Source organism: Vigna angularis, chromosome 2, assembly GCF_016808095.1.
Source record: "Vigna angularis cultivar LongXiaoDou No.4 chromosome 2, ASM1680809v1, whole genome shotgun sequence".
NCBI lineage: Eukaryota > Viridiplantae > Streptophyta > Magnoliopsida > Fabales > Fabaceae > Vigna > Vigna angularis.
The window spans coordinates 27704474-27776562 of NC_068971.1; the positions used below are offsets into that span (position 1 = coordinate 27704474).

The 72089-nt window shown below is 33.6% G+C and overlaps 4 protein-coding genes across 11 annotated transcripts in view; 2 read left to right on the forward strand and 2 right to left on the reverse strand.

Moving 5' to 3' along the window:
- Positions 1–14038: 14038 nt before the first annotated feature.
- On the reverse strand, positions 14039–23992 carry LOC108329488 (protein FAR1-RELATED SEQUENCE 2). Of its 5 annotated transcripts, XR_008247204.1 has the most exons (6): positions 23747–23992; positions 19129–19439; positions 17005–17452; positions 14843–14932; positions 14661–14738; positions 14162–14299 (listed from the first exon to the last, which is right to left on the reverse strand). XR_008247204.1 is itself a non-coding variant. In XM_017563712.2 (5 exons), exons 3-5 carry the CDS (start codon positions 19239–19241, stop codon positions 14078–14080), a joined length of 783 nt encoding a protein of 260 aa, XP_017419201.1. In that variant the 5' UTR covers positions 19242–19439; positions 20483–22312; positions 23747–23992; the 3' UTR covers positions 14039–14077. The 5 variants fall into 5 exon arrangements, 4 of the variants coding, with proteins under 4 accessions (XP_017419201.1, XP_017419202.1, XP_017419203.1 ...); XM_017563712.2 differs by lacking the exons at positions 14661–14738; positions 14843–14932 and adding an exon at positions 20483–22312 and having other exon boundaries at positions 14039–14299; XM_017563713.2 differs by lacking the exons at positions 14661–14738; positions 14843–14932; positions 23747–23992 and adding exons at positions 20483–22312; positions 22403–23710 and having other exon boundaries at positions 14039–14299.
- A 5533-nt stretch (positions 23993–29525) lies between these two features.
- LOC108327809 (uncharacterized) lies at positions 29526–30608 on the forward strand. Its single transcript, XM_017561522.2, has 2 exons — positions 29526–29719; positions 29849–30608. Exons 1-2 carry the CDS (start codon positions 29712–29714, stop codon positions 30426–30428), a joined length of 588 nt encoding a protein of 195 aa, XP_017417011.1. The 5' UTR covers positions 29526–29711; the 3' UTR covers positions 30429–30608.
- Positions 30609–42233: 11625 nt separating this feature from the next.
- LOC108329218 (uncharacterized membrane protein At3g27390) lies at positions 42234–53789 on the reverse strand. 2 transcript variants are annotated; one of them, XM_017563330.2, is made up of 13 exons: positions 53650–53789; positions 53120–53573; positions 52219–52327; positions 51925–52120; positions 51700–51836; positions 50472–50760; positions 44868–44974; positions 44645–44780; positions 44325–44520; positions 43924–44164; positions 43240–43435; positions 42804–42938; positions 42234–42469 (listed from the first exon to the last, which is right to left on the reverse strand). In XM_017563330.2, exons 2-12 carry the CDS (start codon positions 53211–53213, stop codon positions 42861–42863), a joined length of 1779 nt encoding a protein of 592 aa, XP_017418819.1. In that variant the 5' UTR covers positions 53214–53573; positions 53650–53789; the 3' UTR covers positions 42234–42469; positions 42804–42860. The 2 variants fall into 2 exon arrangements, with proteins under 2 accessions (XP_017418819.1, XP_052729475.1); XM_052873515.1 differs by having other exon boundaries at positions 53120–53225; positions 53650–53786.
- Positions 53790–66739: 12950 nt separating this feature from the next.
- LOC108329335 (proteasome subunit alpha type-2-A) overlaps positions 66740–72089 on the forward strand; it is a 7300-nt gene continuing 1950 nt past the window's right edge. The window contains exons 1-9 of one of the 3 annotated variants that reach the window (XR_008247205.1): positions 66740–66844; positions 67057–67140; positions 67246–67322; positions 67786–67850; positions 68625–68671; positions 69629–69704; positions 70776–70843; positions 71538–71607; positions 71983–72064. Coding sequence is in view for 2 of the 3 variants with exons in the window: in XM_017563503.2 (XP_017418992.1) it covers positions 67100–67140; positions 67246–67322; positions 67786–67850; positions 68625–68671; positions 69629–69704; positions 70776–70843; positions 71538–71607; positions 71979–72064 (530 nt within the window). In the remaining variant the exon portion in view is untranslated. Of the gene's footprint in view, positions 66971–67056; positions 67141–67245; positions 67323–67785; positions 67851–68624; positions 68672–69628; positions 69705–70775; positions 70844–71537; positions 71608–71978; positions 72065–72089 lie in introns of all 3 variants that reach the window. The other 2 variants (XM_017563503.2, XM_017563504.2) reach the window with 2 other exon arrangements.

A 72089-nucleotide genomic window follows, 5' to 3' on the forward strand; every position in this document is an offset into this window, starting at 1 on the left:
TCAAATCCACGAGGACGCCGTTGAAAACGTCCTTCTCTATATCCACGCCAAGAGCAAAAGGATCCTGGACGCCCGCCAAAAGAGTCACTTGCCGAAGGGCTTTGTTGAAGCCCTCCTCATGTTCAAACAGGATGGTGGACTCCAACTCAGCAATCTGCTCCTTGGCCTTAGCCACTTCAAGAGTGAGCTCCTCATTGGCCTTGGCACGGCACGATTCGGCCTCCTTGATGCGGGTTACCTCCGCCTCCAGCAGCTCGATCTTCTGGCGACTCTCTTCTGCCAAGCGTTCCTGCTCGATCCGGGCGGCGGCCAACCCTTCGGCGGACTCCCTTTTGACTTTCTCTAGGTCGGCCTCCAGCTGCTCGATCCTCTTGTCATATTCATCTTGGTTGAGGACCATCTCTTCCAAAGTCACCTGAAGGGAGGCTGCGTTTTTCTTCTCCCTGTCAAGCTCCGCCCGGACCTCCGCCACACCAGGGCGGTCAGCAAAGTTCCTCAGATACCACGCTAGAGCGGACGTCCGGGTAGACATCTCTAGCATGGCGTTGGTTAACTCCAGCTCGGAGAGGGGTTCAATGAGCGCCCGTTGAGAGGAGCTCATGTGGAATTTCGTCCGGTCGCTCATGCTGAAGTCCGGGCTGAAAACGCCGCCAGGTAGGGGGACGGCCAATACCCTCTCCCGATCCTTCTCTTTGCCCTTGTCCTTCCGGGCCTTCTTTGAAGCGGACCGAGACGAAGAACCCTCTTTGTCTTTGCGTCCCTCAGCAGTAGGATCTTTTCACTTTCGAGTAGGATCCGCGGAAGTCATGGCCGCCCCAGAGGTTAGACCTACCTGAACGGCCGCCATTTCAGGTGGGAGGCTAGAACCCGAAACCTTCGCGCCTGAACCCCCGGCCTTATCAGTAGGGGGGACCCGTCCAGACGAAGCGCCGGCAGGAGGCGGGCGCGGCACTTTTGGAACACTGGTTGGCCGGGCGGTCGACGAGCTTGCCCCGGACTTCTTTCTGATTGTGAGGAAGTTGGATTTACGGGGGCCCGGAGTCGTCATTAACTCTGCAAAAAACAAAGAAATTCAGAAAAATTAACGTCAGTATGTGAAAAACGAGCACACCTAATGCGACAAGACCATACCGAACGCCTTTGGTCCACAATCCTCAAGACTAAGGCATTCAACTAAGTGACGGGCGGAGATCCGGCGGGGGAGGGTGTTAATGGTACGCACGGCCTCTAGGTCACGTGCTGTCAAATCCCCGATAGAATTCGCCCCTATGCGCCGAGGGTCCCTCGTCCAATAGAAGGGGAACAGCGGCCTCCCTTCACCATCGGAAAATTCGCGGAGGCCGGCTTTGTCAACGATTATTTTAAAATAATGTTGCTTAAAATTTTTGAAGGAGTCGGAGAAGGGGCGGAAAAGGGTCCTGTCCCGCACCGACCTAAACGATACCCAACCGCCAGAAGAAGAAGGGCGGACGGCAAAATAATAAAAGAAGACCGGGACGGTGGGAGTGACACCTACTGCCGAACACATCGCCATGAACGCCTGCACAGCCGCCCATGAATTGGGATGCAGCTGTGTGGGAGCCACATTAACCTCTCGAAGAACGGCTGTTTGAAATTCAGTAAAGGGCACCCGGATAAAAAGGTGGGTGAAGAAGGTCACGTACATGAAGAAGAAATCATATGGACTAGACCGCCCATCATGAAAGACCCGTTCGTTTAATAAAGTCACCAAAATTTCTTAGACCGTATCAAATTCTTAAAAAGATTGGGCCAATGATTTATGAGATAGCATTACCACCTCGATTAGCAAATTTGCATAACGTTTTTCATGTATCCCAACTGAGGAAGTATATTCCAGATCCAAAGCATGTGTTGGAAGTTGATGAAATTCAGATCAGGGAGAACTTAACAATGGAGGTTGGACCAGTACATATACTAGATGTTCAAATAAAAAAAAAGCTAAGAGGAAAGGATATTCGCACGGTAAAGGTACTTTGGAATGAAGACACACAGGAAATGACTTGGGAATTAGAAGAATTTATGATAAAAGAATATCCATCTCTTTTGTTAAATAGTCTTTTGTTAAATAGATAATTTTCGAGGACGAAAATTTTTGTTGTTGGGGAGATTGTAAGACCCTTGAAAATATTTGTAATTCAGATACTAGATTATTAAAAAAAAAGAAATATATATATATATATATCTATTTTAATAAATAGTATCAATTTTTTTTAGTAATAATTTTAAAGGTAGAAAATATAATTAATAATAAAACTTATGGTATAAAAAAAATAGTAAAAAGTGAATAGTAAAAAGTGAATAAAAAAAATTAATTTGTGGAAGGGATAAGTATTCCACGTTGTCTTGAGTCATAAGAGATCAGAATTCATCAAATTGTGAATAAAAAATTATTTTTGTAATAGTAAAATGAATAGAAAAATGAATAGTAAAAATGAGTAGTAAAAATGAATAGTAAAATTTTTTGCTATAAATAGCCAAGGGGGAAATGCTGAAAATTTACACCAAAAACTTAGAAAAATATTGAGAGAAGAGAGTTGGAAGAATTTCTAGTTGCAAAGGGGACATTCTGGAAGTTTTCGGGGAACGAGGAAATTAAGTCTGTAATAGAGGTAAGGGAAGCTACTCTTGAATCTTGAGTATACAATACTTTGCTTTTGTCTAATCCTAAATCTTGAATATGGAGTATTTTATTTCTGGATGATCTTGAATTTTGAATGAGAACATGTTTCTGTGATGAGACCAAGTTTGATAGTTGTAAAACGTGATATTGATTATGTTATGCTAATTGTACGTTATTGTTACTTAGAACATTTATTTGTTTCTTTTGTATTTTTGGAAGGACGAGAAGTTGTCTAACCGGCTCTCCCAAATTCAACTTCTTGTTTCCTCATAGCTTTTATTGTTTCTTATCTCTTTATATTGTATTTTTGGAAGGATGAGAAGTTGTCTAACTGGCTCTGCCAGATTCATGATTATATTTTTTCTTATTTTCGAGTTACTGTGGTAAAACATTCCTTTTAATTGTTTCTACCGTTGGATTTAGCTAAAATTTTAATATATGAATCCTAAGACCTATTTCTTCACTTTGACCATTCGGATCATTAATTAAGAGTCTGTACTTGGAGAAATAAGTTATGCATGTTTGAGTAAATTAATTACCCATGTTATTATGTTACTGAGTCCTCTCGGTAAAATATAGATTCTGTTCTATTTGGCAATTAGATCAACCTGAAAATTTGATATATGATTCCTAAGATATATTACTATAATTTGACCGTTCGGATTTGTAATTAGAAGTCTATGTGTTGAGAAATAAATTTCGAAATTTTCAAAAGTATGATGAACACTATATTTTTGTTCTTAAGTTATCATGGTAAAAACTTCATATATATTTCATCTACCGTTACATTGAGCCCAAACTTTAATATGTAGTTCCTAAGACATGTTTATGTATTTTGGCTGATCTATGACCTTTGATTGGTTAAAATATGTTGAGTTATACTCGTTATGAAGAAAATGAGTTTATAATATGAAGTATGATATCTGGCAATATGTTTACTTTATTTTGGGTATTGACACCAAAAACGGGTTATTGTCAATTTATGATTAAAGAATGAACATGATTGAGTTAGGTGGATAAGAGGGTATGATTTGTTGATTTTATGAAATGTTGGAGTGGATATAAGAAATCATTACTTATGAAATGATGTTTACTACTGGGAGTAGTATGTTTGGTTTATACCATGAGAGCTTGATATGAGCAATGTAATACCTGAGTTTTATGAAAGCAGGCAGAAAGTGGTCTAACCATAAGGCTTTGACATAAACATATGATTCGTAAGTTTTATGAAAGCAGGCAGAAAGTGGTTTGACCATAAGGCTTTGACATAAACATATGATTCGTAAGTTTTATAGACGCAGGCAAAGAGAGGTCTGACCATAAGGCTTCAGAAAGTAAGACATAGTATACAGGTAAGGCTTAAGGAAGCAGGCAGAGAGCGGTCTGACCATAAGGCTTTGTGAGTAAGCATGGTATACTTGTAAGGTTTATGAAAATGAGAAAGATGATTTTGAAGAAGTTAAGAAAATTAATTAATTTCATCGGGATAATGGTATTTATAAATTGCAGAAATACATGATTGAAACATTTAAATTATAAGTAAGTTTAATGATTGTATGATATGGTTGGCTTACCCTTATTTGGTTGTGCTATGATCATATAACCCATGTTATATGTGAGCAGATAATGTTGCAGATGCGGTTGAAAAAGCTTAGAGATGATGAGAGAGATGCGGGGAAAAACTTTCAGGGATTTATGTAAAAAGAATAAATTTGCATTGGAAAAATATGTTGTGTGAGACTTATAAGTTTAATTTCGAATTTATGTTAAGTGGTGAAGACTATATTGTTTAAAGTTTGTAAGTTTGGAATTGTACTTTGGAAGAATTGAAATAAAGTTGATTGTTTATATCAGATATCAAATTAATTTAGTCTTTACTACCAGTAAAACCCTTTAAAATATTTGGGGTGTTACACTCTAAGCCATTACCAGACATCAGTAAGCAAAATCTTGCAAGAGCACCAGAAGCAACCATAAGAAACCTGCAACAACCACCAACAAATCCCCTTTGTTGCATCAAGCGCGACCCAACCACCATCTCATTTCTTCTCCAAACATCGCGTCATCCTCGTAGCATTTTGAATCGTACCACCGAAAGCTTTCATGGAAATCTTGAACAAACCAAGATCCTCTACATCCTTGGTTGCAAACGGTGAAAATGACAACAGTGACATGTAGTAGGACTTATGTTCCCTGTTAGGTGCTTGTTGTGTTAAAAATGGTTACTGTGAAGTATTTATCGATGATGAAAAAACCCTAAAATTTGAATCTGAAAAATCCCTAAAAGACGAAGAAGGAGGAGAGCGGGGAAGAAGATGAACCAAATCGCGATATTTTCCTGACGAATTTACCGACGAATTTGTTGTCGATAATTATCGACAGAGCTTTCCATCGGTAATTATCGAAAAATTTACCGACAGATTTTTCCATCCATAATTACTGACAGATTTATTGATGGAACAAAAAGTCCCTCGGTAAAATTTACCTATGATAGTTTTACCGACAAACATTTGACCATTGGTAATCCTTCGATAATTTTAATTTACCGACAGATTTTACGCATTACCGACAGATTTTGGTTATCAGTAATATCAATTTTTATTGTAGAGCTCGTCATTTGAGTCATTTGATGTACTCTTAGCATTTCCTGCCACAATGCATACTTTGGCATCTTCATCCTCGTGAGATGTGTCCAGGTCTTCCCAAATGCTCATCAACATCTTCTTCCTTTCATATTTGGGTTTGACTCCCTTCTTTTTCATCTTTTCAATCTTATGACATTTTGATCTGAAATGTCCAGGTTTGTTGCACTTAAAGCAAATAGTTGCATCTTCCAATTGTCTATCCTTTAGATTGTTCTTAGAGCCAGATCTGAAGCATCTACTCTTGAACATTGTGCCTCTTCTTTTCCTCCGCATGGAATGAATCTTTCTCATAATGAAATAGTGCTTTTCTTCTTTATTATCGTTCATGAAGTCTTGTTGATCGTCAGACTCCTCAAAGGATTCATAAGTTTTGAGAGCCTTGGTGGGCGTCCTCTTGACGAATTTGAGCACAATACTCTTCTCCTTTTTTATGGGACCATCTTGTAGGAGTTCGAGCTCATGTGCTTTCAAAATCCCGACTAGCTCTTTTAGGCTCATTCCGTCAAGATTCTTTTTAACATTTTAAGAGTTGTGACCTGTGATCTCTATTGTCTAAGAAGACTTTGTAGGATTTTATCAATATGACTAAAGTTGTCATATGACCTTCCTAGGGATTTAAGCTCATTTAAGATCGTTTGGAATCTACTGACAATGCTTTGGATGTTTTCATTTTCCAGCATCGTCAGCAACTCGTACTATCTGGTCAGGAGGCTCAACTTATTTCTCTTTACTCCATTCGATCCTTCGTGGGTTACGAGCAAGGTATCCCACATCCTTTGGCTCCTTGGTAAGCGTCAACCTTTCTATATTCTTCTTTGGAGAGGACGCACATTAGAGAATTGTGAACTTTGGAATGTAACAGGTAGTGTTGCTTCTGCTGGTCACTTCATTTGAATTTTTAGAGTGACTCTCCTTCTTTATTAATGTATATATAGTTGTCATTTTCTACGATGTCTCACATGTCGATATGACATGTTTCAAAGAATGCTATCATTTTTTGCATCTAATAGTCGAACTTCTCACCCTTGAAGAGGGAGGGAGTTGACGACATATCCTTTTTTTTCCATTCTTCAATATTGTATCCTCAAGTCTTGATAAGAACTAATCCCACGAGGTTAGCTCTTATACAAACTGAAGTACCTGAAAAACACTAGAACGGGGGAGTACAAGATTCTTCAAGTAGTTGTTAAACGCTCAATGAATTCTTTTCTTCATGTTATATAAAATATTCACTATAATGTTTGTAAGAGCTTGTCTTTTTAATGAATGATCGTTTAGTATGGAAAGCTCTAGTATTTAAAACTAATGGAGATGAAATCTCTAATGAAATAAGAAAGGAACACAACTTGGAATTGGAGGATAGTATAAAAGTCAAATGAATTAATTACGACAATTTAATAGATAATGTTGCATAAAAAAGACCTCCAAAAATAAATTTTAAATAACATGTTTCATTCTTAAGTTTGCATTAGGCTTCCTAAACCTTGAGCTACCTCTAATTGTAAGCCATTTTTATTTATTTTGTAGTAATTTTTAATTAAAAAATAGTTAACTTTTAAAAATATGGATGAATAAAAAATAGCTAAATTTAAACAAACAATCATTTAAAAGATCATATTGATAAAATAGTTATTTGAATTTAAAAAATATTTAAAGAGTAAAGTTGAAAAATAAATGTGACATTGAAAATAAGAATCCTTTATATATATATATATATATATATATATATATATATATATATATATATATATATATATATATATATATATATATATTTTGCTTAGGATTCGAGGTTTAAGGAAGTTTAAATACTTCTTTCATGTTCCAATTCTAAGTAGTCAATAGACATCATTAAGTCAATCATCATATATTCAAGGTATTTTTCATTTTGGAGTATTGTATGTCATGGATTTGTGCTTAAAAGGCACCTTAGAGGGTGGAAGGAGAAGTCGTATTTAAACTACACTTGACTTCGATTTCTAAGTGATGTTGGACTATTGGATGTGATAGGAACATAAGCCCTCAATTGAGGTCTAAAGAAAATAAGGGTTCATCTCCAATGAAGTGCTTAAGGGAACCGATGATTCGTCTTGCATCCGAGACATTTCTCGTTTTGGAGCGTAGAACTCTGTCAGCAATTGTCCTTAAAAGGCGTATTAGAGGATGGAAGGAGAAAAAATATTTAAATTGTGTTTGACGTCGACTCTTTATATCATATTAATTATTTTTTACAAATTTTTCATATAAATCTATTGACTTTCTTTTAATTCAAAAAATTTAAGATTTTATATTCCTTTTTCGCTGTTTTCATTCTCTTTCGACTCGGTAGTCTTATTAAATTTATTCAACATTAGAGAATTTAATAACCCCAATCTTACAATGATTTTCGCTCTTAATTTAATCATACTTTGTCAGCAATCCTCTTCGTTAACAATATTAAATCCTAAAATTTTAATTAATGTTCTCAGTAAAATATATTTCTACAAACTAAACTGAGATTTATTAGAAGAAACAATGATATTTCAGCACATGGCCATATCATTTTCTATCACATGATATTGTTAATGAACAATTATTTGTTGATATAGATTTTTTATAACAAACACAATATACGTATCATTTTTTGTATTGTATTTAGAATGTGTCAAATCAGTAAAAAATAAATAATGAATCAATGAAAACATAACATATGTATTATATTAAAATGTTGTAAAAAAATCTATATCAAAATATTCTTTTCATTATTCATTAGAGAAGAATGCTTTTAATGTTATTCTTGACTTTAGATTAGTTCGTTAATAGTTTAGATTGTTATTTTAGTCTTTTTAAAGTGAGTTCGTCAATTTATAGACTCAGTTTAGGAGTGGGATCCATAAATTTTATGTTTGTAAATTTAGATTTTGACACGATAAATTAAATTAATAGTTTATAAACATATTTTTCAATTTCAAAATTTGTATTTCTTTAGCCTCTTTTATTTTTATATAATAAAATCAACTTCTTATTCACCGTTATTACGACATTTTCATTCTACTTTATTTTTCTTTAAAATCTATGCTTTTTCATTATTTAACAATAGTAATAATATATTTCATTATATTCTTTTTCTTAATTTTTAATTATTTTCTTTTGCAAAAATTTTAAATAAATTTAAAATTACGAACATGAAAAGCATATATACTAATCATTAGCTGTAATAAAGCTTAATAAATACAATGATGTAAAGCAAATGTTAAAGAATATATTATGCGGATTAAATGGCAGGGGAATGGTATTTTTTTTTCTTACATTAACATACTTAATGGAAACATTTGGAATATTATATTTAGGGTAAAAACAATTAGGCAATTATTTTTTCCATGTGGTAATGTCTTGTTTTGAATGACATATTCCAATACCATTAGTTTCCTCCCAAAGGAATCTCAAGCTCTAATATTTTTCTTTCGAATATTTCATTTTCTTTAATATTGTTACTCAAATCTAGCTATTAATAATAAACATAATTTTCAGAATGAACAGATGATCCTAAGTTTATGCTTCAAAACTTTTCAAAATTTACAAAAATATCTTACGAAATTAAAAATCTGTTTTTAAACATAATATTTCTCTTACATTTTTTAATCTTCATAACATGAAATAATAAGAAAACTAGAATCAAATAGTGGAACATATTCTCAACAAAGTTATCAAGCATTTTTATCTTTTATTTTCTCATCTCGGGAATTGTTTTCAAAAAGGGGTATTCTGTATTTCAAGATTGGATTTTTATATTTGAATGAATATCCTAATCGTAAAAGAGTGGCTTTTTTTAACTACGGATCTACCAAACTAAAAATTTATATAGAATCCAATTCGAGAAGATATACCTTTCAAAAATTAACACTAATAAGATCATTTTTCTTATTTCAAACAAATCTTCAAAAAAGTTTGTAGAATAATTTTACAAATATAAAATACAAAATATATCATGCTGCATCTCAATAATCTAATATTAAAAATGAAAGAAAGAATAAAATCCAATAATGGAGCTTTTAGGAAGACAATACTAAAGATTGATGGACTTGAAACGATGAAGATTCATCCACAAACCGAAAAACAAAGATATTGAGAATAATATGTTTCAAAAGAACGATTCCATGCTCAAGCAATATACTTTGCTGTAGTGTTTGGGGATGGGAACATCTATTATATAAAAGAAAGTAACTTTATTCACAAGTGAATGATATTGACTTAATAGAATAGAACTGCTGGATGCAAAAAGTTTTAGATTCGATTCTTGCTCTTCCTTTTGCATCATGTCCTTAAAAACAGCATAACCCCACATTCTTTCAAACTTTATATTAATAACTCCTTTAATGCTAAGGGACACTGGTTACATACTATTCCCTTTATTTATGCACACACACACTAGCTATTTTAATAGTGACAATCCCAAATTACCATTATCTCAATATCTTTCGGCTGACATACTAGTATACCACCTTTTCCATCATGGTATATTTTTCAATATATATATATATATATATATATATATATATATATATATATATATATATATATATATATATATATATATATATATATATATATATATATGATGTTGATGTAAACTTAGTAATTTTGAGATTAATAAGTGGTTTGAGTTCAAGTTGTTTAGCTTCTTGCTATTAAGATCAATATATAGAATAATTATAACTTAAAGTCTATCTTAAATATAATCTAACTGATTTTATAACACTTTAGATCAACGTGCTCAAATTAGATGTGATATAGATCATTATTTTTTGAAAAAACTTTTATTAAATATGTTCTATTAGAAAACAATATTTGACCATTTTAAGCACTTTTGATATATATTTTGAGACAAAATCGTTTAGGAACTCTTTATTTTGAAGTTTAACAAAAGCATGTGATGAAATAATATTTATCAAAATGACCAATTAGGATAATGTACTAAAAATATCTATGTCTAGATAATATCTTAAACGCAAACAATATAAACTACAAACAATATAGACTACTCTTAACAATTTGATAAACATACTAGCATAAACGTTATGGTATAAGGACTACGCAAAATGCTATAATTAAAATTTAACATCTTAAATCCAAATCTATGAATATTACTTTTGTCTATTGTGTTGTTTCTCTTTATCTGTGTATATTCATAAAGGACAAATGTTTTATTCAAATATTTTGTGTTGATTCAAAAGAATGATAAAAGATTCGATGACATTTGGGGAATGCTTCTTCAATACTTTATGTCTATCCATTCCATACAAACAGCACAAATATCTCTGCAAAAGTAACATAACATCTAACCTCGTATAAAAGGCTACATTTCTACATCAAAGTCGATGCTTATGAGTAACAAATCTTTCTTGAAGTTGTCTATGTAAAGAAGATTGCATGAAGAGAAGAAAACTAATGGAATAAGGTCGACTAAGGCACCTCTTTCAAGAGGGATGATCAAGAGAATGTAAGAAAAGTTTGATGAGGAAGCACCAAAGGACATCAAAGCCTTGTATATCCAGCTCAATTGGTAGCTATTGATCACTCAGCGCAAGGAGAAGCTCGCTCAGTGCATGATACATGAAGACTTCTTTTTGGCTTGTGGATCAGCCAGCGCCTAATAGAGGAGGATTTGCGCTTAGTGGCCTACGAGGAGCTTCTAGCTTTGCACAATTATTTTGCTTCCTACATATGGCTAAGCCCATGAAAAATGTGATGGACACCTGACTCTTGATCCATTTGATTTGCCTGAGGATCAACGAATGCTTATATTGTGGAAGGGTGTTGAATCACCTAAAAATTCAACACCTCCCGTTTTGTAATTCTCACTTTTGAAACTAACAATGAAGAATAAAGAATCTGACCAACCTCGATTGTAGAAGGGTTACAAGAGTTACTGCCTATACAATTATAATCCAACCTGCAAAGAAAAGAACAAGTTATTTAGGCAATTTCCAACACCAAATAAGTCAAAATGTAGGTAAATCCTCATCAACTAGAAAAAAAATAATGCAAGGTAATAATATCATCAAACAAATTATACGTCCTTGGAGATGGTTAGTGCCAATAGGAAGTGCAAAAAATTTTTGCTTCTACAAAAGAGAGACAAATTATTCCCTTATGTGGTGTGATGATCAATTGACAATTGTTCAATTTGAAGGACATAAAATTTTCAACCGCAATGTTACCGTTTTCAAGCCATAACCCCAAACTCTAAATGGAATAACCAACATGAAACTATTAGTTCCTATTCCCACAAACTACAGTAATAGAAAGGGTATCTACTGTTTCTTAAAACACTATCATGGACAAAATGAAAATTGTGAGCCTAATCAAACTGTTGTTGTGATTGAAAGGGAGAAATAGAAAATATCGTGGAGTTCAGTAAACGCTACCTTAAAGCAGCATGTTTCGTCCACGACATGTGGGAGACGACAACGCAACGGTATTAAGGATGTGGAGAGGCGATGGCATCGACGGCATGGAAGTGATGGCATCAACGACATGGAGGCGTGGCGTTAGTGGCGTGGAGACAATGGCTCCCAAGAGTGTGTGTGAAAACAAATAAGAGAGAGGTGCTTCGAAAATGAACTGAAAGCTTCAAATGAACTAAAGGAAGATTGTAATTAGGGATTTACACCTATTATGACAGGTAAGGAACCAACAATCATAGTAGAGTCTTACTGTGATAGGTGGCTTTTACCTGTCATAATACATGCTACTTTTATTATAAAAATTTCACTGCTACACCTATTATGATAGGTTTCTTAAAGTATATCATAATAATTCTTACTTTTATTACGAAAATTTCATCGGTCAGTGTATTATGATATGTGGATTTCACCTATCTTAATAAGTCGTCATAGAAACTTTTTTTTTTCCAACTAGTAAAAAAGAACTAGACGTAACTCAGGTTGAGTGAACCAATATAAAAACAAGCTTTCATCTTTTCTATCTTTTGTTGTATTTTTAAACGCTTTCAGAAATCTTTAAGTTTTCAACACTATTTGTAAACTGTCTAACCCTGCAAATAATTGCGAAAAGTTTTCAAACTCTATTCAAACCTCCCCATTTTTAGAGTTTGCATATCATTTTAGTTAATTATTTTTACTTTTTTTCTTATTGCTTGTTTGGCCTCATATATGAAATCATAATTTTATTTGTAGTTGAAAAACCCTTTTAATATTTAAAATCTAGATAAAAAATTATGCTATAACGTATAACTGAGAATGGGTTAAGAACTACCAAGTTAGTTTTAAGTCTTTACTTTAATGTTGGATGCTTGACAAACCTTACTAAAGAATCCAATTAATCTTCGTTACTTTATCATCGAGAAATCAAGTTAAAATCAATTTCATAAATCATTAATTAATTGAACAATTGAATTTGATTGAACTTGTTTACCTTGATAAAAGAAAATTACATTTGAAAGGCAAGTGGGATCAATCTCCAATGTGTTATCATTCATACTTGGTTATCTTTATTCATATTTTAAATCTTACTTTGGTCAATCTTAACTCTTTTATTTAAAAAATTTAAAACTCTGATTTGACTGTTTTTTTCTTATTGAATTTTTAACTTTATATTTGCTCTCATATTCAAAATTGTCTGCTAATTAAACAATTATATAGCAACAAAATCTGTAATATAGTTATTTAATTGTTTATATTGTTCATATTTATAACAATTTTGTCCGTAGGGTTTGGTAGTTTTTTTAAAGTGTGCTACACATTTTTAAAATTATTTTATTATTTAATTAACTTTTTAATTTGAAAAAAAATTAATGAATTAAGTATAACTTATTTATTTATTGATTTATGTTGGATCTAGTTTTGTCTTTCATTTATAATTATAATTGTAATTGTTCCAAAATAGTTTTATCCATGAAATAAATTTGAAATCTATATGAAAACATCATATGAACAATTTTGTCATATGATATTTATATTACTTCAATGGAGAATTTGGCGAAGCATTTATAACCAAATATACCATGTTAATGATCTTTAGTTATAAGCTAATTATTTTTAGCTTCCACTAATTATTCAGTTATTAACAAACTCTTTAAGTACTCTTACCACACCTGAGCTAACGCAAATTCGCTAATTAATATATTTTAAAGGTGGAATGCTGTTTTTCAGGAGTAATGGTGAAGAAAGTGGGACTATAGCTTAGTGTTGTTTTTCCATCTACTTTAAACCAATTATACTTTTAGGGCCTACAATTCAGTCTGATCATTAAGAAAAATAGCCGTACAATTAATTAATCATTTGCGGCGTTAGCAAAATCTCAATCACATTAAAATATTTAAACAATGCTAAACAGAAAAAGATTGAGCATATAATTTATTTGTGTTTTGACCCTTACCTAACCTAACAATGATATTCATTACTTTATTCCGTAAAGCTAGAGAAGTTTTACTTTAATTTGGGTAGGACCCAAAGAAGGACTTGATGAAAATCTTGATTTGTAAGACGCCTAAAAGGAAAGATATTAACTAATAGAATGTATAGTCATTACTCTAAAGTGGAAAATTTTGAACCTTTTCAAAGGATGCAGTGATAGATAGGTAGCTAGCTTACTCCATTTCTTCTGCAAAAGTTTGATCACTATGGAGCCTTACGGTTTCATTCCCTCAATAATCCTTGCATAACGCAACAGGTGTATGGTACTCACATCTTTCCCTGTCCTCTTTCGAACTTTAACAGATTTAGATGTAAAAATAAAGGAGACCTATACGTAGTGAAATTATTTACTATACTCGTTCTCATTTATACAATCAGGTTAAGCACCAAGGCTTTACGTTCTGTGAACATTTTTTCAATTCTGATTCAGCTCTCCTTACATTTTCAACAACGAGTTGAACTTTTGTGGATAGTTCACGTGTCTCCTCCTCAACATTTTTTATGAAGCTGAGCAGTTTTTCTCGATATGCAAGACAAAGTTGATCTTGGTGTTCCACCTCCATTGTAAGTTCTGAAATTTTCTTATCTTTATCACCCTACAAGAGAAAAAAATAAATAAATATATATATATATAGATTGAAATGGTGTTGATCCAAACATCAAGGACCATTGGAATAGGACAATGAAGATAAAATAAAAAACAAACCCAACAAAACAAAACTAGGAAAGAAACAAAATGTTGTGTTCATATGTTTTGCACCAAAATACAGAAGATTTTTTTATAATTATATTTACTTAGCATCCAATGTATTGCAATAAAGCACCAAATGTTACCTTTAATCCCATTACTACATCCATTACTTTGCAAGAGAATTATTCAATCCTCGGCTTTTTAAATAATGAAATTTGGAGAGAGATGCAGTTTAGCTTTGTTAACTTTCTTATTTGACAATTTACCTTCCTTTGTTATTGTGTTCACTAGATAGATGAGCAATCTCTGACTCCTTGCACATCTAACCCCACCGCTTGTTGTCCCTAGTCATTGGTAAGACCCAACACAGATTTGGGTAAGAACTCAAGAAAGGATTGAACACAAATCTTTTATAGCTAACCAATAGCCAATAGGATGAAAAAATTACACTTTGGAGGTATATTCGGAGTACATGTCCAATATATCCCAACTCCCTCCTCATATTCTTGCTACTATTCTGTTAGGTAGCTGGCCACCCCTGTACAAACAGTTATTCAGTTATTAGTCACAACAGCATCATTTTCCCCTTTTACCCTTTTCTCATACAAAATAAAACCTTTTAGTAAGTGATATGCAATTATCATCTCGCTCATGTCCAATACTATTGGCAATATTTCCATTATTGATCTTCGTGAAAAGTTGTCCTAGGTAATACATCACAGGACTTCAATTAGATCATTTTCCTTTGCTTAAAAATTTCTATCACCTTTGAAATCAGAAATTCCGGCTTGATCTAATGTCTAATTCTTTCACTGTCATCTCAAGGTTGAATTGAACAGAAAGCCTAGGAACTGAACATGACATCTTTGTTGGGTCTATCAAGGAGGAGATTCCCTGTGAGTTACACAAACACTAATAACATCTAAGCCAATTATATAAGGGATCGATACCACTCTCTACCCAAAACCTTAAGGCCTTGTTCACTTGAGTGGATTTGAGGGAGAGTAATTGAGGGGATTTGAGAGGATTTGAAAATAATTTTTGTTGTTGTTTATTTGAATCAATTTGGAGGTAAGTGAGAATGAATTTGGAAGTAAAGTTTGTGAGAATAAGTGTAGGATTTGATTGACGTGACAAATTAAAAAAATTTACTTCCAAATCCAATCTCATTTACCTCCAAATTCACTCAAATAATCAACAAAAAAAATTTATTTTCAAATCCTCTCAAATCCCCTCAATTACTCTCCCTCAAATCCACTCAAGTGAACAAGGCATAAGACAACGGGTTAATGGGTCTTTCATCTTTATATACTGCTCTACTTTCTTATTTCTATCTAATGTGTAACTTGGACTCACACTTGGATACCCAACAATCTCCCCCTCAAGGGTGAGTCCCTTCCACATAGGTACACTCCCCCTCCAGCGAAAGCATTCCCAACTAACCACAACCACGACTAGCCCTTTCCAACCGCTGTATCTTAACGGAACTCGCTTACCTAAATACCCTTTTGCCAAGAAGACTTTCGGTATAGGGATCATTATACTCGTCTGAGCCGGTCACCAAGACAAACCATCGGCTCTGATACCATTTGTAGGGAGGTTCAACACACACATAAGATCTCCACACTGGTAAGATATTGTCTGCCTCAGGTCAAGCCCTCACGAATTTGCTTTTGGTACCACTCCAAAAGGCCTCTTACCAATGGAGGTATCTTATGTGTATATAAACTCATGTCCATCTCTTATTTTATCCGATGTGGGACTTTGTTTGTACCCAACCATCTTAAGTAATTAATTAAAAACTTGGTATCAGACAACAATTGTTATTGAAACATAACCTCCTTTTCAAGTGCATAAAGTACATTAGATTTTGGAAAAAAGGATACTGTCATGATTCAATTGTCTATATTTGATTACAGCTGATTACAACCAATAAGCCTTTTTCCCTTAGGTGGCGTCAGCCATATGATCATTGGATCAAATAATGCATAATGCACTAGGAAATCATGTTTTTGTAGACAAGTCAGTACCCTCTATATCCTTTCTGATTTCACCTATAGTTTTTGACAGTCTCCCTTTACCTCTAGTGCTAAGACTACCCTCCCTATCTAGCATCTGCTCTACTCTCCTTATCAGTGCTTCTAGAAGTCTTCTTCACATACGATATTCCCTAAATATGACTATTAATAAAAATTTCATATATATTCCCCACCTACATAATACAAAATCAGTGGTCGTTACAAATAAAAGGCACCAGGAAAAGTACTCCTGATAAATTCATTATTTTCGTCTCATTTATAGAATTTAGCAATTCTGCAAAAACAGTTGTTGTGACTCCATTTATGCAAAAATCCAAATAAAAAGTCTTACAAACTAGTGAACACCAATGTCTCAAATTATGACTGATATAAACAAAATATATTGAAATGACTATTAAGCAATTAATGTTATCAGCAGTTTCCAAAGGTCGTACATGCACAATTCACATACCATACCCCAAAAGGTAAACTAAAAATAAAAGAATATTATCACTTGATAATCGTATGAAATAAGTTGTTACCTAATGCACAATGAATAAAACAGAATAATTTAAACAAGCAGAAAGCTCACCACTGTGCCGAATCCATTAGCAGTAGCAATTAGAGGATGGTTGTGGTCCTTTATAAATCTGGTGACAACCCATTTTCCAGATTTTTCTAACTTTACCAAGATAGTGGCCTTGCAACCTTCACGGGCACTAGGTCTTGGCTTTTTCTCTGGTCCGAATGCCCCCTTGGTATTTGGTGAGAATCCTTGTTTGTTACATCCAAGCCGGCGAGCAAGAGTCCTCCCATCAATTCCAGAACGTCGCCTTTGCATTATGCGTACAACAAATCCAACCCGTCTGGCATAATCAACATAAAATTTTCTAGCAGCTACTTCGGAATCAAATTCCATGCCCACATAAGGCTCTTGGATTTCAACTCCTTTAAATATACTTGTACTCTCTTCTAGACAGCAACGCTCAGTTTCATTTGCCTTGTCCGAATCCACCACCAGAAAATCCATAAAAGTCTGCCTATTGTGTCATTAAGAAAAGCAATTTCAAATATTCATAGTACAAAATATATAATATTCAGCGCTTATGAGTTAGCTGATGCATTACCAATTCCCCCCACAGTGTGTCCAACAAATTAAGAGAAAAAAATAGAGAATAAACCTCAGCATGGACATATTTCATATATTTAGATTACAAAAAGATATAACTGAATTATCTACAGGCTTTTCAGAAAACTACTTTAGGCTGAACCAGAGTGACAGTTTCTTTGAACGACCAAGGCAAATGAGAAAGGGAAGGGAGAAAGTGAAGAACAGTACAGTTTAAGGAAATTGAGTCGATCTCATATATAATGTGTCTAGAGTATGAGTATTATACAGACATGGGTTTGGCTGGGTATTGGTATTATTTAGAGAGAGAAAAAAAAGCACTTTATTTTTTAGAAAACTCTCAAGAAGATGGAAGAGAAAAATAAAAAATGATTTTTCCTTAAAATAAGTACAACCAAACAAACACTAGATAATAATCGTCCCAAAGCAAGATTAAATGGCTAAAGCTATTGTATCATAATTTATCCAACCATAACTCTATCCCAGTTCATCCATCACTCCATTTCCTTTTGGGGATGCAAAAATGACATGGAACATATTACAAGCAACTAAAAGATTTACAAGAACTTCCAATGCATGGTTTTTGTGATATATTAAATGAAAGAAAGAATAAAAATTGAGCTTATAAATCCTAGGAACAACACAATCAAAAGGACAGCAAAGGAAGTTGCTTATTTTAGGTTTGTTATCTGACCAGAAGTCTGACAAATTTAATTGAGCTTTTCATTTTCTTTCTCAGCTCTTCAAAAGTGTAGGGAATTTTTTTTGTATATTTCAGCTTAGAAGCCTTTTATTCAATTGATACTCCCGCCATAGGTTTGAAAAACCATGAATTAATAGTATATAATTAACCAGTCAGAGGACAAATTCCATCATAAATGCTGACATCTACGCTGTGACTTGACTACCCATTTTCCAAGTTGAAGAGTTACGAATGGGTAGTCATGGCTCCCATCAAGGTTAGACAAGATCACACATCTGATTATATTTCTTCTCTACCTAAAATTCTAAAGCCTGTATGTGCCAGCTCAGTCATGATTAAAAGCTACAAATTTGAAAAAAATGACACACCTGCAACCACCTTGATAGACTTCTTTGTACAAGAAGTATATCGACACTCTCCCCTCACTCAAACATACACAAAGACAGCAAAAGAATGAATTTTATTGCTGTAAGAATGAATTAGTCAATCAAGAATTACACCAAAGGAAGCCTTCCTCCCTCCCCTAGACAATGTTCCAGTCTAAAAATTCACAAATCAACACTGACCCCCCTGTACAAGTATATTCCCTATTTATAGTATTCCCTCCCCTTCTATACAATACTATTCTAACTGCCAACAGCCCTTCCCGCTAATTTCTTTTTCTCCTTTCGTAAACCTTTAATGCTCTATCACACCTTAAGTTATGATTTTTTTTCTAGCCAATGGTTATCAAACCTAGGGTCAACTCAAACTCATGAGTTTACTCATCTTATCCAAGTTGACTTGTGTGCAAACTCGTTTTTTGGTGGAATTGAATTAAACTTAGAGAAAAGTCAATTAATTCAAAGTAGACTTGTGGGACTATGTTCAAGTGAACGAGTCACCTCGTTTTTATCATTGGACATTCGACTCTCATGCTCGAGATCTCCTTCTCATGTTCATGATCTCTTGCTCTGCAACTCATATCTTCATCAACAATCGTATCACATCTTCTCATACAACCACATCATATCTTCTAAGGCCATCATGTGTCTTTCTCCAAACACCACTATTTCACAATCTTCGGTCATTGTTTCGCAATCTTTGATCAACCATTGTGTCTTCTCCATTTGCATGCCATGTGTTTGTCATGGTAAGCTTCAGTTGCTTCAATTGATGGATTTAGATATAAAACCCACAATGGTCCATCAAATTACTATCAAGAAGAGGAGAAGGATCACCACTTGCATTTATGGTAGAATAGTGCAAATTAGCATGCTGAAAAAGTTTATAAAAGGGAAGAAACTTCATAAGGTTTCGTATGACTAGATTTGCCATGACTTATTTTACTCTAGCTTGCCTTTATGAATTGAAAGCATCATTGTGGGCTATTTTAGCTCCAGAGTGGGAAACAAGCAAGTTTGGAACTTCACAAAAGGGGAGTAAACTTGAGAATATTGTATTAGATAGCCAATTTTGGTAGAATGTAATCATGTCTGAAAGCTGCTAGAATTCTTACAGTGGTCCTTCAATTAGTATATTCAAATATAAAACCCACAAAGAGTTTCATATATAAGGAAATGGATTGCACTAAAGAGAAGATCAAGAGCAACTTTAATAATATTAAGAAAACATTAAATTTAAACTATTTATTCACTAATTATAATTGGTGGTATTTTCATAACTATGAACATGTTTGGAAAATCATTGAGTAGAGGTGGAATAATCAGCTTCACAAGTCTTAGCATGCAGCTACCTATTACCTTAAACCCTACTAGCACTATGAACCTATTTTAGAAATAATGATCTTGCAATGAGGGATTGTATATATGCATGAGAAAATTGGTTAAAGATGTTACAAAAAGGAAAAGAATTAATTTGCAGCTTATTGACATGGGTTTGGTTGACACAGGAGAAAAAGTATCACAATATTCAAGGCCATAAACTTGAGTATACCCCTTAACTACTAGACGGGCTTTGAGACGATCAATTTCACCAGTAGAACCAAGTTTAATAACATAGACCTATCTACAACTAACAGGCTTCTTAGCGAAAGGAAGAGGGACAAAGTGCCATTGTGTTCAAGTTCCTGCATTTCATCAACCATGGCTTGTCGCCATCCAGGATGTCAAGTGCCTCATGAATATTATTAGGAACCTTAAGGGAGGATAAGGAGGAAACAAAAGAGAAATAGGAAGGAGACAAACGATGATAACTCAAAATTATAAATAGTATATGGATTACAAGTAAAGCAAATACCTTTCCGAAGGGCAATGGGTAAATTATCATCTGAGTCAAGAGAAGGCGAGGAGGATGAATGATCCATGGTCTGGGGATCTGATGGAGGAGGATTTGAGTCTTAAGGATCTTCAGTGTTCTGAGTTTGAGATTGTCTCTAACGCTGATATGTGATAAGAGGTGGAGGAACAATGTCATTCACATTTTGAGTTTGAGGTACAGAATACCTCTTTTCCTCCTTGCTTGAACCCCACTGTCAAAGTCCCCTAGTTAATCATGACTTCTCCTAGGGTAGGTAGCTAAGCAACGCCCAAAATGAGATCAACTCCACCCAGTTGAAACAGATAAGACCTTTCCTTCACCTCTACTTCATCCAAGCTCACCATCACTCCATTACAATAGCCATGCGTCTTCTTCCTCTGTCCATCCCACAGACACACCCTATATGGTTGTGTCTCTTCCACTAGGCGCCACCATCTTCTAGACTATAAAGTTGTGGCTGGCTCCACTATCTACCAGCACTAACACCTTCCTTCCATTGACCCATCCTTGTAATTTCATTGTCTTAGGTTGTGTGAGACCCCCTGAGGAAAAAGATGATAGCTCCATGTGCTTTTGCTCTTTTTCCTCTTCTTTCTGCACTTCCTCCTCTTCCTTGTCTTCTAGTATAGTCACCCGCATACTCCTCTCAAGAAATTGATGTCCTGGACTATACAGCCCTCCACAGTGGAAGCATCTTCCGTCCTTCCTCCTTTTGATGTACTCTGGGTAAGGTAAGTTTCTTACCCCTTTGCCTCTCGTTTCACCAAAGGAGTTACTTCCTGTCTTGGACATCACTGCTCCACCTTCCCCTCCTTCACTGTACTTATACTCTCCGATGGGTTCTTGTTGCAACTGTCCCTGTCACTATGGGTACTTATACTTATATTTTGTCCTCCCCTGAATGGATCAGACTTTGCAACTGTCCCTGTCCCCCCTTGATACCTTCCCCACAATTGACTGTTTCTGTTAGTCGACCCATTGCTCGTTCTTGGGTTCTTGTTGACTTCTTCCACATCCCACGCCACTTCCATTGTTGTTAGCAAATCTTTGGGATTGTGCAGCCTGATCTAGCTACGAATCTCGTTTTGTAGCCCTGCGAAAAAATATCTCATAAGTTGCTCCTCCGTCACCCCTTTCGTTTGGGCCACTAGCATTTCGAATTCTTGGACATAGTCCTCCACTGTGCCCTTTTGTTGCATGGCCGCTAGCTTCTCAAACACGGTTCCTCTGTCTCTTCCTCCAAACCTCCAAACTAATGCTTCTCATAGATCCTCCCAAGAAGGATTTGTGACCTTAGTTTTCCATAATCTAAAACAATAATTGACGTTGCCTTCCATACAGATAAAGGCTAGTTGCAGTTTCTCCCTTTCCGCAACTCGCTGCATCTCAAAAAACTATTCCGCCCTTGCGACCCATCCCATTGGGTCCAAACCTTCAAAAGTGGGTAATTCCCTTCGTTTCACCTAGCTCGATTCTGTCATCCTCCAATTCTTCTTCTGAGCTCTCCTTCCTCCCCCTTCAATTCTCGTTCATCGAAACTTGACTCCCTTTTTGAGTTTCGTTCAAGGTTTCGCGCTAACCCTCCAACGACTTGCGTGAGTTCTTGCAAATTAATTTTTGTCCTTTCTGCAACATCTTTGACCAATCTTTTCATGCAAATATACAACCCTTCTTTTACCTCCACATCAACATTTCTAAAATTAGGTTTGTAGTGCAAGTAAGGGTTAAGGTAATATGTAGCCGCGTGCAAAAGGCCTATGAAGCTGATTATTCCACCTCTCATCGATTATTTTCCAAACTTGTTCATAACTACGAAATTTTCAATGATGTCATTTCAGAAATAATTACACAACAATAAATAATGAAATTTTCAAAATAGAGAAGGTTTACAAATTTTACCTATTCTTAAAAAGTCTACTGAGTCAACCAAGTTTGAGCAAGTCTACTCCGAGTCTATTAGAAAATGAGTTTGCAAACTAGTGAACTCATGAATAGTGACCAAACTCCTAAACTCATGAGTTTGCGAGTCAACTCGTGGGTTTGATAACATTGCTTAAATCCATAATTGATTTTGGATCCACATGACCAAAAAAATAGCAAAATATTCTCCAAGCCTTACATTGATTTGCCAAAACATGTTACTAATTAGGAACAGTTTTATTACGTAATATGCATGATTCAGTATCTTGCTCTTTCTTAAAAGTGAGTAAATGAAAAGGGAAGAGATTACTCTGTATTTGCAACTTCATGGCGTTGACATTGAAATGATATAAGTAGCGGTATGATGGATGAATTAGAAATGTTCAGAGTATATTTGTGTCAAATTTCCTTTGGAAAACATATGACAGTTATCCCGGGAAAAATCATTTGCTCATCACTTAAATAAAGGAAGTTGAGAAAACAGTGTCCATATCTGCATTTGTGCAGATCAAGGCAGAAAGTTTGACCTGACCCAAATTTTAATGCATTTGTGTATTCAAATCTATACTGCACAATTAAAAAATGCAGTTCGTTGTTGCAGTCATGTACTTAGTAATAAGCCCGAGATAAATAGCAATGGAATAAAAAATGTTGATGTTGAGGAGAGATTTTAATCTATAATTTTTAGCGAAGAATAATTTCGTTTAAACAAAGATAACACAAGGAAATTGAAGGATAAGGGATCTTTCAATCCCTCTCGATATCAATTGCGAAATTTAACTAGAAAAGGAAATTACCAAAACCCTAAACATCAACCTCATACAATAACGAAGCCCTGCTTAACCATTAAAAGGTTTAGCTCTGCTAAAAACTAAACTATTCAATTTTATTTCACTTTCTAGACTTGTATTATCACAAATTACCAAATCCACAAACTCCATAGTCATTTTGTTCAACAATGGACTTTAGCGTCTAAAGCCCGCTACACTCCACAATCTTCCAAGATACACTCACACTCTGCTTCTATTAGAAGACTACCACAATCTCATGTTCGTTAACCTAATCCTAAAATCTAAAGAGACCGTGACAAAAATCACTTTGACCAGAAAAACTTCTAAAACTCTAGCTCACTCTCTCACACACACAACAATATAAATAAATAAATATAAATATATATAAAGGTTTCCCCACAGAGAGACCGTAGTTGCCAAAGAGTAGAAGATGAATCAAAAGATCTAAACAAGTACTTGTTTGCGTTCTCCAAAGAGAAAAACTTTTCTGGGAAGAAAAGAAAAACAAAAAAGCAAGCATGGCGTAACTTACTGTGAAACAGAAGAGGGTGCAAAACTAAGATCCTTTCACCGTGTCACGCTTTTGTCGATTGTATACAGTTAAGTAAGAAATTGAAGAAATCAGAGTAATACGAGGATTTTGTGTGTTGTATTGTATGTGTAAGGTGGATGAATGAAAAGAGGCTTTGGGTACTCTCTTTTACTGTTTTCTCAAGTAACCCTCGTCATGCGGGGTTATCATAGCTGGTCGACTTTGAGTTTTGCACACCGTCTCCACCCAAAGTTGGATTTTACACTTAGATTATAATAAATAAAAACTTATTTATATTTAACCGTATTGAAAATTACTAAAATTAATTTTTTTAATTTTGAAAATTAGTTTAAATTTTATATTTGAAATTTGGTGTAATTTAATCATCAAATGGAAAAATAGAATTCGTCTTATAATTTTTTATTCATATATTTTCTTATATAATATATAAGTATATTATGTTAGTACAATATTTTATTCTTATCAATAAGAACTAAATTAAGAAAATTTTTGCTATACAATATGTGTTGTTATATAAATTTATAATTTATTTAATCAAATTTCTTCTTCTAAATACTCTTCTTCAAGTTCGAATTTTATATATTTTTAATTAATTAATGATCTTCTTGCAAACATTGTCACAGTAATTTAGTCTTTAAATTGATTATTTATCAATTTCAAAATGTTATCAAATTTTTTTATGAAAAATAAAAACTAACAAATTTCACATGTTTTGTATTGAACAAGTATGTGAGCAATGTCTTCGAAGTTTTATTATCATAATATAATTAAATTAAATAGGCGTATAGTCTAATTCTTTCTAAGTCATAAATTTCATTTATATTGAGTCTAGTTACATCACCAAACCATAAATACCATAATGGAAAGAGTCAATCTTACTCTTGTACCCTACCTTGCTAATTGGTGTTGTTCCTATAGCCCAATCTATAGATTCTCCATACAAATACATTCGATTAGTTCTGCAATTCAACCTTACATAAGGAGGGCTTAATACTCGAATAACTCTTCCAATGCATACAAGGCAAAAATGAAACACCTATCTGCACATAGCATCAGGATTTATTAGGTACAACAAGTAAAACTTATCATCTACTCTCATGCTCATCAATCACCTACTAAGGTACCCCTTAATACTCACTCATTCTCCATTCTCAACCATAAATCAACCTGACACTAAACGCAACAATTATTCTCATTCTCTACTTAACTTTATTCATTTATCCCTATCAAATATCTTATTTAATGGATCCATTATTGATTCCATTAAATTAATAGATTACAAAACAAACAAATAATTATCATTCGATATCAAATCAAAAATAATAAAACATTGATTATTTTAATCAATCATTAAAACTTCATTATTTTCCTTTTTAAACCATTAGTCAATAAGACTTATGAATATGTTAGCTAATTGAATCGGCTAATTGGTTCTTCTTCTTGTTAGTTTTATAAATATGTTGTGTATCTTGTCTCTTACAGTTGTGTTCGGAAAAAAAAAGATAAGACAAGAAAAGATAGAAAAAAATCAAAAGAGAAAAATATTTTTTTTAATAGTGGAGTCAAGAAGATTATTGAATTAGAGGTTTTAGGTGTGATTTGATTGTACTTTCATTTGTTCCTCATTGCTCCTCTATTTCTTTTGGTTTGTAGCTTCTCATCTATATTTTATCCTCCCTTGTCCTTGGCCCCATTATAACCATGAAAATACCCTTTGATTTGAACATGCATATGTTTTGAGTGTTGTTATTAGAGGCTTGCCAAGTCTATTTGTTGATTGCTTTCTTGAGTGCATTGAGTTGAAATTGTTTACCCTAGACACTTGAGAGATATAGTGATAGTGCATCTGTGAGGTTCTATAGCTTTTGATTCACCTTTTGAGCTAATTGATTATTTTGCCATGTTTGGAATTGCTTAGATGATTACCATGAGTATCTAGTTTCTCTTATTCTTTGTGTGTTGGATGTTGTCTACTCCTTTTCTTTTTCCAAATTCATTGAAGATTGTGTAAATCTATTTATTTACTTGTGTGTCTTTTGTTTCTCTGTCCTGAGGTTGTGTCACTCTCTTGACGTTCTTTGATTTATTCCTTGATTTACGTCTTGATTTTGCCCAAGAGTGCAAAAGACTAAGTGTGATCTATTTTGATAATTCACTATTTTTTTCTATTCACTTATCTTCTTGTATTAGATTTAATTAAGGAATTGTGCTTAATTTGACCAATATTTCCTCAATTTTGATATTTAGGCTTAATTTGATAAGTAATTCATATTTTAATTAACTTGAATTATTTGAGCTTATTTATTTTCGTTATCATTTTTAGGGGAAACTTTGGAACCATACTTTGGGACATTAAGAGAGTTGTCATGTCATTCTCCACTCTCTACATTAGCATTTTAGTTTAAATTAATTATAATTTCGCTTTTAGTGTATTTTTGGACCATATTTAGTTATTGGGCCATTTTTGGTCATTTTGGGTAGAAGCTCATTTTAGGGGCTGACCAAGTTTAGTGTGCCCAGGTAGCAGCCACCAAGGGACACATTCTCATTCTCTTATTTCGTTTTAGAAGCTTTGGACGTGAACAAGAAGTGCTCTTCAATTTAGATTTTATTTTCATTTATGTTTATCCATATTGTCCTTGTTCTGAACTCATTTGCAGTATTAATTAAAGTTTGGTTTTGCATTTCAATATCGTTTTTAGCTTTTACATTTTGCACAACATCATTTACATTTTGTGTTCTTGAGTTTGCAATTCGTTTCAAATTTCATTTGTGTTTTCTAGGTTCCTTTTTCACCTCTTTACATCCATTTTCAGTTTCATATTTGCAATCGTTTTTGTTGTGATGATTAAAATTCGCTTTTACATGTTGAACTCATTTTAATGGTAACTTAAATCTGTTTGGGTTGGTGATTAGTGAGGTTGCAATGTTTCCATGAGGTTTATGAACTATTATTGTAATTGTGTTGCCTAGCCTTACATCATGTTTAAGTTGTTTATGCACTTGCAATTAGTAGACGCTTAGTTGACTAATTGGGGATTTAATCTTTGCTTAGTTGATTAACCTATGATGCAGAATCGATTAATCATGTCCAATTTGTTTGCTTAATTCATTTTTAGGAAAACTCAATTAATCTTCACTTAGTTGGTTGATTGATGTTGGAATAGGGTGAGAGCAATGTTTAATTTATTGTTAATCAAGGATTGAAAGTATTGTAATTGGGCTAATGACCAAATCTGTCTTTAATTTGTGTTTTAGTTAGTGTATTAGTTGTTAATTACAATTAGTAAACTGGCCACAACCCCCCACTACATATTTAACCTATTGCCTAAACCACATTTGATCCTTAAGAGACGACTTAATAGTCACTTCCTAGTATATACTACACTTTAAATTGCATATTAATTTGATTCGGGTGCGACTTCAATCAAACAATTTCGCAATAGTTTCCTCATCTTCATACATTTTATCCCAGCCATCATAGTAACAGTTGTTTACTTTAGCTTAATTAATCGCATTCACAATAGTTGCAGTGTTAACCAAGACTTCTTGACCTAGTACCTTTGAGACAATCTCTTCTTCTCTAAGTTCCATGTTGGTCAAAAACTGAGGAATAAGTTTAAGAAGGATGAGAGAATCTCATTCAAAGAAGCGATGAATGTCGTAATGGTACGCATCTAGAAGAATGTCATATCTATGAACTCTTAGGTCTTTTAGATCTACCTAGTGTTCTAGGTATATTCTAATTGCTTTGTCTTTAGTGTGATTAATGAAGGATGTTCTTCTAACAGTAATGAATACTTCATCAACGATAAGGATTTCCCAAGGATGAGCAACCATGATTGTAGAGTGGTTTCTGGTGATTTTAGGTTTTAGGAGTCAAATGTCGGGAGAAGGGTTTGATAACTTAAGAAGCACGATGAGTGTTTGATTTGGCGGTTATAAGGTGAGGGATAAAGGTGGAATCTTGGAATTGTAATTGTCAGGATTTTGAAATAACTAATCATTGCTCATTTAATGAGCTCTGTATGATTGTGGATGATGTGGAAGGATGTATCCTATTTTTGTCTTAGATGACGTGTCTATAGATGATGTCGTCATCATAGATGATGAGTCATAGAAGTTTTCTTCTAGACGCTGTTTAAACATGTATACAATTGTTTATAAACAATCTCTCTTAGACGATGTGAAGTGTGACATTATTTAGATGATGGGTATTCGATGTTTGTCTCTATATGCTATATGAATTGTGATTGATGCATTAAGTAAAGTCTACTCATTCATCATTTTCCATACTATAAAGGATGATTAGACACATTGTTTTGGATGACTATCCTTAGTCTTTTGCACAATGTGCTCAAGAGGTGTGTTTTATGTATTGAATGCAATTGAGAAAATGTATCTTCTAACACTTAATTGGCTTATGCTATACAGTTCATGTTATTCTTGATGACCCATCTTATTCCAATGACACTTTAATCAAATAAAGGCGATGCTAAAATCTAGATATCATTTATGGTAAATTGATTCAAGCCTTCTTCGATGGTTGTAATCCAATCTCCGTCTAACAATTTCTTTTCTATATTCTTTTGTTCAATCTGAGATATCATAGTGATTACAACTTCTTTTTCGAAGGAAGATCTCGTTCTAACACCACCATTTATTTCTCCTAAAATTTGTTCTTGTGGGTGAGATGAAACATATTTTCACGCCTTCTAGATGGTCTGACTTGAGTGAGGTTGTTCAAATGGTCCTTCCTTTGTTATGACAACTTTGTCCAGTGTTTTGCTTTCATTTAATCCTTATTCTACATCAATATATGATACATGTATGCTTTATTCTTATTTAGCTTAACAATTTACTAATCGGTTATCTTGTAAGGATAATTGATAATTTGCTTCCATAATCAATTATCCAAGCCCATAATCAATTAAGCCTGCATTTTTGGAACTACAATTGCACTATAAAAACCATGTATGACCTCGAATACCCTTATTCTATGGATGAATAATTGATTCTCCTTAAAACTGAAGAAAAAAACCTTTAAAATTAAATAATTATTTTAAATCAAAAAAAAATATCTCGGATTTTAGTAGAAACAAAACCAAATATTCATTTTTTTAAAATTTTTTATTTTTGGTTTAATGATTCAATTTTTTTAACCAAGCAAAATATTAACTTTTTTTTTTCAATTCATAACCAATGTTAAAAACCCTACCTTTTGATTATAGAAACGATATCGATTATTGGAAACAACGGCTGAGTATTTTTTTTGCACTAGTGCACACTACCTACCAACAACCTCAACTCTTCTTTACAATCCATACCAAGCACACAAACATGAAGCAAGAAGGATGAACAAGTTAATTTAATGTGAAACCAAATGATGAACTCCCGTGTTTTTAACGCAACTATTTTTCGTTATTTTCTTAACTATAAAATTTTTGTATTTTAATAAATAAAATATTTTTTCTTTCTTATAAAACAACTATATAACTTTTTTCCTTAAATGTAATTTTTATATATTATTTTACTATTATTCTAAAAAATCATATATATTTCTTTAATGTTATTTTTCTAAGTATATATTTTAAATTCTATTATTTTAATTTTTTAGTATTATTTTTATAAAATTATACATTTTTAAGTAATAGAAACTGGGTACACATGCCTTCATCCCATGTCTTTTAGCTGCTTTTTGGTAAAGATTACAAATGAAGCCTCGTTAATTTGACGTGTTTCTATTAAACACGCTCTCATTTCTTTTTCAAATTTCTTGCATATACCTTTCGTTTTCAAAGCAGTCCAAAAGCAAAGCAAACAAAGCAAAGCTAAGAAGACAACCAGACACTGAAAACCAAAGCATCTCCCTCTCAGCTAAGCAAACAATTTCCGTTAACCCTAAAACCCAAGCCACCTCTTTCTCCACCGGCATTGATTCCCAATGGACGAGTATCTATCTGTTCTCTCTCTCCATACACATTTTACTCACCACCATATTATTCTCTTAATCGCTTCAATTTCTAATCCAAAAAATTAATCTTTTTTTTAATTTTGTTTCCTTCGATTTGGTTGACGCAGATCGGAGCAGTACCCAAAGGAGTTTTACCCGAACGATGGAATGACCAGAAGGGTGTCTTCTTCTTCCTCCTCCTCCACCACGAGCGTCCATGTCACGGCCTTGGACGGCTTGGTAAACGTGAATTCCCTCTTCACCATCGCCGTGTTTGTCGGGCTCTCCCTCACCACGCCGGGGCAGCGCAGCCTGGAGAGCCGTTCGGCGTGCGACGCCGGCATCGACATGGCCAAGAAGCTCCTCGTCTTCGAAGTGGTGTCGTTTAGCTTCTTCCTTTGGTCCTCGCTGGTGGCGCAGGGGCTCAAGCTGGCGCTCAACTTGCTCAACAGCAAGGACACAGACGAGGCCTTCCGGGCCCACATCAATCTGAAGGCCCTGAGGCTGGGCATGCTGGGCTCCGCCATTGGGTCCGTCATGGGCTGCCTCTTCCTGGTGTTGTCCATGGTCAACGTCATCCAGATCCGCCTCGGTGTGCTCTCCTGCGGTAGCAAGGCCGCCGTGCACGCTGTCACCGCCATGGTCGTCTTGGTCTCTTCCGCTCTCGTGCTTTATATCTCCACTGCTATCTATGCCTTCACTCACTGAAATCATAATACTGTCAGTTGTTTTATATGAAAAATGGTTCCTTTTTAATATGTTGTTGCTTGAATCGGCGATGGGGTGAGCAAGTAGGGATTGGAGAGAAATATTTTAGTGTGTTTTCTCTCTTTACATGTTTTCAAAACGAAAGGAAGAAAGAAATATTTACTGACAGTTTATTTTGTCTGCCTTGTGTTTGGTTATTAGTGTTGTGAATAATTTATTTCAATGGGGACCCAAACGAGAAGTGTTCGGGTTATAGCTTGGATAATGTACGATCTGATTAGGCCGCATTTTATAGGTTTGGGATAAAGTTGGCAAACTTAATTTTGGAATGTTTTCATTTTGCAAACTGAGGATGTAGTAGGAACTTGGTTTTGCATTACTGGGAACTTGGTGTAATGTAAATGTAAGTGTGTGTATGAGTTTTGAAAATAACTAAATAGGTTATGAAACTTAGGTTACTTTTCAAACTGAGTTTGGAGCATTTCGAATTAAACATGTTTGAAATCTATTCTAACATGGCGTGGTTTGATTTAGATCACGGGTTTGTTCAAATTAGTGAATGTGTCAATGGTGAATTTGATGGGGTATGATTTTCTTGTGGAAGAAGATTCATGTTTACCGATGGAACTTATTTTCACCGGATTGAGCTTCCGGTGGAATCTGCGGTTGCAGGATTTTGTAAAAGTTTTGGACCGGTTAGAAGATTGCTTTGGTTGGTTAAGTTAGCAATTGACGGATGTTTCTTTGTGTGATTAGATATCTGGTTCTGGTTTTCTGTTAATTAACATGATAAATGGCTTATTAAGTTCTGGTTTTGTCTGAGTAGTGTTCTGCTTGCTTGCAGTCAACCTTAATGTTGTTGTATTATGATTGAAATGGAATAGATTAATGCTCAAATGCTTAGGTGATGACTTTTTTATTTGCCAAATTCTAGCCTATTGGCCTGGGGTTTGGTCAATTGATCTGTCTAAATTAAGATAATGCAGTCATTCGTGTAAGAGCATTTTTAAGTCTTGACGAAAGGGTTGAGGTTAGATTTTGTACTGTAGTTGGTGAAATAGTTTTCTTGAGGAAGCCACAAAATGGAAAGTTGATAATTGTGGTGGATCCTTAATGGGACTTTTACTGAATTAAGTATCTGCTACGAACTGCTGTAGTGGACTTATGTTTTTCAATCTACAGTTCAGAACATTGTTTTTCCTTGCGATCAAAGCTTTATTTCAGGTTTTCATTTCATATACTTTTGATTCTTCATTATCAGCGCACTTATCAGCAACTTTAACGGAAGAATGTGCTGAAAATAAGTTGGTTCTAATTTGCTTGTTGTTTGCCAAGGGATAATCTTATGGTCAACTAAGCTAGTTGCAATTGAAATTCAAATGGAAGTTATAACACGATGAATGATTTATCAGGGTATATTTGAAGGTTCAAGCCTGTAATGCTACAACCTTTCAACACTATTAGTGCTGGTTAAGTAGCTCTCTTAAGGCTAGGGTGAACTGTTTAGAGTGTTTGTTTCACAAAATCATGTTATATTTTTATGAATCATATTTCTTGCAATGTTATTTCTATTTCTATTTGTATTTACATTAAATGTGAATAGTATTTATTTTAAATTGTTTGATTTTTCATATGTTGTATGTAGATAATACAACTTAATGAATTTTCATTTTCTTGTAAGAATAAAGTATTTCAATTATAATATCAAATTCGAAAATTTATCTTTCAGTCCAAAAAAAATCCACAAAATTCTACCTTGAAATGGCAAAATATAGCAAAATATAGCAAAATTTAAATTTTTTTCTTTTTTTTAATGAAATTTGAAATAATCAAATTTAATCTCACAAATACCTGAAATTCTAATTTAAAAAAACTACCCAAACAATATATTTTTATTACTTTAATCAATAGTAATTTACAACACCCAGGAAATAAAATTTTATTTATTTTTATTTTTGTTTTATTTCATGATTTAATGCTATTTTTTTGTTTGATTAGCGGGGTAAATGGTTAATTTGCAATGCTAATTCTCGAGTTCAAGGGATAAGATAAGGACTTTGATTATGAATTTTGGATCCTATTGAATAAATTGTCTATTCTGCATAGTAACTCCTACTAATGTTGATAAAAACAGTAAATGGAAATAAAGACTTAAATTAACGACCAAAAGTTATAATAAGCTACTTTCGTTGATGACTGAAACTCAACAATGAAGTCATAAATATAATAAGAGATTCCACCTAACTCCACTTGGTATTTCAAGATATATGTGTTTTCGATGAAAATTTGACGGATATAAATTTCATACATCAAAATAAATAAATGTTATGAATTTATTTATTTAAATATTTATGATTTTCAATTTAAATATACAAGTTCTTATACATAGGCTAAAAATAGATCGACAAAATACATTACATCAACACCCTAGACAACATATTTAATTTTCTGTAATGATAATAATACAGACTTCATCTTTTACTTTTATTAAAATTTTAAAATATTTAGTACTATTAGTTTTGAATAAAACTCTATTTCATATTACTAATATTTATAAATGATTTAAATTAAAAAGTTTTCAAAAGATACTTCAAATAAGATATTGTAAAGAATAAAACGACGAAATAACCAACAATAAACAAAGGTAAGAAAATTTGTAAAAAGAAAAATAAATGATAAAAATTTTGAAAATTTTAGAGTAAATAAACGAAAAAAAATGAATGCAAAGATAAAACAAAAACAAAAATTAAAGATGTTAAAAATAAGTTTTAACCTATGTTCCAATTTGACTCCCTATGAATTTGAGTAAGGTTAATGTTGGAAGTCCTACGTCGACTAGATAAAAGGTTAATTTATAATATATAAGTGAGGTGCAAACCTCACCTTACAAGCCAGTTTTGTGGGATTGAGTTAGGCTTAAAAATTCACTTTCTAATATAGTATCAGAGACCTATTGGATTTATGTTCATATATTTATATTTTGTTTGTATATTGTTTTAAACAGATATAGTTGTACTATCTCCATTATAATGGAATAATATACACAATTTTCATTTTTTCTTTTCTTATAACATAGTATCAGAAGAAAATTAATTCTTGATCACGTTCTTTCATAGCCAATTATGTAAGATCTTCATCTTCTACCTTTCGTTCTTGACTTTCCTACAATTTCTACTCCTTCTATGGCTACTCCTTCTGTTACTCTCGCATCGTTATGTTTTATGTTTTGACTTTGCTTTCTAGGGTTTTCAATGAGAAAGAATTGGGTGTTTTAATCACTCGTAGTCCTGGATTGATTTTTGAGGAATCTGAAGGATTTTTTGGAGATTCGGGTTGTGAAATTTTTGTCCAATTTGAGGTTGTGAAATTCAATGACTTTTGTAGTTGTTCCTTCTTCTACTAATTCTCAGGCGTAGTCACATTCCTCAACTTTGGGACTTTCTCAAGAGAAAATTCATGGTCTATTGACACTTCTTCCTCAATCTAATCCCACAGCCACACATTCTATCGATCTAGCGAGTTCTCATTATGTTTCCACTTCTTCTCAAGATCAAGGTAATGTCTATTCCCAATGGATTCTAGACACAGGTGCTACTGATCATATATCCTGTTCTTTGTCTCATTTTATTTCTTATCATAGAATCTCACCAATTACAGTATCACTACCCAACAAGAACTCTTCATTTGCTCATTATTCTGGCATAGTTTCTCTTAGCCCACACCTTACTTTACATAATGTCTTGTTTGTTCCTAATTTTTCAGTCAATATTATTTCGGTCACAAAGTTAACTAAATCTCTATCTTGTAAAATTACCATTTCTGAATTTTCATGTGAAATACAGGACAAGTCAACCTTGCAGATGATTAGGAAAGCTGAAGAAAGAGATGGCTTGTATATCATGATAGTTCCTGCATCCACACCCCTTGGTTCACTAGCTTCTATTACTCCTGATAATTCTATTGTTTGTTCTACAATAAGACCTAACTCTATAAATATTTGGCACTCTACACTAGGGCATCCTTCTTATTCTTGTTATATCAAATTATGCACCATGTATGCCATTTTACCTTATACAAAATACACTCATTGTGATACTTGTCACTATTCTAAGCAAAGCAAATTGCCTTTTCAATTAAGTACTATTGTTTCAAAAGCTCCTTTTGATTTCATTCATGTTGATATTTGGGGGCCCTATTGTACTTCTTCTGTTGATGCTTTCAAATATTTCTTAACTATAGTGGATGTGTCTAGATACACATGGATTAAATTGATGGCAAGTAAGTCAGATACAAGATCACAACTTATTGGCTTTGTTTCTTATATCAAAACACAATTTGGCATTGATGTAAAAGCTGTTAGATCAGATAATGGTAATGAGTTTGCAATGACAGGTTTTTATAGACAAAAAGGGATACAACATCAATTATCTTGTGTTGAAACACTTCAACAAAATGGAGTTGTTAAGAGAAAACATCAACACATTCTCAATGTTGCTAGATCTTTAATGTTCCAATCTCTTTTGTTCATAATTTTCTAGTCTTTTGTTGTTCGTTATGCTGTGTAACTCATTAATATTTTACCTTCCAAAGTTTTTGGCATATTTTTCTCCATCTCAGCTGTTACACAATGTTAAACCTGACATTACTTACTTACGAGTTTTTGGCTCACTTCGCTATGCTTCAACTCTTCAAGCTCATAGAACAAAATTTCAACCTCGCGCAAGAAAATGTGTTTTACTTGATTTTAAAAAAGGAGTGAAATGTTACCTTTTGTTAGATTTAAACTCTAAGGAAATTTTTCTATCAAGGAATGTAGTATTTTATGAAAACATGTTTCCTTTTCTTACTAGTGACAAACACTCACCTATTGATACACAAAATTCCTTAGATTTTGTCACCAAAATCGTTTCCTCTCCATCACTACTTTTCTCAGAAGTTACTGATCAACTCTCTTTACCACCTACATCTCCTCCTTCTATTGTTTCAGACCCTGTTATTTTTTCTTCTCAACCTGTTTCTGTTCAACTTGTCATTGCTACTCCACAAAGGAAATCAATCAGGCCAAAACATAAACCATCTTATATGTAGGACTATCATTGCAACATGTTATCTACTTCTTCCGCCACTCAGTCATCCACAGGTACCTTATATCCTATCTCTTCATATCTCTCATATGATGCATTATCATCTCTTCATAAATCATATGTCCTTAATCTTTCCCAAGTTAGTGAACCTAAAACCTATAACCAAGCCATCAAACATGATTGTTGGAGAAATTTCATGGATAAAGAAATTGCAGCTTTAGAAAATTCCAAAACTAATTGGGTTTTGACTTATCTACCTTATGGAAAGCAACCTATTGAATGTAAATGGGTATACAAAATAAAGAGGCATGCTGATGGGAGTATTGAGCGATACAAGGCAAGGTTAGTAGCCAAAGGCTACACACAACAACAAGGCTTAGATTACTTTGAGACTTTTTCACTTGTTGTCAAACTCACAACAGTAAGATTGATTCTGGCTTTAACAACTTACAAACATTGGTATTTACATCAACTAGATGTCAATAATGCTTTTTTACATGGGGATCTAGATGAAGAAGTATACATGTCTCTTCCTCTTGGCTACAAAACAGAAAAATCAGGGCAAGTTTGCAAGTTATTGAAGTCTTTATATGGACTCAAGAAGGCCTTTAGACAATGGAATTACAAGTTGAATCCTACTTTACTTTCTTTGGGCTACATACAATCAAAATTAGATTATTCACTTTTTGTCAAAAGTTATTCTGCTCATATCACCATCTTACTTGTTTATGTAGATGATATAGTCTTGACAGGTGATTGTAACGTCCCGGCAACTCGCAGGGACCATCGACTGCCCCCACAGATCACCACCAGGCTTTCCAGTGTGCGCTTAACCATGGAGTTCTTATGGGTCAGGCTACCGAAAAGTAAATGCATTTTGGTGATATGAGTAGTCAAATCAATTTCTTTAAACTATCCTTCAACTGTATAGTCCCATACCTACCGCCCTCGTCTCCGTGCCCGGGTGTCACATGCCCACCAGCTTCCGTCTGGTTCGTCCTCGAACCACACCGTACTGGGAGAGGCTAGGCTCTGATACCATCTGTAACGTCCCGGCAACTCGCAGGGACCATCGACTGCCCCCACAGATCACCACCAGGCTTTCCAGTGTGCTTTGTCCTCACTCGCACACTTTCCGGGATACCATCTGTAACGTCCCGGCCCAGAATTGCTCCAGGCTAAGCACGCTTAACCATGGAGTTCTTATGAGTCAGGCTACCGAAAAGCAAATGCATTTTGGTGATATGAGTAGTCAAATCAATTCCTTTAAGCTATCCTTCAACTGTATAGTCCCATACCTACACAGTCTCCAGATCCCTCTCATTCCGGTGTATGTCCGATTCGTCCATGTACCCCTTCCACCCGAAGCTGCCAGGAGCCGCTCCTTGTCTGTGCCCCCTGCACCATGCTTCTTGCACCGGCGTCGGGACCATCGACTGCCCCCACAGATCACCACCAGGCTTTCCAGTGTGCTTTGTCCTCACTCGCACACTTTCCGGGAAAACTTCCCGGAAGGTCACCCATCCCAGAACTACTCCAGGCTAAGCACGCTTAACCATGGAGTTCTTATGGGTCAGGCTACCGAAAAGTAAATGCATTTTGGTGATATGAGTAGTCAAATCAATTCCTTTAAGCTATCCTTCAACTGTATAGTCCCATACCTACACAGTCTCCAGATCCCTCTCATTCCGGTGTATGTCCGATTCGTCCATGTACCCCTTCCACCCGAAGCTGCCAGGAGCCGCTCCTTGTCTGTGCCCCCTGCACCATGCCTCTTGCACCGGCGTCACTCCCCGCCCTCGTCTCCGTGCCCGGGTGTCACATGCCCACCAGCTTCCGTCTGGTTCGTCCTCGAACCACACCGTACTGGGAGAGGCTAGGCTCTGATACCATCTGTAACGTCCCGGCAACTCGCAGGGACCATCGACTGCCCCCACAGATCACCACCAGGCTTTCCAGTGTGCTTTGTCCTCACTCGCACACTTTCCGGGAAGTTTTCCCGGACCCGGAAAGTGTGCGAGTGAGGACAAAGCACACTGGAAAGCCTGGTGGTGATCTGTGGGGGCAGTCGATGGTCCCTGCGAGTTGCCGGGACGTTACAGTGATGACATCCAGGAAATTCAGACTGTGAAGGCTCTATTGAATGCAAAGTTCAAGATTAAATACATAGGCCAACTCAAGTATTTTCTGGGCTTAGAAATTGCAAGATCTCAAAAGGGCATTAATTTGTCACAAAGGAAGTATGCTTTAGAGTTACTAGAAGATGCAGGGTTGTTGGGATGTCAACCTGTTTCTACTCCCATACAGCCAGACACAAAATTTTCCAAGACAGAAAGGAAACCCTATTCAGATGTGCATGCCTATAGAAGACTTCTTGGCAGGTTATTATATCTAACCAACACAAGACCATATTTATGTTTTGTTGTTAGTACCCTGAGTCAATTTCTTTCCAATCCTTTGGAAGATCACTATGCAGCAACAATAAGGATCCTGAGATATATCAAGAACAATCCAGGATAAGGATTATTTTTTCCCTCCAACAAAGAACATGATCTCAAGGCTTTTAGTGATTTTGATTGGGCTGCTTGCCCTAACACTAGAAGGTCGGTGACTGGTTTTAATGTGTTCTATGGTGCATCCTTAATTAGTTGGAAATCCAAGAAGCAAGGTACTATATCTAGATCATCAACCGAAGCAGAATATAGAGTCTTAGCTTCCACAACATGTGAAATTCAATGGCTTTTGTATTTGCTCCATGATTTGAAACAACCTCTACCACAACCAGTTCCTTTGTTTTGTGACAATCAATCTGCTGTACATATTGCACAAAATCCAGTCATGCATGAGAGGACAAAACATATTGAAATTGATTGTTATCTAATAAGGGATAAAGTTCAAGCTGGTGTAATTAAGTTCCTGCCCATTTCTACTTCAGCCCAACTTGCAGACATTCATACTAAAATTTTGCATTCAGCACAACTTCAATCTTTGTTGTCCAAGCTGAGCATTAAAGATATATATGCTGCAACTTGAGGGGGATATTGGATTTAATTTATTTTTCGTTCATATCTGTGTATTTATGTTCATATATTTATATTCCGTTTTTATATTGTTTTAAACAGCTATATATATATATATATATATATATATATATATATATATATATATATATATATATATCAATTGTACTCTCTCATTATAATGGAATAATATGCACAATTTTCATTCTTTTTTTTTCTCATAACAGTTGAGTTTAAAAAATTTTAGTGTCTTTTTTTAAATGTGGGTTGAACTGGATACCATTCACTTAATTCATGGGTTAATAAGATTCGAGTAAGTTAAAAATGGATTGATTTTGTAACCTATTAACTTTATTAACTTTTTTATAATGTTTTATAAATTTTTTTATTATAATTATTTACTATTTTAAATTTTATATATATATATATATTCACAATTTGATATTTTTATATATTAGAATATTATTCAGTATTGTTCAAATAATTTCAATGTTTAATTTATTTGTTTGTGAAATTATATATGATGATACTTTAATTTTCAACTATTATCTTTTATATTTTTAATATTTTTTATACATTTTTTTATTATAATTATTTACTGTTTTTAATTATATAGGTTTTTGATATTTCTAAATACTATAATGTTATTCAATAAGATTTGAATAATGTGAATGTTGAATTTATTTGTTTATCATGTTATATATGTTTGTACTTGAATACTACTTTTATAATAATATTTAGATAATTAGTAAACACTATTGTAAGAAAAGAAAATTAAGTTAATCTACTCTCATTATATTAAAATAAATATATAAAATAAATTATAAAATAAAATATTTGAAAGTAAGTTAATCTATTAATTGACAAATTTGTGATAGATCTAATTCAACTACAAATTTTTAATTAATAAAAAGTGAATTAGGTTAAGCTGATCAATCAAACCGAATGAATGAAAATGACTTACTTTAACATTATTGTTAAAGGGGAAGGAAAGATTGGAAATTAAGATCTAAATTTTAGTAAGTAAGGGTATTATTTCTGCTTTTTAATTTGTCATTTTCGAGTTTTAGACATTATAGTGTTTTATAGTATAGTGTTTTATAGTACAGTCTGTCGTTTATCATCTTATTTGTGAGTACGAAAACCTATATATAGATAATATGCTTTTAAATAGTAATAATCTTTTACAAGATTCTTGTTATAAATTTATAGGTACCGTTATTAACTCACTTGTAATCTTTTTTATTAACTCACTTGTAATCTTTTTTAATAACATGTACAACTTGGAACATTTAGTGATATGTATATTTTAAGTTTATTGATACGAAATAAGTCTTTTCTTGCACAAAAAGGGCTCTTTTATGGTAAAATCATTTTGTCAATACCTATCTTGTAATCTTTTGAGTTATTATATTCATACTCTCTTTTATTTCTTTTCCTAACCCATAATTGAAGACTTTACATTTTTATTATTCATAGATGTTTTTCTTTCATAAAAGTATTTTATGAACATTTCAATTAATATTGATTCTAAATAAGCACTTATACTAGACATTATTATCATAGCATAAAATTTTTATTATAAAAAAAACAAAAAAAATATGAGGAACTATATCAAACTTATGATAAAAATATATCACACTAGACCAAATTACCTATTATTAAAAAAATTAAATAACTACATAAATGAAAAAAAGTAAATCAATGCAATACCAAAAAGGAACTAAAGTTCAATAATCAAATTTCTTGACATATTAACTACAAAAAGCTTTTAAAACTCATTAGTGTTTTGTAGGAATCTTGCTTTTGATGATTTAGTATTAACTCATAATTAGAACCTTTCATTTCATAAGTATATTAATCTATTTAGAGACTATTTTCATTTTTTCTACAAGACGAGCTTCTTGGATGTCAAAAAAATTAAGATATATCTTAGAATTACAGTGAGATGAATCTAAATATTGTAAATCCTACAAATTATCGATAATAAGAGTCACATCCTTCAAAAAAGAGATACTCTTCGTCTGGATCATGTCAAATTTAAACCACGCAAAGAAACTTGCCAAGAATTAAAAGAATACCAAAGACTCTTCCACAACACTTGGTATGATGGCCTTTTACAAGAAAAACAAAATAAAGCTAAAATAGAAACATGTTACAAATTAAAATGATCACAAAACAACTACAGAAGTGATAACTCTATTGCCACAGTTCTAGACAAATCTTGTGCAGAAATTCACATGCATTCTCTTTAATTTGAGTAGCTTTGGTCTCCTAATTCCTTGATTTCACTACTGTATCTAGTTGTCATTCAAGAAAGAATTCCTTTTCCATGCAGTACTGTAATTTAACTACACCAAATTCCAAAGAAACAAGAGAAATAGTAAACATATCAACACAATTCAAAATTGATTCTTGTTCGCACAAAAAGAAAAATCATAGCTCGAATTTAAACTCTCTCCCTATACTAGTGTTTCTAAATCATTAAGGATTCTCTCTGCTTGATCTCTTTATGCAATGCACATGAATGCTTTTCTCTTCATTAACTAGTCACATTGATAATGTACCATTGTGCAAAATTTACTCCTTTGAAGGTTTTGGAAATCTAGCTTGGAGAAAATTGAAGATCCCCACCAACTAATATGTTACCAACATGATATCTCTTGGCAAGTACTATTCTGCAACATCAATTCACACAAAAATCTAGCAAAAGTGGATGTGGTTCAAAACTTATTCCAAAACTCAAAATTGGATTTATCTCAGCTTTCAAACAACAAGCACAACACCCAATTTTCTTGAACTTCAATCATCGATCATTGATCTCTAACCCTTGATGTCATCCCTAACATCTCACATGTATATCCTTGGTCTATCTACTCATTAACACTCATGCTAACTACTTACGGTAACCATTATAGTAACACCGTTATCAATATAACATAACCTGAAGTATCTCAAATACCATGATCATCATCATAGATACACCACCATCATGACTATCTTAGTCATGAACAATACCATGAGCATCACCGTACCATAATATCATAATGGAAAGAGTCTGTCTCAATCCTATACCCCACCTCACCGACTATAGCTGCTCCTACAGCCCACTTGTAGCTTCCCCTACAAGACATCTGTAGCCTCCTGTATAGATCATCTCCTTCCAATGTACACAAGGTAAAAAGAAGCACTATCAGCAGATAGAACCAAAATTTACGAGGTACAACAAGTAGACTTATCCTTCACTCTCATGCTCATCAATCACATACCCAGGTACATCCAACACTCACTCATGCTCCACTCTCAACCACAAGTCAAACTGATCCTAAACGCTCAATCTCTAACTATCATCATGTTTCACAGCTCCTCAAACTTGGTTCACGTTCATTTTCATCAAGTCCATCATTTTTCACCAAAATGCACTGTGATAATCAATTATCACTTAAAACAATCGATTATCTAAGTGAAATTTATCCAAAAACATCACGTAGACCAAATCTACACTCAAAACCAACACGTAGATAATCGATTATAACTCATGATAATCGATTATTGTCGAATCGAAACACATCGTGGACATGATTCAAGCATTCAAACATATATACATCAATCCTATATCACGTGGAAACATAGTTAACACATATACATGCATTCAAGCATCACATACCCATGTAAACATACTCAAATACATATTATACATCTAGATCCAATCATTGATATGTTATACCCCCTATAGGGTGCAAAAGAGTCTCCGATAAAAACACATAATAGGGTTTTCAATAAGCCAAACTAACTAAGCATAATGCTTACAAATGAGAACCAAGAAGGTGAAAATTCTCCAAAATATATTTGTTGATCCAAGGTTGTTTTCTCTCAAACTGGACCTCTGATTAACAATCTGAACAGTCAAAATGAAGAACCATACGTCTGGAACTCACTGTCCAAAAATCAGCCCAATCCAATAGTGAACGATTTCACAACAACAAAAACACCAATGCAAATTTTATAAAATTCTCCAAAAACAGAACTGCTGATTTGAGGCTGTTTTCTCCCAAATTAGACCTCTTATTGATGATCCGAACGGTCAGAATAAAGAACCATACGTTTAGAACCCACCATTCAAAAATCAACCCAATCCAATAGTGAACGACTTCACAAAGATGAAAATATATATATATATATATATATATATATATATATATATATATCGTAATATTTAAAAATTACGTTAAACTGAAATTCAAGCAACACAAAATGTCCTTGAGATCTACCAATTTTGAACAAGCCTGGGAGAGAATGTTCAATTCTAGGTAAGTTTCCCACTGGAATCATTGATCTGACGAGAAGTATAGCAAGACACTGACAATGTAACGCGGGTCTACAGTTAAATCCTTTGACGCTGCTTTCTGCTCGAATTTGCACATATACAGGGTCAGAAATTATAATTAGCAAAAATTTCCTATACAAGAGAATTTTACAAATTTTATGCTATCATCGTGCTTTTGTTTACAACAACTTCAAAAAAATCATATCTAATATGATTTCTGGGGTTAATAATATAAATTTTAGTCTTATCATATATAGGAATTAACTCACAATTATTGTCAATTACACTCATATTTCTATCTAAAGATGGATTCAAGGTTATACCTATGAGATTAAATTTGTCAATTACACGATATTGTTATCATTTTCTATGTCTCGTACCACGTTTGATCCGTGAGAAGAGCCGTTTCTTGTCCCCTTGAAAGATTTTAAACTAACCAACCGAGCAAAGGCACTCTTTGATCTGGCCATTATCGGACCTCCAAGTTTCTGATCATCAGATAACGATTTTACAAGATCATCGAAGCGTCGCTTGAAGGTTGGGAACCTTGACATGGATTTGGTGATCCCTTGTAATCTGTGTTTCAGAACGGAAACAAAAATGAGAGAAATTCTTGACATGGATCATTGGAACGAAACCTATCTGAAGTAAAAGTATCATCAGAAAAATGGCAAGGTCCATCACTGTAAAGTATTTTGGGCTTTAAAAGCCAACAAAATGTAACATTGAAATTGGGTTGAGAATTATATAATAAACCAATTTAGATTAGCTTCTAACATGAAAGTTTTTCACGTTATAAGAACTTGATTACTGCTTTACAATAAAAACCCTTAGAAATTTGTGAAATGTTTTATGGAGAAGTTAGGTAGCATTTGAAGACATTAAGATTCATACGTTGATTTTTAAAATATTCAAAAAGTTTGATTTATACTAAGAAAATATATTATACATTAAGAGAATAAAACAATTTTTCAAAATCATTCAATCACAAAATACTATGCATGGTAAGTTTGTAAGTGCTTGCCCAAATTCACATTAACCAAGTTTTTTGGTATATTAAGTACCTTCTAGCCAATGCCTCAAGTTCTGCACGTTTGACTTCGGATTCAGGGGCTGGAGCATTGATTGAATTTTTCAGTCTCTCTGCATCACCAATCAAGAGAACTAACTTGCAGAGGTAGTCCTCTTCTGAGGCAGAAAGATTTTCAGCTTTGATTTGCTCTTTAATGATCAAAAGAGGGTTAAGGAACCAGTCAAAGAATTTCTCTCTTGGTCTGTTTGTGGTAGTTAGTTCAGTATCATCACCTACATTGGGCAAGTAACCAAAATGGTTTAAAGAAAAAAAATATCAAAAAGAGAAAAGGGTAAGGAAAAGTGTAGAAGTCTTAGAAGTTTAAAAAGAAAAAAGAAAGAAAGAAAGGAGCTGGGGGAAAATAACAAGAACTGCTCGAAGGGTTCCACTTACTAATAAATATGCCCATGGAATTGAATTTTGCAGAGCGCAAGAGTCCTTGAACTAAGCAATATGCTGGCAAACCAATACTAATAACTCTACTCCCTTCACCAGATCTGGCTTCTTCTATGTCTTTTCTTGTAATTAAACCTTCAGAAACCATTTTTTCTCCAACTCGGCAACATTCCTTGAATAAGGCATCGAACAACTACACAATTCATAAACAAATTATTTTGTACGGACCATCAAGCTGAAAAACATGATCACATTCAAGGAAGATAAAGATGATATCTTAAGTCACATCATTCGACACAAGATATTACAAAGAATACCTCAAATGATTTCAGCTCAACAATGTTCTTCATTGAAGTCGTGCGAGAAGGGGCCTTTTGGAAGGAGCTAGGTCTTGAGATGGAAATTGAAGTAGATGCTCGTTGTGATGAATCAACTTCTTTGTGAAACTGAGGCCTATCATCAGAGATCAATTGCATAAGAAAAATATAAAAAGCATTGACTGTAAGTAACAGTGATAGAAGCATGGGAGCAGAAAAAGACCTAGGGAAGCAGGTTCCTTCTGGCATGTCAAGAATATCATTGCTGTATTCATCATAAATGGCCAAAGCTGCAACAACATATGAAAGACCGAGCCTAAAAGAAGACTCCTGCATTTCAGAGAACACAGAAAGACAGTGAGACAGCTAGGAAACCAGCAGACAGGTTTGGGGGATAGGAAACAGATTTCATTTTATTCACACAATAAATGGAAACAACAGAAGAAGATCAGTACGAAAGGAAATAATAACCAAGAGATACTATTATGTGTGTTTTCTTGGGATACTCTCGTCTTCAAAAAGGGTATAAATGTTATTCTCCCTACACCAAGAGATATTATATATCTGTTGATGTCACATTCTTTGACGATACACCTATTTTCTTGTCTTCCATGGAGAATTGTCTAGCCACAAAGTCTTCAAAAAATTTTGGAGGTCTTCTCATGATATACATCATTGTCCTCAATGATAGAATGAATGTGTTCTCATTGTAATGCAAAGAATTAAAAACACCCTCTTTAGAACCCATTAGATGGGCAAATCTAGGCTCATTATAGTATGGCTCTAAATTCAGGATTAGACCCTGTATAAAGACCTGAACTTGTAAAATTGTTGAAACACCTGGTTGCCACTTCTCAGTCTCATGGCTAGACCCGATGCTAGCTAAACTAAGGCAAACTTTTCCAAAACTATATAATTTTGGGTTGAGCCGAAGCCCACAAGAGTGGTAGTGGACTTCCGGGGGTATAGTGGAATAGTTGCTTAGGAAGAAAACATCAACAAAGAAAAGGCCATCATGATAAGGTGTTCCCTCTACTCCAATAATTACCGCCCCCAAAAAATCTATTCTCGATTCATAAACTCTGACAAATATTGAATCCAATAAATCCTTCTCCAATGACTTCCACTCTTCCTGGATCCTTTTAGCACAATTTTTTGTGAAACCCTCAAAATTTCATCTTTGGCTTCATCAGTTATTGTCGCAACAACACTTTTGGCAGCAGCTCCATTATGCACATCTCCCACAACATAATGAACCCAAGAATTATCAAACAAGGGCTCCAAAGTAGAGATAAAAGGAATAAAGGGACCAACAAAACTGGATTTAACAATATAACTAGAGAGTGGTTGAAAACGAAAATCTTTCTTCGACCACATATCGTTACTAAATCCAGTTCAAGGAAAATGAAATGAAGATTGAACAAAATTTGAATGATTCAAAGTAAAACTTCCCTCTACTGTCAAAGTCTCACATAAAATTTCCACACTCCCAATCTATGCTACTACTGCCAAACTCTCAAATAGCATGCTTCTTTTGTTCCTTTCAACTATCCTTAGTAGAGTTGTTACAAGATCTTCCCGCAAAAGGTTCTTGGATATTTGTTGCCAAATCTTGAACCCCTGGACTACATTTTCTTCGTTGTTATTGACGGTTGGGTGTACTTTTGTTGATCCTTTGATGTTTTGAACTTCAAAAACATTTGTTGCCCTTGTTGTTTGACCTTGGGTGTCAGTCCCTTCAAATGCAGACAACTCCTCTCTTTCCACCCATGGGAAAAATGGTTCTTCCTCACCCTTCCTAGTTCCATTATTGTCAATGGCATCCTTTTCTCTTTTCTTCTCCCAATTGATTGAATTTTCTCCTACATCTGAAGGTTTCTTTGTTTTCTTGATGTCTTGTAGACTGTCTTTCTTAGCATCCATACCCGTCTTTACCTCTTTATTTCCTTTCAAGATGTCTTGAAGAAGTTTCTCCCTCTTCCCTTTCTTGCTCTTTAAACAAATTTCTCACTTGCTTTTGAGCCCCTCTCCTGATTCTTGGATTTCCGCATCATTTCTTTCATTTCTTGAATATTTCCTCTCACTTTTGTCATTGCCTTATTCTTTGCTTTATTGATGTCTTGTAGACTATCTTTCTCAGCATCCATACCTATCTTTACCTCTTTCTTTCCTTTCATGATGTCTTGAAGAAGTTTCTCCCCCCTTCCCTTTCTTGCTCTATAAACAAATTTCTCACTTGCTTTTGAGCCCCTCTCAGGATTCTTGGATTTCCACATCATTTCTTTCATTTCTTGGATATCTTCTCTCATTTCTTGAATATTTCCTCTCACTTTTGTCATTGCCTTATCCTGTTCGTTGGCCCACCTTTCAAGCGCATTCATTTTACCTTCCATGATTCATTCCACTGTAGTTGTCACTAACAATACTACAATTATATTTTTCTTTTTTTAATTATCTATATGCATATATTATATTTCTTTTGACTGCAATGCTTTCGCCAAAACCCGATATGGTTTCTGTTATAATTTCATAAAGGAATTTTGGGGTCTTCGATATTTTCTGTTATCCGATATCGATAACATTGTATTGAGGTAGCACAATCCAATAATGGAATTTTTATTTCTCAAAGGAGGTATGCATTGGATATTTTGGAGAAAACTAAGTTGATGAATTCAAAGTTTGTTAACAAACTCATGGATCTTAATGTTAAACTCTTACGTAATCAAAGGAAGCCACTCTCAAATCTCCTAAAGTATAGAAGATTAGTTGGAAAGTTGAACTATCTTACAGTTACACGCCTTGATATTTCTTTTTCATTCAGTATCGTGAGTCAATTTCTTAATTCTCCAACTGTAAATCATTGGAATGCAGTCATTTGTATATTAAAGTACATTAAAGGAACTCCTGAAAAAGGTTTGGTATATGGTCACAATAATCATACTAAAATTGTTTGTCATTTATTAGACAAGATCTCTTTCAAATAGAAGATCCTCTTCTAGATATTATGTTTCCATTGATGATAACTTGATTTCTTGGAAGAGCAAGAAACAAAATGTTGTGGCAAGATCTAGTGGAGAAGAAAAATATAGAGCTACAGCCTGAGCCACTTGTGAACATATTTGGCCTAAACAATTACTTAAAGAATTGCAATTTAGAGATGTCACTCAAATGACACTAATATGTGATAATCAAATTGCTCTTCATATTAACTCTAATCCCGTCTTTTATGAAAAAACCAAATACATTAAGATTGATTATCATTTTATTCAAGAAAATATTATATTTGTAGACATCAAGACTTCATTAACTCGTGATCAATTAGCAGATATTTTCATTAAGTCTTTACAGAGACTTAAAATTGATTATATTTGTAACAAGCTTGGTACATACGATTATATGCATCAGCTTGAAGGAGAGTGTTAGATGTAATGGACTTAGGCCCATCTCCTTTTGTTTTCCTATTTATACATGCATAACCCTATGTGCTCAATACACATTAGGGATTCGTACTATGCCTCTTCTCTTTTATTTTAAAAAGTTTGAAATGTTGTGAGATAAATAATTTTGTTTTCTAGTCACACCTTCCCTAGAAAGTGCATACAATATGCAAGTTGATGACATTGTCATTAAAGAGAATGATGTTTCTAGAATATCTCAATAAAATGAATACCTAGGCAATCACTTTTAGAACAAGGATCTTGGAAGTCTCAATTAGTTTTTGGGCACAAAAGTAGCCCAATCCAAGGTTTTGAGATTTCCCAGAAAATATGCTCTAGAAATCCAAAATGAGACATATATGATTGATTGTAAATTAGTGGATAGTCCTGTAGGTTCAAATAAGAAATTAATGGCAAAATAGATAGAGAAGCTTTCTCTAACCTATAAAGATATAGAAGCTGGTTAAAAAATTGATTTATCTTACAAATACTTGACCGAATTTGTCTTTGTAGTTGAAGTTGTGAGTCAGTGTATGCAAAATTCTTGTATTGATATTTGGAATGTTGTCATCCGAATTACGATGTACCTAAAAACGGCTCTAGGACAAGATATACTTTATTAAGATAAAGGGCATACCCAAATCTTTGGGCATTGTGATGTTGATTGGCAGGTTTCCTGTAGACAAGCACTCTATTACAAGATAATGTGTTATCATTAAAGCTAATATTATCCCTTCAAAAAGCGTAAAAAAAAATGTAATTGCCCGATCATCCTAGATAGAATTTGTTGAAAAGTTGTTGTGTTTTGTGTTATAACCAGTTTCTAGATATAACCTTATCCTTTTCTCTTTCCACTCATTCATTGTATTTGAACTTCTGTCATTATAAATATGAGATCCTACGAGAGGAAAATCAAGTTCTCCAATTCATTCTCTATTTTTGTATTTAAGTTGGCATTTCTCACTTGTGCGCTTATATGGGTAAAACAATTCTTCCAAGAATTAGCTTTACGTTAGATTTAACAAATGAAAATGTATTGTGATAAGAACGATGCTTTCTACATTGTTTCTAATCCAGTGTTCCATGAAAGGACTAAACATATAAAGATTGATTGTCATTGTCAACTCAGTTTGACTATTATTTGAGAAAAGTTATTTTCCAAAGAAATTTGCACTAAGTTTGTCAAATCAAATGATCAACTTGTAGATGAGTCAACAAAATCTTTGAGAGGATTCCTCGGACTTAATATATTTGTTCAAAGCATGACACATTTAAAAGTTGTTGTTTTTGTGTTATACCCATTAAAATAGCCTTTCTTATCATTTTCTATTTCCTCTCTTCGTTGTATCTGAACTTCTAATGTCATTATAAATGAGATCCTAAGAGAGGAAAATCAGGCTCTCCAACTCATCCTCTATTTTTTTGTATTCATCTCTAGTAATTAATAAAAAAAATATTTTCCCTCTCATTATTCAAGTCCCTTCACATCCCTTCTATTCTTATCACTGTACTGCTTCATTTTCTTATGAATCAGCACCAAATATGATTTGACATCTAATACTACTGTTCTTTCAGCCATGCCATCAACTGGTTAACTTCTACTGTTGATACATCTTCTGCACATTTGAGCAATAAGGAAGGGTCTCTTCCATATGTGGTCATACAGGAAACATTTCACGGAAATATGGTGGTTAGCAATGTAAGAGAACTCAACCCAACTAACTAAGCCCTGTCCACTGGTTATGTTTAAAACCTGTACAGAATTTCATAAACTGACAATTTCAGTATGCCCAATTGAACATCCAACAGTGAATGATAGGCAGAGCTGAGTTTTAGACTGGTTTCTGACTGTTTAAAGAGATCAGTCCAAAATTCTCTCGTAAAAATGTGATCTCCTTCTGAGACTGGTGAAAAGAAAATCCGTGAAACCTTAAACTTCTTTAATGAGGGACTCAGTAACCTCTTCAGAAGTATGTAGGTGGCAATGTGAAAACAAAATTACTATACTTTGTAAAGTTGATCTACATACAACAAATAAGTTTTGAAAGGTTAAGGCTAAACCCATTTTCTAATATTTAATAGAATCTAATCTAGTAAAATTTGAAGAGGGTATATTGGAAATCTCACTTTAACTAGAAATATAACCAAATTATGGTATAGAAGTGTGTAAACCCACCTTACAAGATGGTTTTGTAAGATTGATGTTAAATCTAAATCCACTTTCTAAGATTGAGGGCATAATTACAATACATTCATTCAGCTACCCTATTTTAAACTAATAACAAAAATATAGAATCAATCTAATTAATCCTTATATCCACTATTTCTAACAGCTATAATAACAATAGTAGTATAGTACATCTCAGTAGAGAAAAAATATGAGGACTGACCTGATAAGCAATAATCCCTGCATATGCACCAAGAAAGAAACTTGCTAATATGGATGCCAGAACTGCCCCGCCCACAGCCAATGGCCAGAGAAGGATAGCAAGACCTGCCAGAGGCACACATATTGTCTCCAGGAAAGGGCCTTCACGGCCAATGAGGTCATGAAACAGTCTATGCCACCCCTTAAAAAGCATGTATGGACCTTTGCATAGGGCAACAAATGATATAATTGGCACATCAACCACAATTCCAATAACTGCAGCTATTAAAGCACCAGGAATATAAAACAGCCTGCATTAAAGCAGAAAAAATTAAAAAAAAAATAATAGTATAGCACTAATCTTGTCAGCCATCATACTTGGCATATTATGACTGGTTATCTAGAATTACCTTTCATGGTTACATTCTCTATTGCTTTTATTTTTTAAAAACCACCAATTCAATCACTTTTCTTTTTCAATTTACAGATGAATATTCTCATGATAAATCTACCAGAAACTAAAGATACAACTGGCACATAAAATACATAAGAAAAAATAACATAGTTTACAATTAGTGTTATCTGGTTCGCCAAGTATTGTTTGAACCAAAAAATAGAAAATTTTGGAAAAACAATTAATTGAGATTTTTCTGTACTTTGACTTCTACTTTTTACTGAAATGTCACTGGAACCAGAAGATATTCGCAAAAATAATTACAATTCTTTAAGATTCCATCCAAGATCAATGTCTTCTGTCATTATTTTCAGTAATATGCTCAAGAACGCTAATAAGTTCGGAATGCAAATGATTAAAGATTAAAACAACCTAATCATCACTATTTGGTATGACATACAGAAGAGTTGTGCCCTCTGTGATTTTAAGAGTTAAGTTTTTGAAAGATAGCAATCTACAGGAAATCCAACGACCTACTTGAGGGAATATTGATATATTTTTTTTTCATTTGTTTCAACCCAGCTCCTTTAGTTTCAAAGTAAAATAACTAGCACTCACGTTCATAACATACTATCTACACAACTAAGATTTAAAACTTGAAAAGCTTTAAAGTATCTGTATGCAGCTTCAACCAATGTGTAGAGATTGTTTCCAACTGAGTAGGGTCAAGGAGGGTATCTGTATGCAGTCTTAACCCCTAGAAAATGCAGAGGTTGTTTCCAGGTTTTGAACCCGTGGCCTCCAGGTCAGACAGCACAATGACATCAAAATAAACAAAATAGAGAGACATGTAAACCTGATCTCATAATATTTTGCATTTGGAGGTCCTCTCTGTAGCAGGTCATCCATAACCGAGAAGTATGAATGGAAAGCAACGTCTTTTACATCCCTTACAACCATGCAAGACTTTTCAACAGTGCTCCAAGTACCATCCTGACAATTTAGTACAGTTTCTGAAATTAATAACCGTAAAACAGTAGTAGTGACCATCTAAAGCAGAAATATAACATAATGAACATACAATGAAACAGTGGTAAAGCTTGTCATCTTTTCCTTCCTCTACAGCTTCAAAAGTAGCAAATATGGGTGAAAGAAATCCATAGGCTGCTCCACCTAGAATGCTTCCAAGAATACCAAAAGCCGGGCACAAAACCAACAGCACTGGTAGTACACACAGGCAGATAACAATCTTCAGAAGTGGCCCTAATTGTTTAGCTCTGTCCGTTAGAGAAATCGCCATGAGAAAGTAATCACAATTTCATAACAGACAGTAAAGTGAGCTAAAATTTGAAAGAGTGGCAGTCAAGGAAAGCACCTCAGAACGCAATAATATGTCCAAACTGCATGCACTGTCCAAAGTGCAAGTATGATAGCAGTGTTCCCAGTTGCAATTATTACGCATATCAAAGGGCAGAAAAGGATACCTGAAGTGATTGACAGTTTGAGCAATGATTAGTAAGGTTTGCAATCACACATCTGATGTAGAACCATACCCTAAATCTTCTCTAGTCTAGTGAAGCATGACATACAATAAGCTATTACATATTCCATTATGGAAACTAGAAAATGAAGCAAGAGCAGAAACTATTTAAATTCCTCGGTTTTGCCTAGAAATAATTCTAAGCTGGCCTTTAAAAATTATATAGTTGGCTGCCATTAAATTTATTCCTTTGTATTTTCAACTTTCAAAATTATGTGCTCCCATGATATTAAATCTTGTGCTGCTGTGCTTAATAAGCTCGTAAGATTAATCAGTAACAAAAGTAAAAAATTCAATTATTTCTATTCATAAGATGGGATACTTGAAGCAAAATTCAACTTGTGGTTGACAGCAGTTAATTTAATGAAAGCAATAATTTGTCAATAAACATTGGTCACAAGGCAACTCGTGAAAAACCCCACACCAGGCTCCACATAACCTCCCCACCGTTGGTTTAGGAAAAGAAAGCTGAATAAATTTCACAGCACAATCACTGAATTTTTTTTTCTTTTGATCGGCACAGCAAAATCACTGAATAACTTAACAACTATAAATAGAAAAAATAATATATGCACAGATGGTCCATTACTATTTCATTTAATGAAGTAACAACCTAGAAATCATCTATAATATGCTCAAGTTCAATTACTAAATTTTCTACTAAAACTCAACTAATTTAAAAACAAGAAACTCACAACAATCCAAAAGAACGTAGAACAGATTCATTGTCATTTACCTTTGATGCTGCCCAGAAGCAGAAGCCCAATGAAATAAGGAAGGAATCGGACGAAACTCCACAAAGAAGCACAAAACCCCGTAGGAGGCTCCATACACTCGGATCTCTGCAGAAGAACACTACAAACTCATCACACTTTCGGTTCTCCACTCACCACGCTCAAGTTAGAGAAGATCCAACCTTTGACCCAGTTAACCATCGATCAGCACATAAGAAAGGTTTCAAATAAACACCCACAAGCCAAAAGCCCGTTTTTTCTACAGTGATAAACTAGCACGAAAACTCAAACGTGGCCTTTACTATGCCCCTAATAATGACCATAGAAACAAGTGGATCTTCCTGAACCCCTTTTTGTTGGGTTCTCCAACTTCATAACGGTAAAAAAAAAGTTAACTTTGTCCAGAAGGGTACAAGCTGAACGTGACTTCGCTGGCACTGATGAAAATTTTCATGTCTGAAAAAATCAGAGGGATATGAATGAAGCAGTTTGGATCACAGAAAAAGAATCAGCATCGCATATGGTTACCCACATCTTCATATTGGACGGATTCATTTCCACCGCCCTTCCTGCCCCCTGTTGCTTCCAACATTTTGTGTATAAATAGTTTTCTTCTTATTTGTTAGGCCAAAACAAAAAACAAGTTGAAGTTTTTCTTTCTGTGCTTTAATGTGACTGTTAATGATGTTACGCGTTTAAATTTCTTCTCATTTCTTTTGCCACCAGACAAAGGACCCAATTCTTTAAGTTGAAGGAAGGCGTTGCTAATTATTGTTACCTTTTGGTAAGAACAGTGTCTATCCCCAAATATCCAAAAATATATATATTTTATAAATTTCAAAAATAAAATGTAAATAAAATTATAAAAAAATATAAAAAATATAATATAAATTAAATTAAATATAAATTGATTTAATATAACAAAATATAAATTAATATAATATAAATTAAATTAAATATAAATTGATTTAATATAATAAAATATAAATTAATTATAATTTTAATTAAATTTAATTTAATAATACAAATTAAATTTTTATTTTTTGTGAATAACAGAAATATAATACTTAAATCCGAAATGTTTATAGCATGCGCTTGCAAGTATTAATATTTTTACTATATTTAATTGTAAACCTTTTTTGTGTTGTAATTTGTGGAAAAATAATTAATCATGTGAAAGTTGGTGAAAACAAATATGGAAACTAAAATTATATTTTTGCTAAATTACAATATTGGTTATTTTAATTCCTAATTTACAATTTTACTTTCTTTCTGTCATTTTAGTTTTTGGCTTTATTTTTATTGAGAGATTTCTATGTTTTAAAAATCCTTAATCTTGATTTAATTATTTACTTTATGTACTTTTTATTTTGTTTACGTTGTCAAATTGAGGTTTATTTTAAAGTAAATCATTATAAATTGTTTTTATCAAAACTTGAAAAGAGATCTTTGAATAGGTAGCAAGATTTAAGCGATGATTATGATATTTTTTTACTCAAATATTTGTAGTATTTTTAACCATGTAATCTTTTATAAAATAAAAGATAATAGTAACTTTATATATATATATATATATATATATATATATATATATATATATATATATATATGATAAATTAACGTGTTAATAGTATTAATATATTATTTAATCAAGTTAAGTGTGTGTCTATATAATAGGGTTAAATATGTTTTTAGTCCCTCAATTATCATATGATTTTATATTTAATCTCTTTTTGAAACTTTGGTACACTTTGATCTTTGTCCTTAAGAAAACTGTAATTTTTCGTCTTCCAAAAACAACATCGTTAAAATTAGGCTGACTTGGCTAACGGCACATCATTTTTTTCTTTTTCTAAAACTGAGTAAACTCTATCTACTTTTTTCACACGAAAGGTTTGAAAAATGGGATGACAGTGGGTTATGCATTGTGTTCGACATCCCCGTCACCGCAAAGAAAATATTCTCTGTCGCCCTCGTCTTCTACCTCGCCATCTTCACCAACACCAACCTCCTCCACCATTTCAAAATCGACACCTTTATCTTTTGGATGAGGTTACTTTCAATTCCCTTTTTATGGATTCGTAGTTCGACGAACGTGCGAAGGTAGTAAAGGTTTTCTCTTTGGAAACATTTTTGCTTTTAATTTCATCAGTGTGCTTAGGAGCTTAGGGTTTTGTCTCTCCCCTTCAACGCGTTGGAGAGGAAATTCCGAAGCAATTTAGGGCTTGGAAAAGCTAGAGGTTCTCGATCAAGAAGGGAATCTAATAAGTGGATATATTCCTTTAAAATTAACAGCTTGAGGAAGTTGAGGGTTTTGAATCTTGGGTTTAATAGGATTGTAAGAGAGATTCCTAGTTCAATTTCCTCTCTAAGAGTTTGGAGGTTTTGAATTTGGCTAGTAATGAATTCAATTGTTTTGTGCCTGGTTTTGTTGGGAGGCTTATAGTGATATATCTTTCGTTTAATTAGTTTAGTAGGGTTGTTCCGCGAGAGATTAGGGAGAATTTTTGGAACCTTGAACATTTGGATTTGTCTGGGAATTCGTTGGTTCAAGGGATTCAGGTGAGTTTAGGGAATTATGAGACATTGCAGACACTTTTTTTGTTGGAAGGCAATTTTCAAGTAAGTTGGGGTTGTTGTCAAAGCTTAAGGATGGTTAATTTGACTCATAATTTTTTTAGTGGGTTAATTTGGCTTAGAATCTACTTTGCTATATGATTTGTTTATCTTTTTCTTCATTTTTTTCTTGACTGTGTCATCACGAGGAGAGGAGTCAGGGAGGAGAAGACGATGAAGGTATCAATGTTGACATGGTGGAGGAGGTTGGTGTTGGTAAAAATGTCGAGGTAGAAAACGAGGGTGGTGGAGAAGAATTTCTTTGCGGTGGGAATGTCGAACACAGTGCATAACCCACCACCACCCCGTTTGTGAAACATTTCACGTGAAAAAAGTGGACAAAGTTGACTCAGTTTCAGAAAAAGATAAAATTATGTGGCACACCGTTAGCTAGCTCAGCCTAATTTTAACGGTGTTGCTTTTGGAGACGAGAAATTATAGTATCATTAAGGAAAAGAATTAAAATGTAGTAAAGTTTGAAATATGAACTAAATCTAAAATCGCATGATAGTTGAGGGACTATATATATATATATATATATATATATATATATATATATATATATATATATATATATATATCATAAAAGGATATTTATAATATAATTATATTATATAATCAAACTATTGAGATTCAACCATATATTCTGTTAATATACGATAACTGACCCAACATATGTCTTTGTCAGTATTATTTAGCCACCTTTAAGCCATTAAAGTTAAATGAGTTTTATTGGGTCATGCTTTTTATCATGTTTGGTGGGTTGGATAGGTATATAAGTCCCCCAAGCTTAGAAGTTTGATTGACGGGTGAATGAACTTGTTGCGACTTTAACTGACCATTTGTCCAGGTTGTAGTCGACTTTATGTAACGACATACCCTTAACCATGGCCAAAGCACGTTCAAGAAAAGTTGGAGCTGTTTGTGGAAGATGGGCCTAGACTCTCTCTCTTGGGCCATCTCTAGCCATCATGAAACTTCTAGTAGAGTAAGAATAATTTTGGACCAAGTAAGGTAGGATTTATTTGGACTTTGTATTATGGGCCTAGTAGTGTAGGGTTTTGACCACTCAAGTCAACAAAAGGCCAAGGCCCAATGTTGACCAAAGTGAGATGTAAGACCCATAAAATATATATATATATATATATATATATATATATATATATATATATATATTTATAATAGTAAATTTTAGCATTTTATTAGTAATAATAATTTTAATGGATAGAAAAATGTAAATTTTTGGATATAAAATTATAGTAATTCTAGAGGGAGAGCTTCAAATTTTTGATAACTTATTTAGAATTTTTTTAAGAAAAGTGAATAGTGAATAGTAAATAGTAAATAGTAAATAGTGAATAGTGAATAGTGAATAGTGAATAGTGAATAGTGAATAGTGAATGGTTAAAAAAAATATATATTAAAATAAATTGTGGAAGAGAACACTCCACGTAGAATTAATCATTCAGAGATAAGAATGGTGAATAAAAAATAATTTTTGAATAGTAAAAATGAATAGTAAAAGTGAATAGTAAAAATGAATAGTAAAAATGAATAGTAAAAATGAATAGTAAAATTTTTGGCTATAAATAGCCAAGGGGGGAGGCTGAAGATTTACACCAAAATTCTAGAGAAATTGTGAGAGAAGAGAGTTGGAGGAAATTCTAGTTGAAGAGGGGAAATTCTAGAAGTTTCCGGAGAACGGTTTGAGAAGAGGAAACTAAGTCTGGAATAGAGGTAAGAGAAGCTAACTTTGAGTATTTCTTTTTGTATTATCTTGAGTCTTGAATATGTTATATTTTTCTTTTGTCTAATTTTAAATCTTGAATATGGAGTATTTTGTTTCTGTATGATCTTGAATTTTAAATGAGAGTATGCTTTTGTGTTGATATCCAAGTGTGATAGTTGTAAAATGTGATGTTGATTATGATATGCCATTTGTATGTTATTAGTGGTTTATTTTTGTATTTTTGAAGGATTAGAAATTGTCTAACCGGCTCTGCCAGATTCAATTTCTTGTTTCCCCAAACATTTGATTGTTTTCCTTATTTATTTTTATTGTATTTTGGAAGGATTAGAAATTGTCTAACCGACTCTGCCAGATTCAATTTCTTGATTCCCCAAACTTTTTATTTCTTTCCTTATTTATTTTTATTACATTTTTGGAAGGATTAGAAGTTGTCTAACCGGCTCTGCCAGATTCAACTTCTTGTTTCCCCAAACTATTTATTGCTTTACTTATATATTTTATTGCATTTTTGGAAGGATTAGAAGTTGTCTAACCGGCTCTGCCAGATTCAACTTCTTATTTCCCCAGACATGTATTGTTCTTGTTATTTAATTATATTGTATTGTTGGATGGATTAGAAGTTGTCTAACCGGCTCTGCCAGATTCAACTTCTTGTTTCCCCATGAATTTTTGTATTAAGATTATTTTTATGATTGTCAAATATTGTATTCTTCTATGACCATTTATAGTAATATTTTATTATTGTTAATTGTTTATAATTATCTTGTATGAATTCTATTATGGATGTTTATTGTGATGAATTTATTGAATGAGTTTGTTGGCTGAAATTGATCTTGTTGGAAGGTTTGGAGTAAGGGTTCTGTAATAGCTTGTATATGGGTATTAAATAGATATACAGATACTGTTTGAGGTTGTTGTGAGAGGAAGTAAAATATTAAAATTAGGCATTTTAGATTTAGAGCAGAAGAAAACAAGGTAGATAAATTAAATAAATAAATTGTTAATTATTGAGGGCCTCCCTTTGTTGGTAGGATAGAGGAACCTTAAAAACCTGAGTTGGCACATCCCTGATCATAGAGCAGCCCTGGCCTGGTCCAGTCAGTTGTGACTAGTCATATGTGCTGGCGTCGAAGGTGAGTTTGATGCGTTCAGACATCTGGGTCCTCTCCGGTGACCAATTGGGGTAAAGAAAGATCTCTAATAGGATGAAAATAAAATAAAATAAGTCAATTGTAGATGCGTAAAGTTATCATGGTAAAAACTTCATATATATTTTATTTATCGTTACATTGAGCTCAGACTTTAATACGTAGTTGCTAAGATATGTTGAAATGTTTTGGCTGATCTATGAATCTTTGATTGGTGAAAATATGTTGAGTTATACTCGTTATGGTCAAAATGAGTTTATAATATGAAGTATGATATCTGGCAATATGTTTAATTTATTGACACCAAAATAGGTTATTGTCAAATTATGATTTGAGAATGAACATGATTGAGTTATGTGGAGAAGAGGTTATGAATTGTTGATTTGATGAAATGTTGGAGTGGATAAGAGGGTATGAAATGTTGATTTGGTGAAATGTCTGAGTGGATATAAGAAATTATTGCTTATGAAATGATGTTTCCTACGGGAAGTAGTATGTTCGGTTTATACCATGAGAGCTTGATATGAGCAAAGTAACACCTGAAGTTTATGAAAGCAGGCAGCAAGTGGTCTGTCCATAAGGCTTTGACATAAATATGTGGTTCATAAGTTTTATAGAAGCAGGCAGAGAGAGGTCTGACCATAAGGCTTCAGAGAGTAAGACCTAGTATACAGGTGAGGCTTAAGGAAGCAGGCAGAGAGCGGTCTGACCATAAGGCTTCGTGAGTAAGCATGGTAAAATTGTAAGGTTTATGAAATTGAGGAAGATGATTTTGATAATGATGAATTAATGACATCGGGGTAATGATATTTTAGTAATTGTAGAAATACATGATTGAACTATTTTTATTACAAGTTTAATGATTGATATGATATGGTTGGCTTACCCTTATTTGTTTGTGCTATGATCATATAACTCATGTTATATGTGAATAGATAATGTTGCAGATGCGGTTGAAAAAGCTTAGAGATGAGAGAGATGCGGGGAAAAACTTTCAGGGATATTTTGTAAAAAGAATAAATTTGTATTGGAAAAATTATGTTGTGTAAAACTTATAAGTTGAAATTTCGAATTTATGTTAAGTGGTGAAGACTATATTGTTTGAAGTTTGTAAGTTTGGTATTGTACTTTGGGAGAATTGAAATAAAGTTGGATTGTTTATAGAAGATATCAAGTTAATTTAGTCTCTACTATCAGTAATACCCTTTAAAATATTTGGGTGTTACATGAGACATGATTTTGGGTTTGTTGACCAAGAGGCAAAGTTTCATCTAACTTAGTTGACAAGGAGGGGTAGGTCATCCATGCCATGTGTCACCCTCCCTTTGAAGAGTTTTTCCTCCTAGTTAATGGTCACATGTCACTCTAGGAATGGAAATGATTGTCCATAGGTAGTGCCCACATGTCTCCCTTTCACTCGAGAGGATTTTTGTCACTTGTCCTTCTCCTAATAGAGAGGATTTCATCCTTGCTCTCCAAGATAATCAAGGTGGCTTTTTTAGGTTTAAATTTCTACCCATTTTGAGACATATTAGCTAATATATAGAGGTGTCTCTCTTTCATGTAATTACCTTTGATTGAGAGTAAAGTTATGCTGTCATTTTTGTGTCATACTACTCTTATTAGGTCTCTCTAAGCTAGAGCAACCCAAGTGGCCTCCTCTAATTACCTTCCTTCAAGAGTTGGTCCAACCTCTCTTAGAGCATCACAAAACACCACCTCCATCATCCATAAACATTACAAAATTGTGAGCTTGGCTCCCTTATCCATCAAAGCTTTCGCACCATATCATCCTTCACCCACCTCCATGGCTTTTCTTCTAGTTTTAGCCTAACCTAACTAAGAGGATTGTCGTCATTTGGTATCAAGAGCTTAGATTCTTCAAGAGCTAAGTATCTTGGTCTCTATTTTTGTGTTTAAATTCCATGTTGTTCATGTTTTCTCCTTATTGCCTTCTTGTAGCTATCTTGAAATGGTCCAAATTAACATCCTTTACTCTATAATTAATGTTTACGATTTTCAAAATTAAACTACAACCAACTCAGAGGTCCAAACAATACATATTTATAGTCAAATTAAAGTCCTTTGAGTCTAGTTTCCAACAAAAAAATCATTTAATTTGGAGTTTTTGGAGAAAATTATGATCAAAATAGTCAGCAAAGGTCAAAACTACTAGAATGTTGTCATCAATGTTTTCCAGATTTTTGTTTTAGTAGTTTAAGCTACTTTTGTGTGCTTTTAAATTTTTTGTTCAGTTTTTTCTTCATATATTTTCGATCACTTTCAATATTTTGAGTCGTTTTGATTTTCTAATTCATCCATGTTGTCTAGAATCATATGTAGTCCTTTTATTGTCATTTACTTCTAGTGTATGCTTTGAAAAGTCACCAAAAATTATATACAACTTGGATTTCAAAACTACATCATATACAACCTTTTGATTGCCTTATCTTTATAGTTTTGGGTTCATAAAGAAATTTTCTCTATTGTCTTGTTGAAGTTTCAAACTTTATTTTGATTCTAGTAGGTTTTCTTCTATTTTGTGTTTCTTGTTCTTTGAGCTTTTATAACCAATATTTCACCTCTAATTCTAATGTATGATGGTATTGTTTTGCACATAAAAATAGTACAAAAGAAGTAATAAAAGTTTTTAAGCAAAGGCCTAAAAAAGAGTACTAAAGAGAGCCTAGAAAAGTGTTGAAAAATTGTGTGCATTGATTATTACCACTATAGGTGAAGGAGGCCTTAAAGTCTGACCAAATTTCCCTCTAGAAATTTAAATAAATCCAGTTTGATATGCCAACTAGCTAGGTCGCACAAGCCACACCAAGTCACATGGAAAACATGGCACACATGTGGAAAGTCCATCGTTGGCGCTAGGCGCCCAAGGTTGTGCACTAAGTGGCTTCAACTCTGGAAGCTCTTCCTATTTTGATTCTTGAATGTAGAAGCTCTCCTCCATGGCATAGCTTAATTCTTGAATGTTCTATGGCCTAAGGATATGTCCTAGCTTATTTGATACAAAAAAAAACATACAATGTTAAGAGAAAAAGAAAGAAGGATTGATAATCAATCTTCCATAATACCAATGTTCTTTGCAATCCTTTTCCTCTTGAATTTTTCTTGCCATGACTCTAGTTAGAGGTCCTATGTTACCATCTCTATCAAACATTGTAGGTTTGGGTAAGCCATGCAATCTAACTACTTCTTTAAAGAAGAATCTTGAAATGTAGCTAGCATCATCTATCTTGTGGCGGGGCATAAAATGAGCCATTTTGATAAAACAATCTACCACTACAAAGATATAATCATAACCTCTTTGAGTCCTTGGGAATCCTAAGACAAAGTCATGTTAAGATAAGACAAGCTCGTCTATAGAACCCTTGGTTTTGAGGTTTAACCGAACAACATGAAACGAAGAAGTCTTGTAAAATGTAAAACAAACACTAAACACTAGGACATAAACCCTAAGTGGGAAAGAACAAGGGTTCACACAACAAGTCTAATCCACCGGGAAGAAAATTCTTAAACCAAAACCTTTAAAAGCTTTAAAAGATTGAAAACTTATAAAAGAAGAAACATGTTAAATGCTCATGTTCTAAAAGGCAATATCCCAAAAACCGTTTACATCAACCTAGATGATACCATGAGCTAAAACCTCACTTCGTTCAACGATGAAGTTCTAACTCAACAATTGGTATCTTAGAGAAAAAAGCTTAATTGATAAATGTTACCTCAACAGTAGAAATTGTATAAAACACTCTGTTGTTCTAAACAAACATTAAATGACATTAAGAGATAAGACATATCTACTGCATGCACAATCTACTATATTCTATGGTGAGAATACTCAGTTGCAATCTTGTTGAAAATTATAGTGGAACCCTCTATGGATAAAGGAGACTGGACATAGCTCAGTTGGAGCAAGCCAATATAAAAATACATGTTCCGTTATTGTTTACTTCTGCCTAAACCCTTCTCTTATGAAAATGCAACTGCACTTTAGTTTTACATACAATAAACTTCTCATACTAAACACTGCAGTGTATATTCTGAATAGCACGTAAAAGAAGTTATCTTTCAAAATCACTTGTAAAGTCGAGAGTTTAACAATTACTTGATAAATCTTGTACTCGATAAACGTGTTATATCAGAAGGGTTGTGAATTTTTTTTTTCCATTAACACTATTCAACTCCCTCCTTCTAGTGTTTTTTAGGTACTTCAGACACAAGCTTAGAACTCAAAGGACTTATGTATGGAAATCATTAGCTTGTTTGTCAATTCATTTGGATATTCAAAGTCATTCTTTTAGTATGGAAATGAGCTCAAAAATATATGCACACGAGTTAACTTGTTTGACCATATCTAAGCAACTTATAGATAATAAAAACCATACTTATAATTTGATTGTTCACTTGGAAAATATTCTTTTAATCTTCTTTGAGCATTGCATCTTTAATTTAAAATTGTTTGATGATATTTACAAGTGGTTATTTGATCCTAGAGGTCAACCTCTAAATCTTCGATAGTAAGGGATTGACCTCTTCAAAGATCCAAATCTTATTTTAGTAGAATTTCTATTTTGGATTATTTTAGACTTGTGTGTTTGATTTATGTTTGTGTTTGTGCATAGGATCTTCTAAAATTGTGGTCAAATTTTCTCAAAACAGGGGAGAATGATAAAAAATCTTCAAGTGGTACGAATTTGAGGATACATTCTCTTTAAGAAGGAGGGTATGATAGAAGGTTATCTCCTTAAACATATATGAGAAGAACTTAAGGAAGAACATTTGTAATTCAAAGGATTTATAACAAGGTCCAAGATCAAAACACATATCCTTGAATCTTATAATGTTCCATGAAGGAGATAATTTAAATAACATGAAGATCATGAACACAATTGAAGAAAAATTTAGGAAATTAAATAATTTTTAATTTTATTTTAATTTTACATAATGTTAAATTTGTTGGGCGAGCCAATTTGTATTCGCTGAGTGAGCAGGCCTCACTAGGCAAAAAGTGACTCGCCTCCAAAGGTACCACATCACATATTACCTTATCAGCATAGTTATCAATAGAGGTACCAAAAGCTAATGTAAACACTTTTGAGTCATATTATATGCATTTGCATTCTTTGAGAGAAATTTCTTTTGGTTCATAGATTATAAATCTCATTTTTATCAAAAATTAACATCTTTGTGACAAATCTTTCACTTGACTTATGAGTTTGTTAGATTATGATGTCCCTATCTCTGTCTTATTCCACATTCTTTTCTGATTTATTTTTTGAGGATTCAAATTTAGAAAATATCGTACTCTTTCTTGGACAAGATCATGTCACCTCGTTAGCATGTTCATAGGCTATAGTCCCATCACTCACATCGCAACAAGCAATCATAATTTGTAAGATTTTAAGGGTGCACCTCATAGATCCCTACATTCACAATCACAAAAAAAATTAATTAACATTATTATTAAAGCCTTGAAGACATAAACAATGCATAGGTACATACCAACAAACTAGAATTTAATGGTGATGTATGACGAACTGGAATGTCATTTGGGATATGTTGTTAAAGCCTAGGTGCAAGACTAGGTCGGTCCTCAATAGGAATTACATATAGATGTGATACCTTTCTAAACCACTATAGGTATCCCTTAAAAGAAGTAGATAAATATGAGGCATGTGTCACATTCACTAACATATGATCCACAAAGCACAACCAAGAATCATCAATGGTTGGCATGTCAACCTTTAGAGCAGCGTTTAATGACCGCGGGATAGACTGGTCATACCTAAACTACCTTAACACGCATTCAAGCAAATGTCAGTGAAGCATCTCACTAACTTTGATCCTACCAAAAAACAAAGTGATGGCCAAATGTGGATAATTACCTTGATGTGACTCATATGGGCACCAATTGGCCCTATCATACGTCAGTCCATCGAAATGTGACCTAGCCTCAAGTAGGCTGCAAATTTGCCTCCCTATCACGCAACGTGCGACATGAGGTCTGTTTTCATCGTAAGTTGGCAGTACATGCCTCCTTTCCATTATAGGGAAGTGCTCATAAATTCAACTCTACAAAAAAAAATAATTAAAGTTTGGTGAACAACGAAAAAATAAAGGCAATTAAACTGCAAAATATATGTGTACCTGTTAAAGTTGGCATCTCTAAGCTGCTTGTACATGTGGGCTGATGTAGTAACACCTTAAACATGTCTACCACATGTGTGCAAGTCTTTGAAGAGTATCAAGTACGATACATGAAACAAGGTGGCACTCTTATTCATGAAAATAGTGCATCCAGCTAGATGCAACAAGTATATCTGTGCAACTTACTTCCACTACTACTACTAAATGTAAACATCTCTCAACCAGCTTAGCTTAACTTTGGGATCATATGCTTGTCTTATCTCAGCTCTAACTCTCACACGGTCCACGCCTAAAAACTCCATGATAGCAGACCTAACTTCTTCAAAATGTAATGACTCGATTGGACATAATTATCCCACTATAGGTAGGTGAAGCAATAATGACACACCATCTAGTGTGATGGTCATCTCACGCATCGGGCGATGGAAACTGTTTGTTTCAAAATTCCATCTTTCAGCGAACACCAATATCAAACCTTTACCAGCGTAGTAGTAGGAAATATCACATAAAGGAATCAATCCAAAATTCAATATAAAATGTTGAATTTCCTGGTGACATGGTCTAAATTTATTTATGTTTTTTACCATGGGAGTTCAACTTGAACTTCCCTTAATCCTATACAAAAACAATTAATATAAAATTTATTCAAAATTCTCATTTGCCATTAAAATTCAAGTATTGTACTAACTTGACCCTATCATAAGACATATGTAACATGCTCCAAATAGTGAGTCCGAAGTGATGTATCGTGTGGACCTCCTAGAAATCCATCTATTTCCTCTTACCCTGGACCAACATCCTCATCCTCCTCCTACTCAACAACATGATGCTGCTATTCAATAACATCGTGGTGGTGCTCATGAACATCAATATCCACTCTTTTAGGCTGGCATCTACAAACTGATGTTATAGATCTCCTTCTCCCTTCACCCTATAAAGAACTTTTTCCCTGATACATAGATGCACCTCATGTTCTGGTCATATCTATGACAAACAAAATTATAAAATGTTAAAATACTAAATTAATAAAATATTAAAAGCTAGAAAAAAGAACATAAACAATTAATAAAAAAATTAAACAAAAGAATAATTAAAAAATAGCCTTCACCATATTTTTAAATTTGGTGAAGTTTTAATTGGTTTCGAAATCAAATAAAAGCTATAACAATTTTTGAAATTTGTTGAATTCCTTAATTGTATTTCGAAATCTGGTGAGACTTTATCTAGATTTCAAAATCTGACGAGACCTTAATCGGCTTTTGAAATCTGGTTAAGCCGGTTAAAGCTTCAACTAATTTCAAAATTCGATTAAAACGTCGTAAGATTTCAAAACTCTCATTCTTCACGAATTTTTCATATGTCTTTCAAACAACTAATAAAACAGAACACATAATTCATATACTATGCAAATTTTGAATAAATGTAAATGAAAACCAAATACCTGTGCATGACTAATGAAGAAGTGACCAAGAAACAATGAGCAAAGCTTTCCTTTCTCTTTGTCTAGTGACCAAGAAACCCCTCTTCATGTAGCCCTTCAACCTTCCTTGTGCAACCTTTGTTCATCGCAGAAGAAATGAAAAGAACTATCCAAAAAAGTGTGTAATGAGACAAATATGAAGAAGATGAAGAAAGAGGTGTCGAAACAAGTGTACAGTAAGGAATAAGAAAGGGATTGGAGCGTTGAGACTCTAGAGTTTCAAATTTGAAATTTGTGAGTGTGTCCTGGTGGGTGGGTGTGTGAGTTTATAGGAGAGATAAGAGGTTAATTTTTTTTACTTAATTTAATTTGTTTATATCAAAATCAGTTGTAGAATTTTTTAAAAAATTGGAAGTGCAGAAGAAGCTTTTGGAGGTGCATTGAGAAGCATCCCAATTGCCACTTGATAGACAGAAACAAAGCCCAAATAAAGATGAATTAGAAGGCCCAATTTTGATACTTGCTCCCTACTCCTTCTCTCTCTTTCTGTCTCACAACTTCAGCACACTCTTCATAATCGAACAACATCGTTACTCCTGCGACCTCTCTCACTTTCTCTTTCTCTCTCCCTCAGGTTTGTTCACCTTACTCAAAATTTTCACTGTTTTCTTGCTCATTTCCCTTCCTTTCTTTTCTCCTCACAGGTGCACACATTCTAATTTTTGTGACAATTATTCTTTTCTCTCTTTTACTAGGGCTGGTATGAAAAGCCACCATTCAACTGTTTCTAATTTTCATTTTTCAATAACAAGTTAATAAAATGATTGATTTGCTTTGTGATTGTAGCTTGCGAGTGAGGTTGTTAGTGCAGATTATCCCGCGATTTATCATGGGGGATAGTCAATATTCGTTTTCACTCACCACATTTAGGTATGTCTATTGCTGATAACTTCTAATTTAATTTATTTATTTTTTTGTTTATGAAGAGAATTTTATGATGTGTGTTTCTAAGGATTCTGTTGTGTTGTGGAACAGCCCTTCTGGAAAGCTTGTTCAGATTGAGCATGCTTTGACGGCTGTTGGGTCTGGGCAAACATCTTTGGGAATTAAAGGTGATTTGTTATCTCTGCCTCTGGACTGGATCTGTTTATGGCCCTCACTTTAGCTCTTCAATTTGAAATTCATTATTTTTTGGAGCACCTTTCACTTATGTTATAAGGGGTGGGGAAGCAAATGAAGGCTTATACTTGAGTATAGGGGCTTTGACATGATGAAGGAATTTAAGTTCAGTTCTGTGAGAATACTGCTCTCTGAAATGTCGAATTTTTTTGGCTGAGTAGGCTTTAGAGGAACCTAGAGTTAGATATTTCACTTTTTTTTATTTCTCTTAATTTGGAGAAAACTTATTTTACATTTTGCGGGTCCATTTTGGTTGCTAAAATCTGTCTGTTATTGTTTGTGCTATTTACTCTCGTATTCCGTGGATTCTTCTGTTGTCTTGTAGGCTTGGATCCTGTAATATAAGCTGTATATTTTGCTAGTTGTAAATGAATATCTGATATTTGATTTTTGCAGCTGCAAATGGTGTTGTCATCGCTACCGAGAAGAAATTGCCATCTATTTTGGTTGATGAAGCATCAGTGAGTTTATTTCCATTACTGGATCCATTTTTGTTCACTATTCATGGAAATTTTTTATAAAATTGTCCTATGCAAATATCCAACGTTTTAATATCCTTCTGGGTGTCCCTGTTGTGTGTTTTACACATGGGTTTAACACCTTCAGTGATTCATATCCAAATATAAGCTACATTGCTTGATAGTTCATCGTTGAAAATATAAATTGAAGATGAACACCGTTTTGTCCATTTAACTCAAACACTGACGCCCCCCACTCCCACACACACATCTCCAATACTCAGTTTGTTATCTCTGTTTACAATTTATTTTTCATATTTATGGTGACTAAATAATATGCTTTTACTGGATATTGTACTTAGTAGCTTTCAACAATCACATGACTGCTTCATGCAGAGCAATTTAGTGTGTTTGGTTTGCAATTGCTAACCTGCAACCGTCCGTTCAACATAAAAGAGATAAATTGTTGCTTCCTCTTTTTATGCTTTGGGTGTGTTAACACACCCATATTCTCTTAACACTGTCACTTCCTTATCCTCTAAGTACTCTAAGTATAATATATAGCTCTGTTTTGTTTTACTTTTCTGTGAAAATATTTGCATAGTGGAATGGTGTTCTTGCTATATCATGGTTAAGCATGTGTCAAAGTCTGACTATTGATAAATGAATCTGTTATGTAGTTTTTGCAAGCAATGTGTCAATATAAATTAAAAAAAGTGAAGTTACTTAATTCATGATGTATTATGTGCATTTACACTCCGTTGTACTTAATTGCAGGTCCAGAAAATTCAGTTATTAACACCAAATATTGGTGTCGTATATAGGTTTGTTTCTTTGCACGTATTTAAATAGTTTGGAGTTAAATATATTTTGTAACATCAATAATTAATTGTATATTGATGGTGGTTACATGTTTAAATATACTAAAAATATGATAAAAAGAGCTTAAGGGACACCAAAAAGTACAAGGAAAAGGCGATATCTGGGTAATTAATGCTAATAAGTAAACATCTCATTTGTACAACATACAGTAGTTTTCCAATACAACTACATATATTCAATACCTACTCTAACACATAATCATGCAACACACTAGCTTTGAATGTGTTCTTAAACATGAGGTGCTATTGAATTTACCTACACATAACGTGGGAGACAATAATAACATGGCATAACTATTTTGGTGAAATGTTTTTCTTAAGTATGTATGAAATAGAAATTGAAAAGGCACATTTAAACTGATTAAGGACTTACTAGATGCGAAATCAAGAAAAAATGTTTTTGGTTGTAAGCAGCTAACTATTACTTGTAATACTGACTTAAACAGCCAGAAGTATTAGTAAAGCATAGCTGAATGTAGCAGACTGTTAATCCACATTGTTTTATATGTAATGGTGGACTACTGTAGGTTTTCAATAGATTCTCTAATTAAAAGAATTTTAATGGATTCAATCTGCAAGACTTTTGACTATTAACCTTCTTTTTTGTCAGGGAGGACACGAGGGGTTTATTAAATGTTCACTTTTTAAATATATTTGGGGACATTTTAAAATGAAATATAGAAAACGTAAAAATTCACTTTCTGTGCACGTTTTACATTTTCTAAGTATACTGTTGAAATAATTAATTTTATGATGTTTAGTATGTGTTTGAAACTTCATAAGCAGGCTTGTTGCACCTTTTTCTATTTCTGTTGATCTTTAGTAAATGGAAATAATTATTTGTCCTTGACTTTTATTACAAATATTTTATTACTTGACCTAAATTTGGTTTTTGCTCAGTGGCATGGGTCCCGATTTTCGAGTTTTGGTTCGAAAAAGCAGGAAACAGGCCGAGCAGTATCACCGATTATATAAAGTACGGTATACAAGATTCTATTCCAACACATTTTTCTTCTTAGTATGAGTTCTTGTTCTGCATATACTTAGTTAAGATATAATTCAGTTATAGTGTGCTTCACTTTCAAACCCGACATTTTAATGAATTATAATCATAGGGATTGTTACTTGGTTACACATCTGTAGGTGGTTTGCGTCTTTTTTCATGCAATGAATGTTTTATTTACTACATGAATAATTCTAGAATCTTTTATTTTTTGTATACAGTGAGAAGGGAAAAAATAATTCTAATATAAGGATTTTTTTCCAGGAATAATATTAAATAAAATCCTCTGTATGATTAAGATGGTCAAACTACTACAGTCAGTGCAATGCCTTAGCTAGTTATGATGAAAGTATGTCTAGGAGGAGAAACAGAGGACGGATTCCATCTATAATTGTTTTGATTGCATAAATTCATCTATTATAATAGGATTAACCAAAACTAGCCACTAATACCCTAAGATTGGAGACCTGTTACTATTAAATTCAGTGTTACATTCAAGTTCTAACGTAAATTTTGTTCTTAATAATGCCCATTTATTGAAGTTTTTGTGTAGACTAGTAAAGAGAAATGTTTCTAGTGACACCTTTTGCCAAATAGTTAATGATTGAGGACCTGGATTGACATTAGAGAAAAATTAGTTCAGCATTTTTTTATGTTCTAGTCTACTACATTTTTCCAGTAAGTGAGTCTTAGAATTCTGTATTTTATAAGCCTGAATATCTTGAATTATTAGTGGTGTGTAACCTTCCATCAGTGAGTTTTGTAATTCTTGTTTGAAGGTTGTAATGCCTGTTAATGCTGATTTTCATATAATAATAATTAGCTTTTCCATAAAACACCTGTCTTTTTTTTTGTTTGATAGTTTTGAGTACTAAGTTATTGATGAAGTTTGTCTCAGCAACAAAAATATAATTATTCCCTATTTATGATCTTGATGAATATTATACATATGCTTTTCTGTCTCTTTCTCTTTGCTTTTGATATTTTATGTTGGATCATCTGTGAATTGTGGGCTATATTTGATAATATGATCAAAATTTGCAGGAACCAATTCCTGTGACTCAACTTGTCAGGGAAGTTGCTGCTGTAATGCAGGAGTTTACTCAGTCTGGGTAATTATTTCCTTGTAAACTGTACTCTTACCACTGCAATTTACCTCGTCAACTCAGTATATAAGTTTATTTTATGCATGTATATAAATCATTTACAACTTGGTATCCTAAATGAGTGATTTCTAGCTCTGATTTTTTGTTTTTTCTTCCTTCTCCCCTCGTCAGAATTTCTTAGCTACAGATTCTCATTAACTTTAAGACGTTTATTTTACAGTAAACTCAAATTTTCAGAATTCTCAATTCCAGTGTTGTGGGGGATTAATTGTTGTAATTAAATGTGGAAGAACTGGTATGCCAAAATCTCTATTGCCATTAGCTTCTGGAAGCCAGGAGCATAATTATAAATTATAACACTTTGGATATTGGAAGCTTGGAATAAGTACAAGTGTAAATGCCTAAAACAGCTTTATCTTTACTAAAAGAACCAGCATGGATTAATCTTTACAGAGCTTTGTTTTCTTTTCCTCTGGAGACATATGTTAGATAAATTGGTAACATTGTGATCCATATAGAAATTTCATGTAAAAATTAGGCATATTTTTGCAGTGGAGGAATCCTTGATAAGCAGCTTTCTAAATGCACAAAACTTAGTTTGATCCTCTGATTGTCTCTCTGTATGCACCCAACTACATTTACTTACCATTTCTACCCTTTATAATGCTTTTAATTGACATTTCTGTTTTGGTTCCGATAGTGGTGTTAGGCCTTTTGGAGTGTCGCTTCTAGTTGCTGGGTTTGATGATAATGGGCCACAATTATACCAGGTCTGTTGATATTCTTTTTCTGATGTAACTCTTTACGTATTAACATTTACAACCTGGTAAATGACCATCGCTTGCATGTAGCAAGTCTAGACAGAACCTCACTCGATGGTGAAATGAATGAGTGCTCCTTAGATTCTTTGAAGATATTTGATCATGAAAATTTTTGTATTCAAGTGCATAACTTCTTTACTACACCTGAATTAGTTTCTCTTCAAATAATTGAAAGTTGCTCACTGATTATGAGTGTTCAATTTCAAATATGAGCATTGGTTGTCTATATTGCTACAATTCTGAACTCGGTCTAAATTACTGTGAATTTTAAGGAAATAAATAATTTAAGGTCGTGAATTGATGTAATTTTTTTTCTCTAGGTAGATCCGTCAGGTTCATATTTTTCTTGGAAAGCTTCTGCAATGGGGAAAAATGTATCTAATGCAAAGACTTTTCTTGAGAAGAGGTAAGCTTTTCATCAAAATACTCAA

What these genes read in the sequence shown, in the direction of transcription:
- LOC108329488 (XM_017563714.2), bottom strand. Translation starts at nt 19,241, where the DNA reads ATGAGAAGATGTGATACGATTGTTGATGAAGATATGAGTTGCAGAGCA. An exon ending in TGTCCAATGATAAAAACGAG is followed by an intron (nt 17,453 to 19,128) that starts GTGACTCGTTCA and finishes ATGACACAATAG; the next exon opens with GCAGACTTTTATGGATTTTC. An exon ending in CTAATGGATTCGGCACAGTG is followed by an intron (nt 14,300 to 17,004) that starts GTGAGCTTTCTG and finishes TTTCTCTTGTAG; the next exon opens with GGTGATAAAGATAAGAAAAT.
- LOC108329218 (XM_052873515.1), bottom strand. Translation starts at nt 53,709, where the DNA reads ATGTTGGAAGCAACAGGGGGCAGGAAGGGCGGTGGAAATGAATCCGTC. An exon ending in ACATATTATTGCGTTCTGAG is followed by an intron (nt 52,121 to 52,218) that starts GTGCTTTCCTTG and finishes TCTAACGGACAG; the next exon opens with AGCTAAACAATTAGGGCCAC. An exon ending in TTGAGCTGAAATCATTTGAG is followed by an intron (nt 44,521 to 44,644) that starts GTATTCTTTGTA and finishes TGAATTGTGTAG; the next exon opens with TTGTTCGATGCCTTATTCAA.